The 72,089-nt window shown below is 36.7% G+C and overlaps 5 protein-coding genes and 2 long non-coding RNA genes across 7 annotated transcripts; all 7 read right to left on the bottom strand.

Moving 5' to 3' along the window:
- Window positions 1–8,880: 8,880 nt before the first annotated feature.
- Window positions 8,881–9,650, bottom strand: LOC130449163 (uncharacterized). Its single transcript, XM_056786840.1, has 2 exons — window positions 9,268–9,650; window positions 8,881–9,076 (listed from the first exon to the last, which is right to left on the bottom strand). The coding sequence occupies exons 1-2, from the start codon at window positions 9,648–9,650 to the stop codon at window positions 8,881–8,883; spliced, it is 579 nt and encodes a 192-aa protein (XP_056642818.1).
- Window positions 9,651–18,884: 9,234 nt separating this feature from the next.
- On the bottom strand, window positions 18,885–23,072 carry LOC130449810 (uncharacterized). The gene is made up of 2 exons (XM_056787830.1): window positions 22,964–23,072; window positions 18,885–22,902 (listed from the first exon to the last, which is right to left on the bottom strand). The coding sequence occupies exons 1-2, from the start codon at window positions 23,052–23,054 to the stop codon at window positions 22,205–22,207; spliced, it is 789 nt and encodes a 262-aa protein (XP_056643808.1). The 5' UTR covers window positions 23,055–23,072; the 3' UTR covers window positions 18,885–22,204.
- On the bottom strand, window positions 19,434–20,675 carry LOC130449162 (uncharacterized). The gene has a single exon (XM_056786839.1). The coding sequence runs from the start codon at window positions 20,673–20,675 to the stop codon at window positions 19,434–19,436; it is 1,242 nt and encodes a 413-aa protein (XP_056642817.1).
- Window positions 23,073–27,641: 4,569 nt separating the features above from the next.
- Window positions 27,642–28,484, bottom strand: LOC130449161 (uncharacterized). Its single transcript, XM_056786837.1, has one exon. The coding sequence runs from the start codon at window positions 28,482–28,484 to the stop codon at window positions 27,642–27,644; it is 843 nt and encodes a 280-aa protein (XP_056642815.1).
- A 5,709-nt stretch (window positions 28,485–34,193) lies between these two features.
- LOC130449633 (uncharacterized) lies at window positions 34,194–35,944 on the bottom strand. The gene is made up of 3 exons (XR_008910477.1): window positions 34,890–35,944; window positions 34,488–34,661; window positions 34,194–34,429 (listed from the first exon to the last, which is right to left on the bottom strand). It is a non-coding gene; the product is annotated as an uncharacterized LOC130449633 (long non-coding RNA).
- Window positions 35,945–36,120: 176 nt separating this feature from the next.
- LOC130449816 (uncharacterized) lies at window positions 36,121–38,962 on the bottom strand. Its single transcript, XR_008910504.1, has 2 exons — window positions 36,594–38,962; window positions 36,121–36,535 (listed from the first exon to the last, which is right to left on the bottom strand). It is a non-coding gene; the product is annotated as an uncharacterized LOC130449816 (long non-coding RNA).
- Window positions 38,963–51,859: 12,897 nt separating this feature from the next.
- LOC130449473 (uncharacterized) lies at window positions 51,860–56,916 on the bottom strand. Its single transcript, XM_056787317.1, has 2 exons — window positions 55,856–56,916; window positions 51,860–55,797 (listed from the first exon to the last, which is right to left on the bottom strand). Exons 1-2 carry the CDS (start codon window positions 55,940–55,942, stop codon window positions 55,141–55,143), a joined length of 744 nt encoding a protein of 247 aa, XP_056643295.1. The 5' UTR covers window positions 55,943–56,916; the 3' UTR covers window positions 51,860–55,140.
- Between the last annotated feature and the right edge of the window lie 15,173 nt (window positions 56,917–72,089).

The following is a 72,089-nucleotide window of genomic DNA, read 5'->3' as shown; positions in this document are numbered from 1 at the left end:
GTAAGGTACCATGCACATTGAAACAGGAAATTATCTTGCAATTATAACAGGCAGTTCAATGTCCATTGCAGTTTCTTCATAATTTCTCATCCTCTCTTCGAGGGATTTGATTTGCTGTCCCATCTTCTCAACCAGCGCTTCATACACAGCTTTTTGTTGAATTATGATTTTAGACAACTCAATTTTCTCTTCGTCTTGTTTCTTTGTCGACGATCCTCTGCCATAAGGTTTTACCCTATTTTTGGAGTTTTCAGGCTCCATGCCTGTTGCTGTCTGTCTCGGTTTTCCTATTTTTGATTCGGTATCTAGAAGTTACCTAAAAAGGAAAGTTTAAGCCGTACTGACAAGTACGGCTGTTTCGAAACGGATAAATTCCGCACAATCAAATTTGTGTTGATAAACACAATTCTTTCATGCAGAAGTATTTCAATTCATTATAAATAAAAGGCTGTGTCAAAGCACAGCTACCTGCTGAAAAAAAAAAAAGAAAAAGGAAAGTTTTATCAGGGTCTCACCTGACTACCTGAGTCCGCTTTTACTTCACTTCACTTGTTCTCTCGTCGAAGTCTCGGAATCAACTAGATAAGAAGAAGTTACCGCACACACACACACTTGCGCGTGAGAAATCCCGTCCCTCTAAGCATCCACCGCCGGATAAATCCGCGAATGGGTGCGAAGAAGAACATTCCAACCACCCCTTGTCAATTCCGACAGGTCCTCATCCTCTTTCGCGTCGCAGTTTCGCGCGTACAATCCTTCCTCTCCCCTTAGTTCTATGGGAGATTCTGGGATGTCTATCTTTTTTTGTTAAGAGATTAGCCTGTTGGCTATACTCTCTTGGCTTCATAGTTCTGGACGTCATAATGTGTGTGTGTGTGTTTCGCGGCCTCGGGTAAACCTTTTCCGACCTACAACCGGTCGGAAAGATCTAATCCGAGTGGTCCTTCGCCTTCTCTATAGCTGTCCCCGATGTATAACTCTACACTCGCTTACGAAATGCGGAGTTACCGTGTTGGGGGGTGTCCTCTTGTGGGTTGTCTCTGAAAACCTAGGATGTAGAAATTTTTTTTTTATGATTTTTGTTTTTTTTTGGTTTTTTGTTTTTTTTTATACTAACCTAAACTAGCCTACCTTAACCTACTTTACCTATCCATCCAATTGTTTTCTGGGCCTCTTGTGTTTCTTGTAGTCTTCTTTGTTGTATTTTATGATTTCCCTTAATTCTTCGTTGGGGTGTGTTGCCAACTCCTCGAATAGCTTTATTGCCCTTTGGTCCATGATGTCTAATACTTTTTCGGGTCCCGTTTCTCCGTATATTTTGTTGAGCCTGTAATTTCTTTCTGTTTGTTTTGCAAGTATGTCCCCAGGCAACAGAGGCGTACGTAATAATCGGTATTATTATACTCCTGATAAATCTGAGCTTTGTTTCCGTCTTTAACTTGCTTTTTCTACCGATTAATCCGCATAGTCTTGCTCTCGCTTGTCTCACTTTGTCGACAGTGTTTTTCACGTGTTCGTTGAAAGTGAGACTTTGGTCTAGCGTTACGCCTAGGTATTTGGCCTTTTTTGTCCACTGGATTTCTTCGTTGTTAATTTTTATTTTCCGGTCGGGTTGGCGGCTTCTTTTTTTCTTAAAGAGAACTGCTTGGCTTTTCTCGCAGTTGACTTGTATTTTCCATGTTTTGCACCATTCGTCAATCTCTTTTGCAGCGTTTTGGAGTCTTTTCGTGATGTTTTTCACCTTAACGCATCTCGTTGCTATTGCTGTGTCGTCCGCATATAGCGCTGTCAAGGTGTTCTCCGTTTTCGAGATGTCTGCTGTGTATATGTTATACAGCATTGGTGATAGTACCGCTCCTTGCGGTACTCCCGCCTGCTGCTCTCCGACCTCCGATTTTTCGTTTGCGACCTTCACCTGAAACTTCCTGTCTTTGAGGTACGTGCTCAGGAGTTTTATGAGCGGTTTTGTGTATCCTGCCTCTTTCATCTTGTAAAGCAAGCCCTCGTGCCATACTCGGTCGAAGGCTTTGCTTACGTCTAGGAAGATTACCCCTGTGGATTCTTTCTGGTTGAAACCTTGAGTAGTATATTCTACTAGTCTCAAGATTTGTTGTTCGGTGCTGTGGTTTTTCCTGAAGCCGAATTGTTCCTCTGGTATTGTATTTAATGTCTTTGTTTGTTCGTTCAGAATCCTCAGTATCACCCTCTTTGCGATTTTACTCATGGCAGGTAGCAAACTTATCGGTCTGTAGTTTTGGGGGAAAGTGGGGTCTTCCCGGGTTTTCTCAGCATGATAATGTCTGCTTGTTTCCATCTCGATGGAAAGTGTTTTGTCTTCAACATGCCACTTATTATGTTCGAAAGGTATGCCATACCTTTTTTTGGCATGTTTTTCAGCGCTCTGTTTGTGATTCCGTCTATTCCCGGAGCCTTCCTTGCTGATACGAACCTGAGTAGTTCTTTCACTTCCATCGGTGTTGCGAATTCTAGGGTTTCTTGATCGTCCTCTTCTTCTAGGTAATCGTTGATATTTTCTTCTATCATGTCTGAGAGGTCCATATCTTCGTCGGGATGTTCGTTCAGTGTAAACTGAAGTTCCATCGTGTTTTTCAGCTCTTCTGCTTTCTCTTTGTCTGTATACGCCATCCCGTTGCTTCCGTGTATTGGGGGCATCGGTTTTCTTTCTTCTCTTAAGACTTTAGATATGTTCCATAATCCGGGTTTTTGCGGATCTAGTTCGTTTATCCTTCTGTTCCATTCCTCGCTTCTGTGCTCCTGTAGCTGTTCTTGAATTTCCTGTTTCATTTCCCTCACTCTCCTCCTTTCTTCTGGATTTTGCGTTCTTTGGGCTCTTCTAGCTATTCGGTTTTTCTCCCTAATCAGATTTCTCAGATCGTCGCTTATATTTTTAAATCTGCCGTATTTGTCTGGTACGGTCATTGTGGTACTTCGTTCTGTCGCTTCTGATAGTGCTTCTTCGAAGAAACAGACCTGTTCTTCTAGCATCTCCTCGCTTTTTATTTCCGTGATTGGTCCTAACAGCTGTCCTGTTAGCCTTCTGAATTTCTCCCAGTTGGTTTTTCTCACGGTTCTTCCTGCTTGTCTGTTGCCGCTACCGATGGTGACGACGATTGGTGAATGAGCGTCGCCGCCGTCTATGGTCCGGATTTCTACAGGCATCGTCATGTCTCTCAACACGGCGATGTCTATAACCTCGGGCCTTTCTCCATTTGGTGGGTAGTGTGTCGGTCTTACTGGTCCTATCGCTTGATAGGATGGGTGATCTTCTATGATCTTCTCCAAGTTTCTTCCTTGTCTGTTTCTTCTTGTGCTGTACCACGCAGGGGACTTGGCATTCAGATCTCCTATGATGATGCCTTTTTTACCATCTGGGAGTACTGCTAGCACATCTTCCTCGTGTATTGTAGTCTCAGGCCTTACGTATGCTGATATTATTCTAATATCGCCGTATGATGTTTTAATGACTACTATTGTCGCCTCCATGCTAAGTAGTCCGTCCGGTGAATTTATTCGGTGTTGGCACAACTCTTTTTTTACTAAGATCGCTGTGCCTCCGGAGCGTCCGTTTATATCGTCTCTATAAACGTTGTAGCCTGGCCAGGTGAATCTGTGTGTGTCACCTGGCAATTTTGTTTCTTGTAGAGCGAAGATATCGTAATCTTCTTCCTCCAAGATCACTCCCATGGTTTTTTGGTTTGTTCGTAGTCCTCCTATGTTCCACGAGCCGATCTTTATTTGACTAGGAAGGTTGTTTGTCATTTTATTTGACTTGTTGGGCTATTAATGTCGCTATGAGTGCCTGCATGTTCTGCAGCATACTCAATATCTCGCCCGTTCCTTGTTGTTTTTCTGGAATTGGGGCTGACGGCTTTTTCTTGGCCGTTTGGGCGTAGCTGACTCCTGGGATCGTGGTTTTTGTTGTTGGTTTTTTGGTTTCCTCTTTTTTGGGATTTTTCGGACACCCCCTCTAGTTGGCTGGGTGGTCACCTGCGCAGTTTCTGCATTTCGGCTTCTCGGTCTTGCTCAGGGTGCAGTCCGCGGCCCTGTGTTCTCCTGCGTATCTTACACAGCGCACGTCCATGTTGCACGTGCTCTGTCCGTGATGGAATCCTTGGCACCTGTAGCATTGTACAGGTCCGTCGTGTTTATTCTGTTCTACCACACTTATTTTCGTGTGGCAGAGATATCTCAGATTTTTGTATGCCTGCTCTTCTGCAGGCTCGATAACTACCATGTATATTGGTAGTAATTTTCTGGTGTTATCTTGATTTTTTGAGTAAAGCTCGTCAGTTGCCATACTTTTTTAGGTTTCAATCCTTATTCCCTCAGCTCGGTTTCTACTTCCGGAGCTGGGGTGTTGACTGCAGTCCTTTTATCACTAGCTTTCTTTCTTTTTCTTCTTTGAGTGCGTACGTGTACCACTCTATTTCTTTGTGCTCGCTCAGGAGCATCTTCATTTTATTGAAATCATCCACTGATTGCGTGGTGATCTTTCCAGTGTGGTTGCCCATTTTGCATTGGGCGTTGATGCTTCTCTGTATCAGTTGTTTCCTGATTACAGTCCACATCAATGGGGTTTTCAATATAATTGGAGGTGGCCTCCTCTCCGGTTTTTTTTTTGTTTTTCCTCTTCGCTTCTCTTTATTTTTTTCAGTTCTTCTTCTATTTCCTTTCCGTTTTCGTTGCTGTCAGTTGTATTTTCTATCGTAAGTTTGCTTTTCGCATTCTTACGTTTTCTTTTATTTTTCACTTGCGTGAAATCCTCCTCTTCCATTGGACTGTCTTCGCTGTTTGAGTCCTCCATTACTATTGTCGGGCTCTCGCATTTCTTTTCACATGTTTTGTTTTCCGTTCGGGTTTGTCCTTTATTTTTTTTTTTTCATTTTGCTCCAGCAGTTTCGTAAGTTTTCTGCTTAGATTTTCTACCGTTTCGGTCAAGCTATCGATTTTTGAAAGTTGCATTTCAACTGTTTTTCTTAGGAGCTTGTTTTCTTCCTCCATTTTTTTTTGTTCTTCGTTCCTTCGTTTCAATTCTTCTTCCAGCTTCTTGTTTGTTCCTTCGATGATTTTCGCCATCCTTTCTCTCGAAGTTCCCCTATCGTAGGGTTTTTCCCTACCTTTGGGGGTTTCAGGCTCCATGCCTGTACTCTCGTCTGTATTTATTTTTCTTTTTTTTTTATAGATTCTCTAGAATTGTCTGAAATTTAAAAGTTAAATATTTGTCCGTACAAAGTGTACGGAAACTTTAAATAGCGGAATTCTCCGCGCAATCGAAATGCTTTATTATAAGACTTTCCTCATGCGAAGAAAGTCTTAAAGCGTATAAATTAAATGTGCCTAACTGACACAACCTGCGATAAAAGTTTTATTTGGGTCTTACCCGCGTCCGCTTTCGCTTCACTACACAGTCACAGATGTTCACTCACCGTAAACTGAACAGGACCGTAACCAGCCCAGTCTCAACAGCAAACTTGCAACTACTGCAGTTTACTCCGAATAGAAGTTACCGCATTTACGTCCCTCTCTTTTATATCAACGTACGTAATTATAATAGGCTCCGCCCTTCTACGTTTGCGCATTTGCTATAATTTCATTGGTAGGGCATGTTAATATAAATTCTAATTTTTCCCAATTCCTCCTGGACTTGTTTGTCCATTGATAAGTCTTCTTCTTCCGATGATTGTCTTTATGGTTTCTTCCTTTTTTTTCTTATTTTTAACTTCAGTATAATCTCCTTCCATAGGGCAGTCTTGTATTTCTTCGTTCACTCTGTTCTGGTAATTCATATCTTCTCCTTCCGTAGTTTGATTTCTTTCCATCTCTTCGATTTTCCTTTCCAATTCTTCGTATTTGGCTTCCAGTTTGTGATTGTTTTTCTCTATGGTCTCTATATACTCATTTCTTGTAATCTCTCTTTTCATATCTTTCAATCGTCTTTTCAAGGGATTAAATTTGTTGTCCCATCGTCTTTATAATTACTTCATAATCAATTATTTGTTGTTTCTTCATTTCTGATAACTGATTCATTACCTCTTCTGTTTGCCTTTTTAACGACAAGTCTTTGTAGTAGGGTTTCTCCCTGTTTTTGGAGTTTTTAGGCTCCATGTCTGTTACTTTTTGTATTGGCTTCCCTATTTTTGCTTGACGATCTGTAAATTACCTGAAAAAAATTTATTAAGCCGTACTGAGAAGTACGGCTGTTTTGGAAACGGATAAATTCCGCACAATCAAATTTGTGTTAACAAACACAATTCTTTCATGCAGAAGTATCTCAATTCATTATAAGTAAAAGGCTGTGTCAAAGCACAGCTACCTGAAAAGATAAAGAAAGTTTAATCAGTGTCTCACCTGAGTCCGCTTTCACTTCAAATCACTGTCGCACTTGTTCACTCATCGAAGTCTCGGAGTCAACTAGAAGTTACACACACACACACAATTTCCCTTCAGACGAGCCCGTCCCTCTAGGCATCCACCCTCGGATAAATCCACGAGTGGGTGCGAAGAAGAACATTGCAACCACCCTCTGTCATTTCGACAGGTCCTCATCCTCTTTCACGTCGCAGTTTCGCGTGTAGAATCCTTCCTCTCTCCTGAGGTCTATGGGAGATTCTGGGATGTCTTATCTTTTTATTAAGAGATTAGCCTGTCTGCTATACACTCTTGGCTTCTTGTTATGGACGTCTTCGTGTGTGTGTGTGTGTTTCGAGGCCTCGGGTAAACCTCTTCCTACCTCCTCCCGGTAGGAAAAGATCTAATCCGAGTGGTCCTTCGCCTTCTCGATAGCTGTCCCCGATGTATAACTCTACATTTGCTTATGAAACGCAGAGTTACCGTGTCGGGGGGTGTCCTCTTGTGGGTTGTCTCTGAAAACCTAGGATTGTGGATAGGAAATTTTTTATTTATTTATTTTTATTTTTTTTTTACTTTTTAGACTAACCTAACCTACTACTACTACTACTACTACTAACCTAACTTAACCTACTTTACCTATCCATCCAATTGTCTTCTGGGCCTCTTGTGTTCTTCGTTGGGGTGCGTTGCCAACTCCTCGAATACCTTTACTGCCCTATGGTCCATAATGTCTAGAACTTTTTCAGGTCCCGTTTCTCCGTATATTTCCTCGCTACTTGTTGTCCAGTGAACATTTAGTGCTTGTCTCAGCGTTATGTTTTGTTGAGCCTGTAGTTTATTCCTGTTCTTCTACCGATTAATCCGCATAGTCTTGCTCTCGCTTGTCTCACTTTATCAACAATATTTTCCACGTGTTCGTTGAAAGTGAGACTTTGGTCTAGCGTTACGCCTAGGTATTTTGCCTTTTTTGTCCAATAGATTTCTTCGTTGTTTATTTTTATTATCCGGTCGGGTTGGTGGCTCCTTTTTTTCTTGAGGAGAACTGCTTGGCTTTTCTCGTAGTTGACTTGTATTTTCTTTGTTTTGCACCATTCGTCAATTTTTTTTAAAGTAAATTTATGTATTGCATGTATTTAAAATAATGAATAGATTAGGAGCTATTTTGTTTTATAAGGCATTATTTTTATTTTATTGTAAAAAAATACAAGTTGGAATAATTTTAAGGAAGAATATATAATTATGATTAATTGCAGCAAGTATTTGTTTATTTTTTAATCATCATAGTAATCGACAAAATCATTAGAATTTTCATCATTCATCCAATCACGATACTGTTCGTTCGAGTCATCATCCTCGTCATCAGTTATGTTGTCATTATTGGTAGCTTCTTCTGCAACAAAACTGTTTAAAGAATTAAAAACCAAAATTATAAGTACAAAATATGGCTAGATCGTCAGCGTATGCGATCATTTGGCGCCGCCCTCTAGTTCTAATCGGAGTACCCCGTCGTAGAGTATGAACCAAAGGGTCGGTCCTTCCCCCTCCGTTGTCCTTTTTTCCTCCTCTTTCTTTTCTTTTTCATTTTCTATTTCTCTCTCAACCCTGCTTTCCTCCCTTTCCCTTTTTTTGCAGTTTCCCCAAATATTATTTTTTCAGCAGTGCTCCCTCACTACTCTCATCCCCCTTTTGTTTTTCTTCAATAATTGTTGATTGTGTTATAATTTTATCCGAACTTTATTTTTTTATTCCTCTTCTGCCTCTCTATCGGCTCCCATTCAAATTTCTTTCTTTCTGCTTCTTCCTCCTCCTTTCTCCTAACTTCTACTTCCACCGTTCTCCTCCTCTCTTCTTCCCCCTTCTTAAGTTTTGATTGTTGTTTGTCCATGTGATTCCCACGAGTAGGGACGTATGAATTGTCCGGCGAGGCAGTGCGCTTTTACCTCGCTAAGGCTAGATACTCTGGGAGGTCGCCAGGTTTCCCAGAGGCACACGTTCGAGACTGACTCCGCGCAGCCATTCATTCCGTAGCCACGGTAGCTCACAACGTAGGATTACGGATTCTTTTCTCGAGGTTTACTCCTCTATGTCTTTTTGGTCCGCGGGTAATTATTGGGGAACGCATTTGATCCTTATTCATCACCTATCCGATAAGGTTGGTCCTCTTACAAAAGGTTGAGCGACTCAGGACCGACCACTCCTTTCGGAGACACCCTATGAGCCATTGGGACGCGTCGTGTCGGGTAGACCAAACCCCATCCCAGGGAACTCGCGTCGAGGATTTGGACCGACTCACTTCCTGCCTCCTCGACTCGACCTCTCTGGGCACGAAACCTAACCTAACCTAACCTTTTTTTTTGCCCCCAAGCTAATGCCGTCCTCACAGCGGGCAGGTGCAATGCTGTATGTGTGGGACTCTCACCCACTAAACCACCCTCATTGTTTACGCATCCCTGGGGATTTGCATGCGCCGGGAGGACAACAAGTTGTCATTATATCGGCGCACCTCCCCTATCTATCCTCTTTTTCGTTTCTGTTCATTGCTATGGTCATGTACGTCGTTACCGCGTTCCAGGTTACTTTATCCTCCAACATTTTCCCTATGATCTCGGTTGCCATTGGCAAGTCACATCCTAGTTGTTCTTTCAGTCTGGCTCTTTCCTCACCCCATCTCGCACATTCGTAGAGGACATGGGCTGGGTCGTCCCTTTGCCCACATGTTTAACATGTGTCATCCTCGGTTTTACGGATTCTTTTAGTGAAGGTACCGAACGAACCATGCCCCGTCAGAACCTGCGTGATGTAGTAAGAAGTGGTTCTGTGTGTGTACATGACCCAGCTTCTTATGTCTTTAATCAAGATTTTGGCCACTGGGCCTTCGTCTCCAGACTGTCCCACCTCTCCTGCCACTTTTTATATGTTCTTTCTCTTGCCATTCGTCTATTACCGGCTAACCTGCCTCCTATTTTATATAGAAAGCATCTCTCAGCTATCATGAGATCGATCGGTGGGAAACCTGCTATAACCTGGACTGCCTCGGCCGATACGGTCCTATAGGCAGCGGCGACCATCAGTAAGCCTTTTCTTTGCGCGGCCATTAATCTTTCCTTGTATGAATGTATCTTCATGGCTTCGCGCCAGGCTGGCGCCGCATACAGGAGGACGCTGTGCATTACTTGGCACAGAACCCTGCGCTTGCAATAACCAGGCCCTCCCACATTCGGCATCAGTCTTCGTAGTTGTGCAATCTTTTTATCGGCTTTTTCGACCGTGTGTTTCATATGTTCTAGAAAGTTGATGTTTTTTGTTATTATTACTCCCAGATATTTTATTTTCTTTTTGGCCACGACTCTTTGTCTTTCCACTACCATTTTGAAGGGACCATTTGTTTTCCGTGGTCCCTTCACCGTCAGTATCTCCGTTTTTTGAGGAGCAATTTTAAGTCCGTTTCTTATTATCCAACGGACCGCTAGAGCTACAGTGTTCTCTGCTCTATTCCTGACCTCATTTTCTTTGTCTCCTACGATGTAGAAGACGAGGTCATCAGCGTACGCGATAGTGGAAACTTTTGGGCCATAGTCCAATACTAGGATACCATTGTACATGATATTCCACAGAACTGGTCTAAGGACGGAGCCCTGCGGAACACCCATCGTGCACCTGTGTGATATGATGCCGGAGGTCACCCTCCTGCCACTCAGGTAGTTCTTTATGTAATTCGTTAGATAAGGGCTGATTCCGTTATCTTTACAAGCCATGACTATTTTATGCCATTTCGCGGTATTGAAGGCATTTTTTATATCAACAGCCACAAGTACACCCTATTTGTGGCTGGTTTTACCTACCATTTCCTTTAGTTCATTAATTGCCGACACCGTTGATCTTTTGAGTCGGAAGCCATGCTGGTGCGGAGATAGGAGGTTCTTATTCTCGATCTCCTCAGCCAATCTATTTGTAATCATACGTTCTAGTAATTTTCCGAAAGAATTGATCAGGCATATAGGGCGATAGCTGCCTGCCTCGTTTGGGTCTTTGCCCTCCTTCGAAAGTAGAACGACTCTCTCTGTTTTCCAGCAGTCGGAAAACCGTTGTTGGGTGCGGAGGATATTTTTTCTCCTTTTTGCACTGAGTTGGCCTTGTGTTCTAGTAGATGAACAACGTATGCACGACTACAGAAATAGGGAAAACCGTGTGTTAGAGAGAGAGCAGCGAGACAATGTGTAAGAGAGAGAGAGAGACTTCGTTTTTGCGCATGCGTAAAGTTTCGTTGCGATGAGCGGGAGCGCTGATATACCAGGTCGGTTAAAAGTCTTTGGGTTTTAAAAAATTATATATATCATTATTATTCGCTAATCTTGTAACATAAAAGTATAACGTATAAATAAAAAGAGATTTTTGTCAATGTAAGGTATCACACACGTAATCGAGACAGATTCGTTGCGATGATAACAGCGGGAGCGCTAATCTTGTAATATAAAAAAATCTGCGGTAAACTGATAGCGTCTTATTACTGAAATACAGTTAAAAGTAACGTATACGGGGTGACTTAAAAGTAACATAAAAAAAAACAACAATAACAATAATAATTATTTATTTAAATCATTGATAACTTTAACTTTATAAAAGTATACAAATTCTCTAAGAGCATTGTGTAACATATCGTTTGGTGCAATAGAACAAAATGCGTATAAAATTTGTAAAGGACTTTTCGGAGAAGGTATTTTTTTACAGAAATCCAAACATTATAATAATATTCACAAAAATTCAAATTTTCTAACACAGATATACGTTGTATAATTATATTATTTAATTCTAAAATTTGCGATACTTCTTCTTCATCCATGTAATACTCAACACCATGTTTCTTGACTAAAATTACCTTACTGTCATCGTAATTCAATGGGGTGATGGTACAGTAATCTCCACATGGTAAACTAAACTAAATATACCAGGTCGGTTAAAAGTCTTTGGGTTTTTTAAAAATTATATATTCCGTTATTAATGTGATTGGAAATTAGTTTTTTGAGGATAGCAGAAGAGTGAAGATCATGTTAATCATTATATTAGCTGCAGTACTATGTCCAGTACTATGCGTTGTCGACCAACAGTATGCTATGAAGTATTTACACCGGTTCGGGTACGCAAATGAAAATGATTTGACTAAACTTGAGGATTATTTGTTGAGTTTTCAAGAAAGATATAATATACCTGCAACGGGAGAATTAGATGAAAATACAATTCAACTTCTAAATAGACCAAGATGTAATGTGAGTGAAGCAGCTTCCGACGATGATCATTCTTTTAGAGTTAAATCAAAATGGTCAAAATTTGATTTGAAATGGTATTTCCCTCAGGCAACTCCAGAATATCTTAAAGTAACCAAAAAGGCTTTTGAAGTGTGGAGTAACAGTTCAAAGTTTAAATTTGAATTAATACACAAAATACGGCCTTATGCTCCCGATATATCTATTACAGTTGTACGGGGAAAGCACTATTTTCGAGCAAATTGCCAAGGTAGAGGTGAGTGCTCCAGTACATTTGATGGTCCCGGTAAGGTGTTGGCACATGCTTATTTCCCAAAAGGCAACAGTTGTATAGAGCTTCATATTGATGCTGATGAGAAGTGGGATTTAAGTTTGGATGGATCAAGTTCAGAAGATCAGACTAGCCTACTTATGGTATTAATTCATGAAATTGGGCATATTTTAGGAATTGCTCACAGTGATATTGAGACAGCAATAATGTATCCATGGTATCAATTCAACATTGCTCCTAAATTGGATGAGGATGATAAAATGGCCCTTGAAGCTCTTTATGGACCAATCAATAGATATGTAAATAATCCTTTCAAACCCACATCAGCGCTGCCACCGACTACAAAGACACTTGCACATCAACCAAATGAATCGGATAAAAATTTATGCGACATAATACCGGAGTATATGTTCATTGCCATGACTGGTGAATTTGAAAATTACCATTTATATATTATTAATGAAAATTCCCTATGGAAAATTGATTTGAACTCGAAACTTATTCCCTCGCAACCAGAAATACTCGATGATTATTTACCTGAAGAAGTGGGTCCCATAATTCAGATTTTTCAAAGTTCTTCAGATAATTTAATAGCAGTCAATGACCGTAAATACTATGTAGCAGATTTTCCCGCTCTACAAATACTTGAGGAAAATAATTTAATTATACCTAAGAATTCTCAAATAAACACAATATTTCAAAGCAATCATGGGAAAATATATGTATTTTATAATAACAGTAATTATATTGAATTTGACAAGAACTTGAAAACTGTTCGGAATAGAGGACAAATAAAAGATATTTTCCCTGGACTACCCACAGATGTTACAGGAGCATTCCAGTACATTGACGGACACATGTACTTTTTCAAAAACACCACATACTACAAATATAATGAGTTTACTAAAAAACTTGTTGCAGCCGGACCCTTTAATTGGAACGTTTTCGATATTCCATGTCCAAATGGAGACCTTTTAAATCATCTCAAAATTTTATTAACAAAAATAATTTCTTTTTATCAATGATGTTGTATATTTTGAAATAAACTCTTATTAAAATTTTTTTTCTGGAAATTCCCGAACGCCAATCTTAAGATAACTTTTACCTATTAATAAGAAATTTTTGATAACGCAGGAAATTGATAAGAATATTTCTAAACCAAATGGACCACATGTACAGGAAACAGTGAAAATTTATTAGAATAATCGGAAACCATATGGACCACATGTACAGGAAATTAAAAAAATTACAAAATTGCCGCAAATAAAATATTTTTTCTAGAACATTCTATCACAATCGTATGGAGATAGTGCCATGAGTATAAATAAGATGTTTCATTGTGTTGGAGTCAGTCTCTTCCACTGCCAGCAAGAGAAAAACCAGCTCTGAAGAACAAATACTAGTATCTGTTAAAAAAAAAAATTGTGCCTTAACAAAAAATGTAAGTTTTTTTTTTTTTTTTTTTTTCTTGTGGGTTACGCGCTCTCTCTCTCTCTCTTTTCAGATGGATTTAAAGAAAATTAACGCAACGTCTCTAATTACAGAGAGAAAACCAATAACAAAAATACAAGATCTACCTTTGAATACTCTGAGGGCTATAAAGAAGGCAAAAATAGTCAATTCCAAATTCGGAGAATCAGTTTTATTGGATTTAGATACAGAAGTAGTGTTTTTACCGCAAAGAGTCACAAGTGTCTACAAACCAGTCATTGAAGAATTTGAAAAGGAAAAATACGGAATTATATTCAAGGGATTAGTGGATGTTGGAAAAAATCAACGGCTAGCGTCATTTGAAATTGAGGAACTATAGACGTGCCTAAGACACACACAGAGAGAGAGAGAGAGAGGTGAGTACCATGAATATTGTAAAAAAATCTGAAAATTTACTGCAAGTCATTAAAAATGTCAGAAAAATATTGTTTGATAAGATAACGGATAGAGATGTGGAAATTTGGTTGAATCGATTGAAAAAACAAATTAAAGTATGTAATTTGGCAATTAAAAAAGGAGGACTGCATGTAGGTACAATTAGGAAATTACAAACATACATAGGACATTTCAAACATTTTAAACAACTTATTTCAAATAGGAATATAGGTATGGGGCTGAATAATAAACTGAAAAATAGGGTTAAATGGGAAAATGTAGCTTCTGCATTTACAAGCAGAATTAAAACTGGACTTATAGTAAATTTATATCATAAGGACTTAACGCAATTTTTAAATGATTGTCAAATAATTTTTAAAAATAAAATAAGGGAAATTTTTAGGAAAAAATATTCTGTTGTTAAAGTTTATGTTTGTTTTTGTGGAGAGTTCATTAAAAAATCTGGTGAAAATGAAATTTCTAGTTTCCATTATTTTATGACTAAAAATTCTATTATCGATGTATCGACCGATATAGAGCGATGGTTTTTCGAGAACGTCAAAGATAAAATTAATTTGAAATTATCAGAATTTCAAGAGAGGGACTCTGGTTTTGCATTAAGTAAAATTATTTCTTTAGAAGTAAATATCAATAAATTTGAAATTGGAAACGGCTCATCTTATATTAAACTTCCAGAACCTATTCAAAAAAAGCAAGGGTGCATAAACATTAAAAATTCTGACCAAGCATGTTTTTATTGGTCAATTGTTAGTGCTTTGTACCCAGCCAAAAATCCTAAAGAACTCACTTCCTCATATCCATATTATAGCACAGTCTTGAATACACAAGACTTGGAAGCTCCGATGGCCCTGCATCAAATTTCAAAGTTTGAAAAATCTAATAACATTTCCGTCAATGTCTATGCCTTGGATTTAATTGAAATAAATAATTAAAAACCATTTTACAAAGTATATCCAGTAAGACTTGCTAAATCAATCCACGAGAAACATGTAAATCTTTTATTAATTCAAAATACATATTTTCCAAAGCTAAACGATTATGAAGCACCTCCTATAGATAATGACAATTCAGAAATCACATATCACTACTGCTGGATCAAAGATTTGTCACGTTTAATTAATAGTCAGTTAAGTAAAACTACATATAAAAAATTTATTTGCAATCGCTGCATAAATTATTTCAGTAGTGAAAGTAAATTGAATGTCCACTTGAAATTATGCTCTGAATTAAATAATTATAAAATGTCTTTTCCAAAATATGAATCTGTTAGTTTTAGAAATTATATATACAAACAAACTACGCCTTTTGTAGTTTATGCCGACTTTGAGTGCATGCTAGAACAATTTACAGATAAAACACAGCTTCATAATAAGACAAATAGATATCAAAAACATATAGCATATAGTGCTGGTTACTATGTAAAATGTAGCTACAACGAAGACTTGAGTTTTTTCAAGAGCTACAGAGGTAGAGATTGCATGGATTGGTTTGCAAATGAATTATCGAATTTAGATGAAAGTATTAAATCAGAAATTAAAACTATTACACCTATGGAAGAAAAACCAGATTTACGTGTGGCAACAATGTGTCACATATGTGAAAAGGGTTTTTCCTCTACAGATATCATTGTTAGAGATCACGATCATTTTACGGGGAAGTTTAGAAATTTTGCACATCAAGCATGCAATTTAAATTTCAAAAAACTGTTTGTTGTACCTACAGTTTTCCATAACTTAAGTAACTACGATAGCCATTTCATCATTTCGGAATTAAGTAAAAGAGGAAACATCAGTTTACTCCCCATAAATAAAGAAAAATACATTTCATTTACACTTAATGATTCAGATACAAATATAAAGTTTCGATTCATAGATTCACTGAGGTTTTTGGGTGCTTCCTTGGAAGAATTAGCTGCCACATTGAATGATAATGATTTAAAAATTTCCAAAAGAGAATTTAGTAATTTAAGTGTCGAACAATTTAAATTAATAGCCAAAAAAGGGGTTTTCTGTTACGATTTTATAGATAGTTGGGAAAAATTAAATACTTGTGAACTACCACCAATAGAGGCATTTTATAATAAATTGGAGGATAAAAACATCAGTATTGAGAAGTATTCTCATGCTCATGCAGTGTGGAAATCATTTGATATTGAAAATTTGGGTCAGTATTCTGATCTGTACTTAAAGACCGATGTTTTACTTTTATCAGATGTTTTCGAACAATTTCGAAGAAAATGTTCAATTACTTATGGTTTAGACCCTGCATGGTACTATACAATGCCTGGATATACTTGGGACTGTATGTTGAAATATGTAGGATGTAAATTAGAGTTATTGCATGACGTAGACATGATCATGTTTATCGAGAAAGCAATTCGAGGAGGAATTTCGGTTTGTAGCAGTAGATTATCGAATGCTAACAATAAGTACATGTCTGAATATGATTCTACAAAACCCTCAAAGTACTTACTCTACCTGGACGTCAATAATTTATACGGGTGGGCTATGTGTGAACCATTACCATACGGAGGATTTGAATGGTTAGATAATGAAAATTTTGATGTTATGTCTGTGGCAGATAATTCTTCCGTAGGATATATATTACAAGTAGACTTGGAGTATCCACATGAATTACATGATCTTCACAGAGATTTTCCATTTGCTCCCGAACACCGCAAGCCTGTAGGCTCAAATTATTCCAAATTAATGACAACGCTTTATTGTAAAAAAGAATACACAGTTCACTATCGTAATTTAAAACAAATGTTAGCCAACGGTTTGAAAATTAAAAAGATACATAAAATTCTGAAATTCAATCAATCTGCATGGCTGCGGCCATATATCGAACTAAATACTCGTTTGAGGGCTGCAGCTACCAATGACTTTGAGAAAAATTTATATAAATTGGCAAATAATGCTGTGTTTGGAAAGACGATGGAAAATATACGGAAGCACCGAATTGTAAAACTTGTTAAAACCTGGAATGGTCGATACGGCGCCAAAAATTTGATATCTAGTGTTAGGTTTCATAGTCGAACAGTTTTTAATGAAAACCTAATTGCAGTAGAACTCACTAAATCAGAATTGGTTTTCAATAAGCCTCTTTATGTTGGTATGACAGTTTTGGATTTGTCGAAGCTGTGTGTGTATCAATTCCATTATGATTACATGATTCCGAAATTGGGTATTGATAGATGTAAATTAATGTACATGGACACAGACAGTTTTGTGTATGAGCTCATCTGTGATGATGCATATGAGGAGGTACTAAAAGCTGATGTAACAAAATTCGATACTTCAGATTACCCCATCAATAATAACTATAATATTCCACAGGTGAATAAAAAAGTTCTGGGAGTTATGAAAGATGAAAACAAAGGCCAAATTATGACTCATTTTGCAGGCTTGAGGTCTAAAATGTATTCTTTTAAAGTTCAATCAGGTGCAATAGTAAAAAAGGCAAAAGGAGTTCGATATAATGTAGTAAAAAACAAAATAAATTTTGAAGATTATGTAAACTGTTTAAATGATTTCAAAGAAAAAAATATTACTCAACGCTGTATTAGGTCATATGCTCATAACGTATATAGCATAGAACAGACAAAAATTGCGCTAAGTCCTCATGACGATAAAAGATATTTGATTACCAATAGTTATGATACGCTGCCGTGGGGTCATTATAGTATTCCAGACTTACTCTCTTGTAGATAATGAACTCCTCAACATTAATGGAATTATGCATCATAAAAATTTGTGAAACGATAAAGTCAGCAGCCGATTTCGCAGAGCAATCCCCTCTTCCTCGGAAATTGACCAAAAAAATTGTGAAAAAATTTCCTGTTTACAAATGGAATGCGATGATAAAAGAGGCTGAGAGTAATCCAAATTCTTCATCCATTGGAATAGAATATATTGACTATAATAAAGAAATACCGTTATATTTAAGAAACACTATATTAAGTAAAACAAATTGGGGAGATATGTTTGAAGAATCTACCTACTGCGTATGGTCTAGTGGATATTGGCTTCCACAATATCGTATAAATGTTTGTAAATCATGTTATTTTGTATTTAGAACGGTCCATAAATATTTAAAAAAGAACATTTTTGTTAATTATGATCACTGTCATGAAGTATTTGATGGTGACGAAATTGTTGAATGTGTATATCAAGAAATGTCCTATTGGTGTCAGAGTTGTTTTAACAAAGTCTTATTCATGATAAAATCACATGAGTCCTGTATTAATAATTTACATGAGATGCCTAGAAATAATCGTTTTGATGATTCTGATATAGACAGTGACATTGATACTTTTGAGGCCGCTATGCAGTAAAAACAATATTCATGGAATGTATCTCTCTCTCTCTCTCTCTCTCTCTCTCATAAATGTAGAATATTGTCGTTTTCTTATAATAAAATTATAATAAAATTATTTTTAAAATTCTTGTGTTTTTTTTTTGTTAGTTTCCAATATATCTTTATGTAATAGCAGTAAAACAATATTCATGAAATGTATCTCTCTTGTCGTTGCGTCAAACGTCACATCGTTACGTCAAACGTCACGTCGTTACGTCAAACGTCACGTCGTTAAGTCAAACGTCAAGTGCTGCGTCAAACGATCATCAAACGTATCTACGTATGAGAATGTTCTCTTTCGTAATATGTCTTCAGAAGAGTACAGACGTCGAATTGAAGAGTTTATTAATAGCATTGGTGAATTAAAGAAAGATATTGCTTTCTATGGAGATAAAAGTGAGGTTATGAAACAAATGCAGAATCTTAGTTTATTTGATAAGAAAGTGACGTGGAGCAGTCTTCACTTGGTGCCTAAAGAAGAGGTCCATCAGTTGGCCCGTAGACTGCCGCAAACTACTTATCCGTTAAGACGTATTCAACCTACACCATGTTCAACAGAACAGAAGGGGATATAAAAAATGAAATTAATTCTGTTTTTGCTATGTCATGTGTAATATTAGTGGCTGTATTTGTTTTAATTTTAAAAATTATTTTGAAAATTGTAAAACGAAAATTCCAATCTTCATGTAATATAAAAGTTGATGAATATACAGAGTGTTTCAATAAAACCCATATTTAAAAAAAAAAAAACTTTATTTATAATGGTAATACAGTATTTAAAAACCAGTGACGGAGACGTTGTACATTTCTTTCAGTACATGAAAATAGTCCAGATGCGTGACAGGGGTTTGGATCTTGAGCAAAGTTTCCAGTTTCACAGGGTGTACCATCAAATTTGCAAACGTCAATAATATGTGGAAAAATACCGAAAATGTGACATTTCTTTTGCAGAAACTCGACTTTTTGTTGTCCTCGAACGTAAATGTAGTCTGCGGCATACATTAACTTGTTTTCTAATATTTCATTTACTTTAGAATATTCTACATCTCCTGAAGAGTATCGAATGCCGTGCACATTTCTTTCCAAGTATGATGTGGTCTTTTTGTCCTCGTTACTTAATGTAGAAAACGGTTGCGGTGGTAAAAATATGTAATGTGAACTTTTGAAGCCAATTTCTATGGTGAGCTCTTTGGCAACGAAAAGACCGTCTACGACAAAACCTTGAATGTCTACAAAAGCTACTCTCATGTTGACGTCTGCTCGAACACTAACTCACACAACATCTAGTTCAAGCTTCTAACAATTTCGGTGAGGGGGAAGTATTCCATTACACAATCGTGAATTATGATGCAATAGACTTTGGTATTTTCGGGAAAACCTATGTTTGCTTCAATGTCAAGTTTCACATCGACTGTGGATGCCTTCATGCTTTCCTCCTGTTTTGAACAATCGATAACAAACAATGCTCGTTTCTTGAAAGAAGAATAATCCAGCAGGGGGCGCTTCTGTGTGGAGTTTGCGTAGTTGGGATAGAATTCAGTATAGTTAAAATAGGCTTCATTGCAATCAGTTTTAGCGAAATCCAATTGCATTCTTTCATTGGGCCAATAGTCACCATTAAGTGACAGTCTTATACTTTGTACGTCGGCATTGTCAAATAAAGTCGGGTCAGCTGTACTCAAGTTACGTTTGCCGGTTTGAAAGAAAACAATAACAACTGAAGTGGATGTCTTGACAGCCCAAACTTCATGTCTTGCTCCTTTAGTAATTGAGGGTAATTCGTGTAACTCCCACTTCCTAAATGGAATAACTATAGGTTGATATTTTTGAATGGATTTCATGAGATTTAATTTTATGTTGTCATTAGGAAAGATATGTTTAACTTTTAGCTCAACGCTTGTAATGTTTAATTTAGCTGTTGTAGTGGAGAGCGTTCCAGAGACATTCTTTTCAGTAATATATAAGCAATCATTATCATTTCGTGCCCGAACTAGTCGTATTGTTTGACGCCCACATGTAATCATTGAATAATCGTTGAAAATGCTGAAAATATGTTTGAGAGGTATTTGAAGGTTGAAGGACTTGTCGCTAACATTCAGAATATGATCTTTCGGGTAATTCCAGCCGGCTATAGCCATATGATTGGAATCTTCTTGGTTATAACAAGTCATAGCACGTACGGCACTCACTATTCCAGGGTCCCGAACTGTTTCCATTTCCCTGGCACTTTCACTGTACGTACATGAATCGAATAGAAAGGCTCCAACATTATTTGCTAATTTTACGTCACCAGCTCCGTGTATTTCAAGCGAACCTTTAATGCACAACAAAGTTTCGCTCATTGCAAAGAACGAATCAACTTGATTAATGCTAAACTCCACAATGTCACTGCAATTGAATGACTTTATAAATGGAGCATAGGTTCTGTATTCAGCCTTTCGAATTGAATCGTCAAACATCGGCTTACGGTAGATATCAAACATTGGAGGCATGTTGTCGTTTTGGCGTTGACGTTTTCCATACATTGTTGTCATTTTTTTTCAATTTAAAACCCAACGATTGCAGAACCAATTTGTTTGCGAACGTGAGTTGCTTCAGCTTTGATGGTAGCTTATCTAATGAAGTTGAATGCTCTGTAGACTGTCTTTTATGATTTATTATTAGCCCCATTTGCTTCGCGCGCTCTAAGCTCCAACACCAACGTACTTAATTCTCCACGAAAGTTTACAGGCTGACCGTCTTGGTCTAAAGCGATGACTTGGTGATATTGGTTATTTCACGCTGTGGTATAACAGGTAAATAGAGCAAATTATGAGGAATTTCGTCTATGGAATATCCTGGATCCACTTGTATGACGAATTCGTATATAGTATGAGCAGGTCTGTTTGCATCGAAGGCTCCAGTGGTAATGTTACAATCGAAGCGAATACTAGATACTTTAATGATTTTGACGGGGAGATCTGACGAGTGTATTTTGTTTGCGTCGAGTATTTTCGGTGAAAAACCCAAAATTCTCCCAAGACTATTATCTTCTTTGAATGAAATTTTGTATTTACTGGAAATTTCACATTTCAACGTATTGTGATTGGGTTTTAGTGAAAATATACCCTCTGGTCTAGTTGAATTGTCCACACCCAATTTATCTCGTATAAACGCCTCAAGATCGGCAATTTCGTAACATCCTGTGGGAAAATCAAAACTTTGAAGCTTGCCCTTGGTATCGTAGTAGTAAAACTTACAATTTTCAATGTTTGGTATACTGTGATAAGAATGAAAAGATCGCAAAGCTATTTCGTAATCATTATTCGGATCGAGCACAATAGGCGTAGTAGGTTGAAAGGTAAATTCATGATTGATGCTGTTTACTCTCAGCAACTGTGACATGGTGACTAATGGAATTCGGGTGATGTTTGAATTTAAATAATACTACTTGTTTATTCTATTTATTGTTACAAAGAAAACAAGTGGCTTGAGAACTCGGAGGACCATCACAATGTGTTGTCCAATCAGGCCGGTTGTAATGGATGAAACAAGGTAGTCGTATTTGTAGTTCAAAATTTCCTCGATATTCATTGGGAAGTTTATGCCACATATCCAACAATTCCCAAGGTCTTACACACTCTATTAGATGTTCAATGGGAAAGTGCTTTAGTTCTTCGGCAGTAAAACTATTCAATGTTTTTCCATGGTAGATATGTTGTAGTAATAGTTCTACGCTCGTCATTGTTGCTGTAGAAATTTCAAACACAAATGTCCGCAATTTATTTGATTGTAGTTTTGATATTGGGTATTGTTGTAGAAAATTCTCGCACTCTTTCCCAGATATTCAACAACTTCTTTCGGCGGCTTCAAATTACCAAATGAATCAAAATACTCTACATCGTTGTTTATCTTTCTGTAAGCCACCCAATGACTCCCACTATTCTTAGAAACATCTAAATTAACCACTGCGCATTCTTGTCTTTGAGGACCGCCTTTGGGGAGGGTGTCTCGCATGAAAACTCCTCGAAAATGTGGTATTTTAAGTAATTTTGCATAATGCGCAATGTCAAAGTCAGATAGTGCGTGATTGGGTAGCTTTATTAGTTTTTTTTTGTTTTTTTAAATACAATCCAAATCCACCTTTTGAATACTTTTTCAAGTATAGGCCAGATCCTATACGTTCCATAGCCTTATTATGACGTACATCTTCCTCCAATTTCTTTTGCGCATGCTTAGCATCAATGACGGTTTTTGCAATCCCAGCAGCACCACCTGACAAAGCTCCAAGTGCCGAAAGACCGGCAAACAAAGGAATAAGTGGTAGGAAACCTCCGGATTTCGCTACAGGTATTACTCGAGGAACCTCGACTTCTTTTTTGCCACCAAATTCATTAATAAGTGCTTTGGCTGCTCGTAAGGCAAACGTTGCGGTGTCTTTCAAAGATGTTCCTCTCTTCAATGACTTTCCCACTTTCAGAATAACATCTCGATGCAAGGAACGACGTTTGCGACGACGACGACAACCCATTCCCAGCTTTCTTTTCACCTTCATTCCGCCTGTTACAAGTAATGCAGCAGCTTTCTCTCCCATTGAAGCGTCTTTTGATTTGACGCGTGCCCAAGCTTTATCTTCAAGTATCTGATCGGCTTTGTGTCGTTCTTCGAGAGACTTATTCTTCCAGTAAGAAATATCGTGTTGTTTACAAGCAGCGTCCAAGGGGTTGATGCCCGGATCTCCACGATCAAGACGTTTTTCCAATTTTGTACCAGCTAAAAAAAAAAAACAATTAATTTTTTCGGAAAAAAATAGTCTTAGCGGTGGTTTACTTACGTCCACAGTACTGATAGCTAGGTAAGTGAAGTTCAATAGGTAGTTTATTGATGAGAGAATTCAAAATACCCTCTCCTTCAAACACCAACATTAAGACTGACACGCTTAATTGGTGACACCTATATTTAAAGAGTAGTACTACGAAAAACGACACACACAATGAAAATAATTCAACAAGAGCAGACTATACCCATTGAAAATCTGGATTTCACCTCAACACCAACTGTTGGCAAACATGGTAAATTGTTGCCAAATTCTTTCCGTGCCATTATATGTGGCCCCAGTGGGTGTGGTAAGACGAATGCCGTGCTGGCGCTCCTATTCAATCCAAATGGCGCGAAATTCAAAAATGTTTATGTCTATTCAAAATCGTTATTTCAAGCAAAGTATCAATTGCTACAAGAAGTTATAGCGCAAGTCAAGGGTGTTGGGTATTTCCCATTTAAAGACAATGAGGAAATAATTAGTCCAGAGAAAGCTCGACCAAATTCCATCTTTTTATTCGATGACGTAGCCTGTGACGGTCAGCAGAAAATTCGTGAATACTACTCCATGTGTAGACATAAAGATATTGATGCTGCATATCTTTGTCAAACATACTCAAAAATACCGAAACAGCTTATTCGCGACAATTGTAATGTTATTGTGTTATTCAAGCAGGATGAGGTGAACTTGAAACATATATTCGACGAACACGTATCTCCAGACATGACGTTTGACACATTCAAAAATGTGTGTTCAAAGTGTTGGTGTGATCGCTATGGTACTTTGGTAATTATGAAGGATTTTACCCTTAATGGTGGTAGGTATCGCAAAGGATTCGATAAATATATAAAATTGTAAGCTGCATCTTCAGTCCATACCAAAATGTCTGACGATAAGGTTGCTAATGCATTGCGCAAGAAAAAAGTGTCCGAACTTGCCAGATCGATTCGCAAAAAATACTTGTCGTTGAAATTAGGTAAATCAGAGCAAGATGAGTCTATTAATAAACTATTCAAGCCGATATCTAAACCACTTGAAGAAATTGTGCAATCCTCAAAGACATTACAAAAAACGATTACAAATTTAAATCCAAAAGAGGAAATAAAGATGGAAGAACCACCTGATGATGTGTTTACACCTTTTCTCGAAACGGAACCGGTGGCCGAAACCGATGAATTCGGAAATATTACACGTTCTGAATCTCCAGAAGAGATGCGCCCCGAAATTTCCCAGGAAGCTATCGCAGACTATTTGGACCAATATCCAGCCATCAGTCATCAGTTCATTGAAGATTACTTCCAAAAAGATGATAAAATTGATAAAAATTATGGTCCGATATACAACGATGAAATCGGTTGGTCATTAGGCAAACGTCGAATTGCATTTGATGGAAAAACCGGTAATATAAACATACTACCTGAGAAAAACAAAGGAGGAAGATATGTAATTGGAACACCAGGCTTGTATGAGCTTCTATTTTACCGAGACCCCAGTTACAATGATCAAGATTTACAGAACTATAAAAATCTTTTGACAACAACTGAAGTTCATTTAGACACGTTAGATCGTCTTAAGGGGTCGAGTACTGAAAAATATCACTACATCATAAAACCTTTATTCAAAACAAAATCTCTAACGACGACGAATAGATCGTCGCAGGTATTGACTCGTCTAAAATCGATTCCTTCAGCAAAAGGAAAAGGCATCGATCGTTTAAGATATAATGATAAACCTATGGAGTATATTTATTGGGATGATGCGAATGAATTGGTGGAACGTTTGAAGTTGTTGATTGCTTCAAAAGAGGCAGGTAATACGTCCCACGACAACGAAATAGTAGCAATTATCAATGAACTCAAGGAGGCTGATATAATAGAATAATACAAGTTGAAACTTGTTCATTTTAATTATGCCAGTCGATAAATTCGGACATAGACATCAAACGTCCTATGCGCGTTTACCAGTGAAAATTACGTTTCCTCATACACAGGAAGGTAATATTGATATTGAAAATGTGAAAATTTGTAATGTTGAGGAACCGACAACAAATAGTGATGCTGCAACAAAAAAATTTGTTGATGTGCAGTTGAATGACCTACGTGCTATCAACTCGCCATTAATTCAAGCACATGGTGTGGTGCTGCACCAACAAGACCGTGATATAAAGGATTTAGCTGTAGGATTGAACGAAATGAGCTTCATAAAACGAAAATCCCCATATTACAGGCGCACATTACTAACTTACAAAATAAAACTAACGAAATTGATACATTTATTTCGCGAAATCCCCCTGTAGCAGCTAGGGATATGGCTACGAAGAAATACGTTGACGATTCAATTGTTGCAGCCAAAATATTTATTCGAAAAGAATTCACTGCTTCTATTAACATGTGTGTTGAGAGCATACGTGAGTTACAAATAGAAATTACAGAAAATATCAGATCCGTCGCTGATATGAAAACTAACGTTTCGGGCATTGTAAACAATATTAAGGTTATGAATACGAATACCGTTAACCGCATTAACAGTCTGGAGCTGAAGCTAGCTGGTAGTACGGCATAATATGTATTCTAAAGAAAAAATTTATCTTGTAAACGAACTCCACAAACCGATACGGAAAAAATTTCCTCGGAGACGCACTATTATTAAGGGTCTTGACGATCTTTGGCAAATGGATCTTGCGGAGATGAGGAATTTTGCATCACAAAATAGGAATCATAAAATGATACTGGTCGTCATTGATTGTTTTTCAAAGTTTGTGTGGACACGTCCACTAAAAACGAAGACCGGAGAGGAGATTACTCGGGCATTCTCGGACATTCTCGCTCACACTAGACGAATACCAAAAAATCTGCAATCTGATCAGGGAAAGGAATTTTACAACAGCAAATTTCAAAATTTAATGAGAAAACACAACATAAATCATTATAGCGTATTTAGTACAATGAAAGCCTCTATGGCAGAGCGAGTTATAAGAACGCTAAAATCGAAACTCTACAAGTATTTCAGTTTAAATGGCACCTACAAATGGATTGATATTCTGCCTGAAATAACTCAAAACTATAACAATACAAAACATTCCACATCAAAATATAAACCTTCTCAAGTCAACAAATCCAACGAAAAATCTATTTTGAATAACACCTATAGTCATTTAAAGATAGCCGGTCCACATAAATTTAAAGTTGGCGACATTGTGCGCATATCCAAGGCAAAGCATGTCTTTGAAAAAGGATATACACCCAATTGGACTACAGAACTATTCAAAATCACCAAAGTTAAAATTACCAATCCTGCTACGTATTTACTTGAAGACATGCAAGGTACACCAATCAGCGGCTGCTTCTATCATGAAGAACTACAGAAAACATCGAATCCAGACATTTACTTAGTTGAAAAGGTGCTCAGAAGAAAGGGTAACAAAATGTACGTCAAGTGGCTTGGTTTGGATAGCAAACACAACAGTTGGATAGAAAATATTGATATTGTATAGATTTTTCCCCCCCCCCGGTTCGCCGCGCTAAAAAAACCTTGAAAGAGCTCTCTATAAATTGGAGTGAGCTTTGGATATCAAACTCAGTTTTAGCAACATGAGTTCCCAAGATAGTGGTATTGTCGACATCGAATCTGATTCGAGTAACTACAGTTCAGAGTTAGATAGAATATTGGAAAACTATGAGACTGCTGCCAAGTCTGAAAACATTTACCTGCTTTCAACACAGTATCCAATTTCGGGGTATGAAGTAAAATGTGGAATAAGTCCTGCAAGATCATTCACACCTGCTGTTATCTTATCTCAACATCTTAAGTTCAGCAAAATATCTTTCAGTACTTATGAATGGAATACCTTTATCTCAATTATGTCACAACAGATCTTTCTTCATACCGGAGACGAGTTTAAACCTGATTCATTACCATGTGGAGATTACTGTACCATCACCCCATTGAATTACGATGACAGTAAGGTAATTTTAGTCAAGAAACATGGTGTTGAGTATTACATGGATGAAGAAGAAGTATCGCAAATTTTAGAATTAAATAATATAATTATACAACGTATATCTGTGTTAGAAAATTTGAATTTTTGTGAATATTATTATAATGTTTTGGATTTCTGTAAAAAAATACCTTCTCCGAAAAGTCCTTTACAAATTTTATACGCATTTTGTTCTATTACACCAAACGATATGTTACACAATGCTCTTAGAGAATTTGTATACTTTTATAAAGTTAAAGTTATCAATGATTTAAATAAATAATTATTATTGTTATTGTTGTTTTTTTTTATGTTACTTTTAAGTCACCCCGTATACGTTACTTTTAACTGTATTTCAGTAATAAGACGCTATCAGTTTACCGCAGATTTTTTTATATTACAAGATTAGCGCTCCCGCTGTTATCATCGCAACGAATCTGTCTCGATTACGTGTGTGATACCTTACATTGACAAAAATCTCTTTTTATTTATACGTTATACTTTTATGTTACAAGATTAGCGAATAATAATGATATATATAATTTTTTAAAACCCAAAGACTTTTAACCGACCTGGTATATCAGCGCTCCCGCTCATCGCAACGAAACTTTACGCATGCGCAAAAACGAAGTCTCTCTCTCTCTCTCTTACACATTGTCTCGCTGCTCTCTCTCTAACACACGGTTTTCCCTATTTCTGTAGTCGTGCATACGTTGTTCATCTACTTGTTCTATTAGCCATCTTGCCCGTCACTATCCTGTAACCCTGACCCCATATGTCGTTTTCAAGGTCTTTCATGAGGTCATTCCAACATCTCTTTTTGGCTTGCAGAATTAGTCTTTTTAGTAGTTTGCCTTGTTCCTTCATACCGTCTTCCCACTTTTGTCTTAGCTGTGGGAGTTTTTCTCGGGTGTATCTACGTCTTTGTTTATTATATTCATTTCTGGCATTTTCAATTTCAGAATTCCACCAGAATGGTTGCATCGAGGTATTAGCGTCATTATTACTGGTGGCATCTTTATATGCCTTCAGTATTTCCTCGTATGTTCCATTACTTTTTTTTAGTATTTCTACGTACTTTTCGGTGTCCAAGTAAGTCCTTTTCCTGTTGTTAGGGCTCATCTTTTTTATTGCTCCTTTCGTTTTTATCTGATATCGAATATGTCCATGGTGTGTGTAGGGATTGACATATTCTATACACCAGTTGGTGATCTTATTATAATGACTGGTATGACAGAGAGTAACATCTATATGTGTTTTGGAGTTACCTCTTTCAAAGGTGTGATGGCCGTTATTGATTGCTACCCATCCTGTTTGGGCCAACCACTCCTCTACCATTTGTCCTTTTATATCAGACATAGGAGATCCCCATATTGCGGATTTCGCGTTTATATCTCCGGCCATTATGGATAGTCGTCTTCCGTTGTTATTGGTAGTTGTATCAAAGGTTTTCTCTATGGCCTTTTGGTATTCTCTATCGCTGATATTCGGTGAGATATAAACGGCCGTCATAGTGGTGCCCTTGGTTTCTATTTGTACGCAGTTATCACCTCGAAGCATCTTATCTATTTCTAAGTTTTTATTTATAATTGCTATCGCCACTCCTGCATTCTTATCTACGAGCCATCCTTTTTTTTGCGATGTTTTTGTTTGGCTCGGATATTATCATAATGTCGATGTGATATTTGTTTGCTTCGTCAAAGGCGATATCATGCGCTATCTTGGACCTTGGGATTTTGTAGTAAAAGTTGGGATTAGCTCCTCTAAGACCTAGGTTAAAATAAATAAATAAATATATAGATAAAAAATAAATAAAACCTTTGTTATCGGCGTGTTGAGAGTATAGGGATCAACCGACAACTTCCTAAAATTGGCCTCCGGTGTATATTGCCGGAACTTTGAGACGACAGCGACAATTACAAACATATTAAAATCTGAATTTCTTCTTATGGAGTATAGATCCTGGACAAAGAGGTTGTAAAAGGACTTTTTGTCCATTTTAATTGATTTAGACCCTCTTTAGCCCTTATTTCCTAGGACTAATTTCCTGTACTCTGAACACCTCATGGTATCCATCCTATGCCCTTCAACTTTGCAGGCCATACATTTCGATACGGCCTTACACTCCTGGGCTCTATGGTTGAACCCACCACAATTAAGGCATTGCTTACTTCTGTCCTCCCCCTTACAGGAGGTCAGACTATGTCCGTCTTCCAGACATCTGAAGTACCTCAGAGGGGCTATTCGCTCCCTCACCCTACAAGCCGACCATCCTATTTTGTTGGTTCTAAGCTCTCTGAGCTTGCCGGCTTTATTGTTTGGAACGGAGAGAAGACACATCTGCCCTCCGAATTTCGTTTTTCTAAATAATTTAATTTCCACCAGACCTGCTAGGCCGGTCTGTTTTTCGACCTCGGCTTTCACCTCCTCCGAGGTGACCGCTGGGTCGAGGTCAGTGACACTGAAAACCGTCCCCCTGTTTCTGGTCGTTACGCTGACCTCCTCCATTTTGTCCTTAATCGCATTTTTTAGGGTCTGTGCCTGACTCCTACCTTTGAGGCGGATGACAATATCACCTCTATTTGTTTTTTTTTTACCTTGTTGATGTTGACGTTGAGGCTCGCAACGTCAACTTTCTCCTTCATGGTTTTTAACATCTCGGCGAAGGGCCTGTCTCCTGTTCTGATCAGGACAGATTCACCCTCCTCCGACCTCCTATCTCTGGAGGCTCTCGGATGTACAACCATGTTGTAGTTCCTACCACTTTTGGTCGTGAATTCAATTATTTTTCTCATGAGAGCTACCTCCCCACCGAGAATGAGGACATTTCGTGTCCTCGCCCAGGTTCTCCCCGACAATGGCGCTGATCATTTCGAAATCTTTATCAGGTTCTCCATTAAGTCTGGCGACATAATGCCTCCAGGCTTTTTTTGTTTTTAAGGAGGTTACCGAATTCTCGATAACCTCGAATTCCCCGGGTTTAAGGGCTTCCGCCAGCTCCCTGATTTCAAAAGTCATATTCTCCGACTCTTTTTCGCTAATTGGATATATTAGGACCATACAGTCCTTCCTATCCAGTGCTCCTCATAGGGAGAATCTTTGTTTTGGAGAACACTTGGTCCTCCCAGTATTTATCTTTGATTCCTCCAAATTCTTTGAAGGAGCCTCCCTTTTTTAGCGCTGCCATGATTTTTTGCCAGTCTCCGCTTTTTTGAGCTTTTCAGCTTCTTTCCTACATTCATTGCATTTTATGCCGCTTAGAGTAATATCGGATGTATTATTTTTTCCATCCGTAACCTTGGTGAATTTTTTTTGCTTTTTTTTCCTCTTTATTCGAGCTTTGACACCAGTAGGGTGTGGTGACCTTTTTCTCGATACCGAGTATCTCCAGGTTTACTCCTGTTTTTTGAGCTGTTTCTTAGCTTCACTCCCCTCTACCCGTCCGTCTAGACGGTCCGAGAAGAGAGGAAGTTACTGAGCCACTCCACCAACGTCAAGGTCTTACAGCTCTTAGGACTGGAACCTAACCTAACCTACCTTTTTTTTGTGAGTGGGAAAATCTTCAAAAGACTTCTGGGAAAGTGTCCCAGGCGTGCTGGATTCACCCGTTACCCGGGCGCCTACCAGCTAAAAACCCACCCTCTTCTCCACCGACGCATGTGGAACCGTTCTTAGCGAACATCGCGTCACATGCGTCGGCTTTATTCTAGACTCCTTTTTCTTTCTTGTGGGTCTATAATTTAAAATAGAAAAAAACACACAAGGGACAGCACATAATAAATACCATATAAACATATATCTAAAAACACTTACTCCCTAAATTTTGTACAGATAAAATACCTACCCTACTTTAAAAAATTTGTATATATAAAAGAACTTTAATTAGTTTGAGTATAAATAAAACTTTCCTAATCTAATTCTACGTTAAAATTTTTACTGTATATTTTTAAAATTATATATATAAAAAAAGCTTATAAATCTAGCTTGTATATATAAAACTTTAAAATTTGTGTATAGACATTTAATAAAAATTTAAAAACTTGTATAAATAAAATAATAAATTAAGACGTCACATGATACTACTACAACATATTAAAAATAGTCACGCCTTCTTTCTTTCTCACCTTCTTCTACCTTCCCAGGTAGCAAGGTCACGTGAAAATGACGTCGGAATCTGGTCATGAGATGACTAGTAATGACCAGTTCAATGACGTGAATATAACGTGAAAATGACCTCCTAATGTCTCGGACCAATGACGTCATTTATATCACATGATTTACACGTCACATAAGACGTGATTTTTAATTGTTGTATGACGTGATTATGGCGTTTACTACTACGTCAATTTGTCCCAGTTTAAAAAATGTTTAATAGGCTTCAATTTGTTTTAATAAAGAAAAAGACTTTACATAGGAAAGGGAGCACACCTATAAAAGGAAACCAAAATATTATTTTGATAAAATTTATTTATCAATAGCATGAAAAACATGATATAACTGCAAAAGAAACTTAAAATTCCAGTTTTCATAAAACAAATTAACAATGTATTGTAATATCTGTTCAAATTAGAAATACTGAATAGTATATGGTTTATTTATTATGAAAGTAATATTTTAAAATGTCAAAATGTCCTGTAAAACAAATGACTGCTCTATTTGCATGAAAAATTGGAAAAAAGAACCTAAAATTGGCTATGAATAATAGGCATCGCCATTAGAGAACCCCTTAATTCAAGAACAATACATTTGGCAGTTATTTTCCCAACAGGCCATATTTTGAGATCTGTGAGATTTTCAACTATGAAAATATTTAAATTGCTGGAAGGATATGGATATGTATATAAGTCTGAATAGCCAAGAAACTCTTTGCCAATAAGATATATTTGACTGTCAGCAGATTTTACTATATTATGAATTTCAACTATTTTATTCCCAATTAAAACATAACTATCCGCCTTAGAATGATTACATGCTGATAATGCTATGCCTGGTAATCTCAATTTATGAAACTGTTGATTCCATTTCAAATTTTCGTCAAAAATAAGTGGTCCCAATGTATGTTTACTTTCCAATTTATACGTAATATTAGATACTGGCTGTGAAATTAAAAAATCCTTTTCAACAAGTCGTCGATGAACTTGTTGTAGGGGATTGGTTGGAGATTTTATTAATGATTTTATCTCTCCCAATTAATTTTCAAACGGAAAAGTCGAAAAATTGTCCAATTTGCCTAATAAATCTACATCATCACAAAGATGTGACATTAAGTGTACATTATAAACCATGAACTCCAAACCATACAAAGATTTTGAATGTTTGATAAATACATTTATGATATTTCTCACAAAAGGGATTTTAAATTTTTCAATATGGCTCTGTGATAACAATATTGAAACAGAAAAATGAAAAGCAAGAAAGTTTTCATATATAGCTAAATCCACAATATCTTTAAGAACCAAAGGACCTAAGTACACTAAAAACATTCTATATTCAGTAGCTTTCCAATAATTTAGTTCATTAAGCGAACGGGGTTTTCGATTGAATTCTACTGGTATCATATTTTTAAGGTTGAGCAATCGTTCTGAAATCATTTTAACTCTCTGATGTTGTAATCTAACCTTCAAGGATCCTGCAATCCAAGTATTCAGTAGCTTTCTAACTACTCCTAAGCAAATGTTGTGCATGTAGTCAATCGGAAAACTACTAATTAGATCAATTGGTAATTCATGAAAACTAGTCTGCGAGATATGATGCTCATCATCCAATTGTAAGCGAAAAGATTCATTCGTGCGTTTCTAACCATTTAAACCATTGAAAACTACCTTGTGTTTATAATATTCTCCGTGAATTGTGCATCTATCACAAGAGGAATATTCTGAGTGGAATTTAGTGCCTTTTAGATAGGCCCTTGCAGGTGCATCGCACACAAAACTATGTACCTCTAATGTGAAGTGTTTGTTACAAATAACAAAACCATTTTGCAATAAATCTTTCAATTCTACTATGAATGGATGAAGAAATGTATTTAAAGGATGTGGTTTATTTTTTCCACAAAAGATGGAAATTGCAAAAGGTCTACTACCAGATATATTTATTAATCCCAAAATAGGCCAAAACTGCATTTTTGAACTTTTGAAGAGTGGAATGCCATCAACATTAAAACTAATTTGAATTTTGTCTACACTAGTATCATTTGAAATAAGCTTAGAAAGAGCACTCCTCAATCCAAAATAACAGAACTGACCAGATTCTATATCCACAATTGGTGTAAATTTTGGGGTTAATAACAATGTACGACTGTCTAAAGGAAGTTCAGGGTGGTAAGGATGAAGCAAATGAAGTAGGTGTGTCAAAGCAGAAAGTGAAATTTTATGTTTTAGAGCCCATTCCGCCAAATCATTAGCAATAGAAGTTTCTGTGCATAATGAATCATTGTTATCAGAACTGATTGATTTATTAACTTTAACAGATGATGTACTAGTATTACTTGTGTTGCTGCTAATAGTATCATTGAAAAAAAAGCAGTCATTTGTTTCATCAACATTTTCTGCACCTCGTCCAGGGTTAACAGAGGTTCTTGACATATATTGAAATTCTTGTTTGGTCGCTTGTAAAGCCCTTCTACACTTTTGTCTTGAACCAACCAATTCTTTCAACTTACGTTTTGACATTTTTAAAAATAAAAATATATGCTAATAATTCATAAAAAGTAGTTGATAATACAATCAAACCAGAGCACCAGCATTTCTTTTTTGCTCACGTTGTTTGGCATGTTTTAGCCATATTTTGATAGCATTTTCCACATCTGCTTGAGAGGTCAAGGGAGTTTTGATTAGTATGGCACCTGTAACGAAATAAATGAGTGGTTATTTAATGAGAATTATCACTGTCGCAGAAATAAAAAAATAGTATTATTCTATTATGCTTTATGAAGGACGAATTTAGGCAGTACCACAAAAAAACAACGAATAGTACTTACGAATGATGACAGATTTCACTAAAGTGTTGGAAAATGGCACTTTATTGTTTCTCTGCCCAGCAAAATTATACAATTTGGCCAAACCGTTGGTCAAGAGTTGTCTCATGATTCTATTAACATGAGCTGTGGTGCCATTTCCTCCAATTGAGGAAAGGTAGGATGCCTAAAGCAAAAAATAAACCTACTATAATAGACCTCTATAATAAAACTATCACAAAATTCTATTTTAGAGTAAGTACAATAAATATTTAGATTACAATTACACTTAAATCAATGGGAGATGTCTAATTCTTAATTCACTTTTAATGAAATTCTATGTAAAAAGTACTTACCAAATCATTAAATTTTTCTTGGGATTTCAAATATTGTTCCAAATTTTCAAACCTCCTTTGATCGTCTATTGGAAACTGCACGGGTATGTCATTGGGTAGACTAGCAACTACTGAACTACTGAGTTTTTTAAGAGTCTTTACTTCCTTGACCTCTCCTCTCAACTTTTTCAATTCCAGAAAAATTTTCTCTAAATCTATTATATATATAAAAAAAACAATTATTCACAGTATTAAACAAATAGAAGAACCTACTTTTTGGATGAATTCTATCTGTATTCTCTTCAGACTGTATATTGGAAGTTGTTTGAATTGATTGCGAATGTGATCCCCCAGGTGTTTGAGAAAGCAATTCTGTACTTTGTCTAGTGGAAGTTGGTGGAGATATTTATGAATTTGGTTTCACAATCGGCCTAGAAGCTGACTTACCTAAAACAAAAGAAGAATTCTAATTTTTTATTATTTATTTTCAGTGTCAGATTGTACGCTTAGTATCTACGCTAACTGCGTAGAGCTCAGTTTGATCTCATACCTATTAATATCTATAAAAATATTTCATCCTCTTAAAAAATTATTTGTAAATAAAAAAATAAGTTAGACATTATTTCGATTAAAGCTATTTTAAATAGAAACATATTTATAGAAAAGTGTACTTACCAGAGCCACTCACAGAAATATATTTTTGGAAAGATGGAGGCCTTATCAGATTTGATACTGTTTCTCCTTCACTTTCACTGTCACTCAAAATCCTTCTACTAACGAATTTTCTCCTAGTTCGCTCTCCCTCACAATCTGAAGTAAGGTTGTCCGAATTATATTCGCCTTGTTGAGATCATCTGAAAAATAAAAAACAAATATGTATAACAAATACCCAGAACCACACCACAACTCGTTAAAATTCTTTTGAAAATATAAACTTAATGGAACAAAACTAAATCACGCACCACATTCAAAAAATATTCTTTTTACTCCAGACAACTTCCAATTATGTTCATTTGGTTCTTCACATAGTGTGAGAGCCCTATTGAAAGCAGCACTCGTTCTGTATGGTGGCCACAAAACATTCTGCTTCAAAGGGATGAACCAGGAAGAATGAACCAAACCTATTAAACCATTTTCGGAAAATTCTACACCCACAAATGCCATTCTTACCATAAAACTACAAAATAAAGGTCGAAACTCATACCACTGCTAAATACCAAGTTAATAAAAATGCATAAAATCTACTTCTATTTGAGACAAACAAGGTAAATCATAGCACTACAAATATAGCCATTTAAGTCAATGTATGAAGTTAAGACATATGGTTTATTGAGTTTCTTCATCTATTTGAGCGCTAAAATTTTGGAGGCAATTTATTCAATCAATACCTCCAATTGGCTATTTCACAATCATAAATGTTTCGCTTGAAACATGAAAATTATAACTGAATAAAATTAAGAATTGAGAAATTGAATTATCATTTTCGACCATACATGCCATAACCTTTAACCAGATATATTCAAATCAAAAAATATAAATAACTATAATAATTATTATACTTACCACAATGGAACAACAGAAAAACTAAAAACACTAATAGCAGCACCGCAGATCATCTAACTATTATTAAATAAAATATATATTCATAATAAAATATATAATCATAATAACCAAGCCGGTTTGTGATTAATATAAAATCACAATGGCCGTTCGTTCGTTCGTTGTGGATGGCGGGTTATCATCATCATGTTGGCTAGCGCCGCCAATTATAAATTTTTATAGGAAGTTTCTTAAAAAAAATTATTTATAGATATTAGAGAATATTATAGGTTTTGTTTAAATACTATATAAAAAGATCTCAATTTTTTTGGACTTAATAAATAAAAAAATGCTGGAATTTTCAGTGTCATGGTTGTTTATTATCGAAAATAGCCTCACAAAATAATTACATTAGTCACAAAATAAAACAAATGAAATATATCTGATTTTTTCAGATGAGTTATCACTAGATAGTCTCGTCATTATGACGTGACAAGATGTCGTGTTATACACGTCAATTATTTGACGTTATTATCACGTCGATTTTTGGTGGTCTCAGTGTTTTCGACCAGTGATCACCAAATGTTGACGTCATTATGACGTGCCCTTGCTAGTTGGGTTACTCCAACCCATCTTGAAGTGGTCTTTTCTTTTTTTGGGGATATTGGTCGTGAAACATTTTTCCTTCATTGTGTAAAAAAATGGTTGGCCCATTTTCTTTTCTTCCATCTACAAAATGACTACTACACAAAAAAGCTCCGGGACCTGGTTCTGTTGTTCTTCTACAAATATTGTGAAAAAATAAAATTTTAAAGAGTTATAAAATTCATCATTATATACCTTGTTGGCTTTATCCATTTGCTTCTAACTTTTGGATCCTTTGGAAATCTATAAAACTTACAACGCTCTCTGACATTGTAATGCTTACAGCCAGGTGCCCAATACTGCACCATTATTATTTAGATGAAAAACGCTAAAATTAGATATAAAACATGAGAAAAGAATTAGAACAATTGTTATTTTTGTAAACGAAACTAACTGTTTCTGAATAATTCCACTTATAAATAGAAATTCATGAAAACTCATCAGGTAAGTAATCAAAAAGGCTTTTGAAGTGTGGAGTAACAGTTCAAAGTTTAAATTTGAATTAATACACAAAATACGGCCTTATGCTCCCGATATATCTATTACAGTTGTACGGGGAAAGCACTATTTTCGAGCAAATTGCCAAGGTAGAGGTGAGTGCTCCAGTACATTTGATGGCCCCGGAAAGGTGTTGGCACATGCTTATTTCCCAAAAGGCAACAGTTGTATAGAGCTTCATATTGATGCTGATGAGAAGTGGGATTTAAGTTTGGATGGATCAAGTTCAGAAGATCAGACTAGCCTACTTATGGTATTAATTCATGAAATTGGGCATATTTTAGGAATTGCTCACAGTGATATTGAGACAGCAATAATGTATCCATGGTATCAATTCAACATTGCTTCTAAATTGGATGAGGATGATAAAATTGCCCTTGAAGCTCTTTATAGACCAATCAATACATATGTAAATAATCCTTTCAAACCCACATCAGTGCTGCCACCGACTACAGACACTTGCACATCAACCAAATGAATCGGATAAAAATTTATGCGTCATAACACCGGAGTATATGTTCATTGCCATGGCTGGTGAATTTGAAAATTACCATTTATATATTATTAATGAAAATTCCCTATGGAAAATTGATTTGAACTCGAAACTTATTCCCTCGCAACCAGAAATATTCGATGATTATTTATCTGAAGAAGTGGGTCCCATAATTCAGATTTTTCAAAGTTCTTCAGATAATTTAATAGCAGTCAATGACCGTAAATACTATGTAGCAGATTTTTCCGCTCTACAAATACTTGAGGAAAATAATTTAATTATACCTAAGAATTCTCAAATAAACACAATGTTTCAAAGCAATCATGGGAAAATATATGTATTTTATAACAGTAATTATATTGAATTTGACAAGAACTTGAAAACTGTTCGGAATAGAGGACAAATAAAAGATATTTTCCCTGGACTACCCACAGATGTTACAGGAGCATTCCAGTACATTGACGGACACATGTACTTTTTCAAAAACACCACATACTACAAATATATTGAGTTTACCAAAAAACTTGTTGCAGCCGGACCCTGTAATTGGAACGTGTTCGATATTCCATGTCCAAATGGAGACCTTTTAAATCATCTCAAAATTTTATTAACAAAAATAATTTCTTTTTATCAATGATGTTGTATATTTTAAATAAACTCTTATTAAAATTTTTTTTTTTTGAAATTCCCGAACGCCAATCTTAAGATAACTTTTACCTATTAATAAGAAATTTTTTGATAACGCAGGAAATTGAAAAGAATATTTCTAAACCAAATGGACCACATGTACAGGAAATAGTGAAAATTTATTAGAATATTCGGAAACCATATGGACCACATTTACAGGAAATTACAAAATTACAAAATTATCACAAATAAAATATTTTTCTAGAACATTCTATCACAATCGTATGGAGATAGTGACATGAGTATAAATAAGATGTTGCATTGTGTTGGAGTCGGTCTCTTCCACTGCCAGCAAGAGAAACCAGCTCTGAAGAACAATTACTAGTATCTGTTAAAATTGTGCCTTAACAAAAAATGGATGGATTTAAAAAAAATTAACGCAACGTCTCTAATTACAGAGAGAAAACCAATAACAAAAATACAAGATCTACCTTTGAATACTCTGAGGGCTATAAAGAAGGCAAAAATAGTCAATTCCAAATTCGGAGAATCAGTTTTATTGGATTTAGATACAGAAGTAGTGTTTTTACCGCAAAGAGTCACAAGTGTCTACAAACCAGTCATTGAAGAATTTGAAAAGGAAAAATACGGAATTATATTCAAGGGATTAGTGGATGTTGGAAAAAATCAACGGCTAGCGTCATTTGAAATTGAGGAACTATAGACGTGCCTAAGACACACACAGAGAGAGAGAGAGGTGAGTACCATGAATATTGTAAAAAAATCTGAAAATTTACTGCAAGTCATTAAAAATGTCAGAAAAATATTGTTTGATAAGATAACGGATAGAGATGTGGAAATTTGGTTGAATCGATTGAAAAAACAAATTAAAGTATGTAATTTGACAATTAAAAAAGGAGGACTGCATGTAGGTACAATTAGGAAATTACAAACATACATACAAGACATTTCAAACATTTTAAACAACTTATTTCAAATAGGAATATAGGTATGGGGCTGAATAATAAACTGAAAAATAGGGTTAAATGGAAAAATGTAGCTTCTGCATTTACAAGAAGAATTAAAACCGGACTTATAGTAAATTTATATCATAAGGACTTAACGTAATTTTTAAATGATTGTCAAATAATTTTTAAAAATAAAATAAGGGAAATTTTTAGGAAAAAATATTCTGTTGTTAAAGTTTATGTTTGTTTTTGTGGAGAGTTCATTAAAAAATCTGGTGAAAATGAAATTTCTAGTTTCCATTATTTTAAGACTAAAAATTCTATTATCGATGTATCGACCGATATGGAGCGATGGTTTTTCGAGAACGTCAAAGATAAAATTAATTTTAAATTATCAGAATTTCAAGAGAGGGACTCTGGTTTTGCATTAAGTAAAATTATTTCTTTAGAAGTAAATTTCAATCAATTTGAAATTGGAAACGGCTCATCTTATATTAAACTTCCAGAACCTATTCAAAAAAAGCGAGGGTGCATAAACATTAAAAATTCTGACCAAGCATGTTTTTATTGGTCAATTGTTAGTGCTTTGTACCCAGCCAAAAATCATAAAGAACTCACTTCCTCATATCCATATTATAGCACAGTCTTGAATACACAAGACTTGGAAGCTCCGATGCCCCTGCATCAAATTTCAAAGTTTGAAAAATCTAATAACATTTCCGTCAATGTCTATGCCTTGGATTTAATTGAAATAAATAATAAAAAACCATTTTACAAAGTATATCCAGTAAGACTTGCTAAATCAATACACGAGAAACATGTAAATCTTTTATTAATTCAAAATACATATTTTCCAAAGCTAAACGATTATGGAGCACCTCCTATAGATAATGACAATTCAGAAATCACATATCACTACTGCTGGATCAAAGATTTGCCACGTTTAATTAATAGTCAGTTAAGTAAAACTACATATAAAAAATTTATTTGCAATCGCTGCATAAATTATTTCAGTAGTGAACGTAAATTGAATGTCCACTTGAAATTATGCTCTGAATTAAATAATTATAAAATGTCTTTTCCAAAATATGAATCTGTTAGTTTTAGAAATTATATATATAAACAAACTACGCCTTTTGTAGTTTATGCCGACTTTGAGTGCATGCTAGAACAATTTACAGATAAAACACAGCTTCATAATAAGACAAATAAATATCAAAAACATATAGCATATAGTGCTGGTTACTATGTAAAATGTAGCTACAACGAAGACTTGAGTTTTTTCAAGAGCTACAGAGGTAGAGATTGCATGGATTGGTTTGCAAATGAATTATCGAATTTAGCTGAAAGTATTAAATCAGAAATTAAAACTATTACACCTATGGAAGAAAAACCAGATTTACGTGTGACAACAATGTGTCACATATGTGAAAAGGGTTTTTCCTCTACAGATATCATTGTTAGAGATCACGATCATTTTACGGGGAAGTTTAGAAATTTTGCACATCAAGCATGCAATTTAAATTTCAAAAAACTGTTTGTTGTACCTACAGTTTTCCATAACTTAAGTAACTACGATAGCCATTTCATCAATTCGGAATTAAGTAAAAGAGGAAACATCAGTTTACTCCCCATAAATAAAGAAAAATATATTTCATTTACACTTAACGATTCAAATACAAATATAAAATTTCGATTCATAGATTCACTGAGGTTTTTGGGTGCTTCCTTGGAAGAATTGGCTGCTACATTGAATGATAATGATTTAAAAATTTCCAAAAGAGAATTTAGTAATTTAAGTGTCGAACAATTTAAATTAATAGCCAAAAAAGGGGTTTTCTGTTGGGATTTTATAGATAGTTGGGAAAAATTAAATACTTGTGAACTACCACCAATAGAGGCATTTTATAATAAATTGGAGGATAAAAACATCAGTATTGAGAAGTATTCTCATGCTCATGCAGTGTGGAAATCATTTGATATTGAAAATTTGGGTCAGTATTCTGATCTGTACTTAAAGACCGATGTTTTACTTTTATCAGATGTTTTCGAACAATTTCGAAGAAAATGTTCAATTACTTATGGTTTAGACCCTGCATGGTACTATACAATGCCTGGATATACTTGGGACTGTATGTTGAAATATGTGGGATGTAAATTAGAGTTATTGCATGACGTAGACATGATCATGTTTATCGAGAAAGCAATTCGAGGAGGAATTTCGGTTTGTAGCAGAAGATTATCGAATGCTAACAATAAGTACATGCCTGAATATGATTCTACAAAACCCTCAAAGTACTTACTCTACCTGGACGTCAATAATTTATACGGGTGGGCTATGTGTGAACCATTACCATACGGAGGATTTGAATGGTTAGATAATGAAAATTTTGATGTTATGTCTGTGGTAGATAATTCTTCCGTAGGATATATGTATATTACAAGTAGACTTGGAGTATCCACATGAATTACATGATCTTCACAGAGATTTTCCATTTGCTCCCGAACACCGCAAGCTTGTAGGCTCAAATTATTCCAAATTAATGACAACGCTTTATTGTAAAAAATAATACACAGTTCACTATCGTAATTTAAAACAAATGTTAGCCAACGGTTTGAAAATTAAAAAGATACATAAAATTCTGAAATTCAATCAATCTGCATGGCTGCGGCCCTATATCGAACTAAATACTCGTTTGAGGGCTGCAGCTACCAATGACTTTGGAAAGTGTGTTTGGAAAGACGATGGAAAATATACGGAAGCACCGAATTGTAAAACTTGTTAAAACCTGGAATGGTCGATACAGCGCCAAAAATTTGATATCTAGTGTTAGGTTTCATAGTCGAACAGTTTTTAATGAAAACCTAATTGCAGTAGAACTCACTAAATCAGAATTGGTTTTCAATAAGCCTCTTTATGTTGGTATGACAGTTTTGGATTTGTCGAAGCTGTGTATGTATCAATTCCATTATGATTACATGATTCCGAAATTGGGTATTGATAGATGTAAATTAATGTATATGGACACAGACAGTTTTGTGTATGAGCTTATCTGTGATGATGCATATGAGGAGGTGCTAAAAGCTGATTTAACAAAATTATGTAAACTGTTCAAATGATTTCAAAGAAAAAAATATTACTCAACGCTGTATTAGGTCATATGCTCATAACGTATATAGCATAGAACATAGAACAAAAATTGCGCTAAGTCCTCATGACGATAAAAGATATTTGATTACCAATAGTTATGATACGCTGCCGTGGGGTCATTATAGTATTCCAAACTTACTCTCTTGTAGATAATGAACTCCTCAACATTAATGGAATTATGCATCATAAAAATTTGTGAAACGATAAAGTCAGCAGCCGATTTCGCAGAGCAATCCCCTCTTCCTCGGAAATTGACCGAAAAAATTGTGAAAAAATTTCCTGTTTACAAATGGAATGCGATGATAAAAGAGGCTGAGAGTAATCCAAATTCTTCATCCATTGGAATAGAATATATTGACTATAATAAAGAAATACCGTTATATTTAAGAAACACTATATTAAGTAAAACAAATTGGGGAGATATGTTTGAAGAATCTACTTACTTCGTATGGTCTAGTGGATATTCGCTTCCACAATATCGTATAAATGTTTGTAAATCATGTTATTTTGTATATAGAACGGTCCATAAATATTTAAAAAAGAACATTTTTGTTAATTATGATCACTGTCATGAAGTATTTGATGGTGACGAAATTGTTGAATGTGTATATCAAGAAATGTCCTATTGGTGTCAGAGTTGTTTTAACAAAGTCTTATTCATGATAAAATCACATGAGTCCTGTATTAATAATTTACATGAGATGCCTAGAAATAATCGTTTTGATGATTCTGATATAGACAGTGACATTGATACTTTTGAGGCCGCTATGCAGTAAAAACAATATTCATGGAATGTATCTCTCTCTCTCTCTCTCATAAATGTAGAATATTGTCGTTTTCTTATTATAAAATTATTCCTGTGTTTTTGCGGTATTATGAACGGTGGCGGTTCATAATGCCACATCAAAATATCTGTTTTATCATAGTTTTTTAGTATGCGTTTTAGGTGATTTATATGAGCGTTGTTAGTGTTAGACATAAGTCTGTGCCCAACAGGGCTTTATTAGAAATGTATTTTTATTTTTTATTCTTTCCACTGGTCATTGTGATGTCATCCTTCATGTATAAGTGTTATACTATGACAGTCACGAGAGTAATAAAGAGTTTCAGCGATAATGTGAGCTTTTATTTAAGAAAAAGCAGTAAAAACAATATTCATGGAATGTATCTCTCTCATAAATGTAGAATATTGTCGTTTTCTTATAATAAAATTATTTTTAAAATTCTTGTGTTTTTGTTAGTTTCCAATATATCTTTATGTAATAGCAGTAAAAACAATATTCATGAAATGTATCTCTCTTGTCGTTGCGTCAAACGTCACATCGTTACGTCAAACGTCACGTCGTTATGTCAAACGTCACGTCGTTACGTCAAACGTCACGTCGTTAAGTCAAACGTCAAGTGCTGCGTCAAACGATCATCAAACGTGTCTACGTATGAGAATGTTCTCTTTCGTAATATGTCTTCAGAAGAGTACAGACGTCGAATTGAAGAGTTTATTAATAGCATTGGTGAATTAAAGAAAGATATTGCTTTCTATGGAGATAAAAGTGAGGTTATGAAACAAATGCAGAATCTTAGTTTATTTGATAAGAAAGTGACGTGGAGCAGTCTTCACTGGGTGCCTGAAGAGGTCCATCAGTTGGCCCGTAGACTGTCGCAAACTACTTATCCGTTAAGACGTATTCAACCTACACCATGTTCAACAGAACAGAAGGGGATATAAAAAATGAAATTAATTCTGTTTTTGCTATGTCATGTGTAATATTAGTGGCTGTATTTGTTTTAATTTTAAAAATTGATTCTTTCTGTATACCTCGTTAGGTTCAGATCGTTAAGTTAACTCCTAACAATAATAAATTATTCGCTTTTTGTTATAATTAAAATGTGATACCACAAATTGTCGAAGCAGCGTTTTTATCATAGAAATTGGTAAATATACTTTAAAATTATTTACGTTCCGGATATCAATAGGCCAATCACTGAGACAAAGACTGTTTAGTTTTTCTCGAGCTGAGATCTATTTATATATTTCATCCGGTTTTCTTTTCTTTTTTTTTTTTTTTCTTTCAACTATTGACTGTGATTTTGGCAACCAAGATCACAACAATATGTCTAACCTTCCCTCACTATCAAAAATCAATCCAAATACTAACTCTCCACCTTTATCATATGCTGCAGCTACCTCAGCAAAATCCCCACCCCCTTCTGTGCCCTCACGAAATCAGGCCATCATTATGCCTTCTATCCCCAACACTGTACTATTTGACTACATCAAATCAATAGGTAGCATCGTCTCTCCTAAAAATGTTATTTTCGCATCCAGAATATCACACGGACGCATATGCATTTATTTATCATCGATGACTCTAGTCGACGAACTTCTAAAAACCAACCAAAGTATCCTAGTTAATTCCAATTTGATCCCTATACGTCGGTTTATATCTCCAACCAAAAGAATACTCATTTCCAATGTTTGTCCATCCATTCCCCATTACGTCATTGAGAAAGCACTGCAAGACCTAGGGTTATCACTCACCTCTCCCATATCATACGTCAAATGTGGCTCACCTAATAACGAATACGCACATGTGCTCAGCTTCCGCCGAGTAACTTACGTATTACCAACCAATAATGATTTTTCTCTGCAAACTTCGACTGTCATCAGTCATGAAAATACAACGCACAGAATATTCATTTCTACCGACAAACTTGAATGCTTTCTCTGCAAACAGGCTGGGCACACTGCTGATTCATGCCCCAACACTCCCATCCCTCAAGATCCCTCTCCCAAATCAAATGATTCGGTCAATCTGATCCCCACCTCCTGTGCTGACCCTACTGCCACTACTAATACTTCGGTTATTCCCATAGTATCCTCGGAGGACACCCTTTCACATTTCCCCCCCCTAATTTCCTTACCAAAAACTAGCGAAAAACGTCCCCGTTCAAATGACAGCAGCCTTGACTCGCCGCAGTCTATATCTCCTACTGATCTTCATCCAGATCCAATGCCTCCCCCCGAATTTTCTACATCCAGCTCCGGAAACCCTTCGAAAAAGAAGACCAAAAAATCTAAACTGACTAAAAACGATTGTCACTTCATAAGCCCTGAATCACGCTCCGTTATACATAAACAATTTAACGATTCTCCTGAAGCATTTTCCCTCACAGGCACCCAATTTATTGCGTTTCTGGAAAACACGTATGGCATCAATGACCCCCTTCCCGAAGCCAACAAATTTATTTCCGACACAACCCTACTTCTGAAGGATTTGTCCCTAATTTATCCTAATATAAAAGAAAGATCTTTAAAAAACCGTATTACGCGTCTAATCAATAGAATTAACTTTAAACTTCACCCCGAACAAAAAACTCCTCCCGAAGTGTCTATTACTGATGATGGGAATACCACTGACTCCTCGACATTATCTCAGTAAATACTCTCTCCCTTCTTCCTAATCAAGTACATTCTCTCTGATACAGTGGAACTGCGATGGATTTTATCCTCGACTAGAAAGAATTCAGAAAATCATTTCCTCCCATAAACCTGACTTCCTTTGTCTCCAAGAAACCAACTTTAAAATTGATCATAAACGCAACTTGAGAAATTTTGACGGATATCATTACATCCGTACCAACTGCATAAGAGCCAGTGGCGGTACTTCAATATTTGTATCCAGCGACATATACTCATCCCACCTCCCATTATCAACAAACTTTGAAGTAGTAGCTATAACTACTTGGTGCCCCAATAAACTTACCATTTGCAGTATATACATTCCACCGGACCACCCCCTTGATGAAAAAGAGTTAACAGACTTAATTCGTCAGCTTCCTCAACCATACATTCTTGTTGGAGACTTTAATGCACATCACACTATGTGGGGCTCCGACCAAACTCGCACGAGAGGCAACACAATAGAAAAAGTCATAAATTCAACTGGTACCTGTCTGTTAAATACTGGAACCAAAACTCACTTTAACATCTCCTCAGGTTCCTTTTCTGCTATTGACCTCAGCTTCTGTGACCCTAAAACGGCACTTTCTCTCTCTTGGCAAGTTTTCGATGACCTACATGATAGCAACCACTTTCCTATTATTATATCCAATCCCTATAATAAAGAAACTGTTGCCAAAAGCTTCTGGCAAATAAAAAATGCAAACTGGCCTGAGTTTACCTCTCTCTCCGAAGCATACTTATCATCTTTGATCATTTCTACGAATATAAACGATACGCTAGATATGTTCACTAAGAGCATACTTGCGGCTGCCGAAGTGCACATTGGTAAAACGGTCTTTTCCTCGGCATGTAGGGCTGTTCCATGGTGGAGTCCGGATTGTGCAAATGCCATACGTGAATCAAAACATGCTCTTAATAGGTTCAGACGTCACAAAACACAAGAAAACCTTATTGCACATAAAAGGCTTAAAGCTAAAGCTAAATTTATTGTCAAGCAAAGTAAAAAATCTGCTTGGCAAAGTTATACTTCATCCCTTACCCACAATACAGACCCCAGTCAAGTTTGGAAAAAAATTGCACAAATTCAAGGCAAAAAAAACTAATATCAAAATTCCTTCTTTAATATCTAACGATCTGCTTATCACCGACAGCCAAAAAATCTCTGACACACTCGCGCAACATTTTAAAGAAAATTTCAGCATCCATAATCCGGCATCCGATTTTCATAACTCATATACTCAGCCCTCCTCCGCACTACAGCTAAATCCTCTCGATATTGCGTCTGTCAATGCTCCTATTAGTTTAAATGAACTAAAATTCGCGCTATCGTCCTGCAAAAATTCTGCTGCCGGTCCTGATGATGTCCTGTATATATTTCTCAAAAAACTATCCGACTCGTCCCTCTCCAAGCTCCTTGACATCTATAACATTATTTGGAATACTCACCAATTCCCTGATGCATGGCGCAACTCTATAATCATTCCAATTAAAAAAGCAGGTAAATCCACATTATCCCCTAAGTCTTTCCGTCCAATCTCACTTACTTGCACTACTTGTAAACTCCTTGAAAAAATAATCAATAGAAGACTCCTATGGTTCCTTGAAAAATACAAACTTATTCCCGACGCACAATCGGGTTTTCGACGTAATCGATCGACATACGACAACCTTGTTCTCTTGCAAACAGATATCTCCTCTGCATTAAATAACCATCAGGACGTCATTGCAACTATTCTCGACATTGAAGGCGCTTTTGACTCTATATCCAGAGGTGCAATAATGAATAAACTCACTCAATACAATCTACATGGTAACATATTATCATTCATCCATAATTTCCTAACTGATAGAATTTTCAGGGTTTCCGCAAACGGTAAGCTCTCCCTTCCTCATCCACAAAATACTGGCATCCCTCAAGGTTCAGTATTAAGCTCTACTTTATTTATCCTCACAATAAATGAGCTATGTGACAACTTCCCATCTCCCGTAAAATATGTCCAATACGCTGATGACCTAATTATTTATTGCCACGGTAAATACGTCCCCTCTACATGCCAACTGCTCCAAAACGCAATAAATCTACTACAAGAGAGATCCCCCTACCTAGGATTATCATTTTCCCGAAACAAATCCATGCTGATAAAATTCTCTCGAAGAACATCTATTCACTCACCCCAAATTTTCCTTGATAACTCCCCTCTACCTATTGTGAATCAATGCAAAATCCTTGGTATGACTTTTGATTCTCGACTCAACTGGAACCATCATATTCATGATGTAAAAGGTATTTGCCTAAAGAGGCTGAACATAATTAAAACCCTTAGCCACCTTCACTGGGGCTCCAATGAAACTATACTGCTAAGAGTTTACAGAGCTCTCATACGCTCAAAGCTTGACTATGGTTGTTTTATCTATATGTCCGCCTCCAAGTCTAAAACTGACTTGTTGAACTCTGTACACAACACCGCTCTTCGCCTTTGTCTTGGTGCCTTTCGCTCAAGCCCCGCCGCTAGTGTCAATGTTGAAGCTAATAAGCCACCACTATTCCTCAGACGACAATCTCTTCTCCTGTCATATGCTGCTAAAGTATCTTCCAATCCTTCTAATCCTGTCCATTCGCTATTTACCACCACTTCCGTACCCAATAACTCACGAATAACTGTAAATTCAATCCCTCAATTGCTCACACCTCTACTCCAAAATACCAACCTCTCGTTGACCTTTCCACTTTCTTTGCCTTCTTCTCCCCCGTGGATAAAAAATATTCCCATAGTAGACACATCACTAACCATCTACAATAAACACGAATCCCCTAGCGCTCTTGTAGAGAAAGCATTCTTGGAAATTATGCATAAAAATTCCTACGACCTAATTCTCTATACGGATGCCTCCAAAGCTGAATCCGGTGTGGGTTGCGCAGTCACTACAAACCACGAACTCATAAGTTCTTTCCGTTTACCCTCGACGTGTAGTGTTTACACTGGTGAACTATACAGTATCCTTCAAGCCTTCAAATATATTTCTTCTCCCCATAAACATATCGCCATATGTACTGACTCTCTTTCATCCATACAGTCCATCTCAACCATATTCACCGACCACCCAATAGTCCAAAACATTCATGACATCTACCAAACTCTCTTTGCTCTTGATATAACAGTCTCTCTCATATGGCTTCCATCGCACACTGGAATTGCTGGAAACGAATGTGCCGATCGTCATGCCAAAGAAGCCACAAAAAATCATCTTGAAATCCCAGTACAGCAGGACAATGATCTGAAGATTACTTTCAAATACCTCACTAAAAAATCTTGGCACGATACATGGAGCATTAGCACTACAGCACTACATCAAATCCACCCAACTACTTCTCACATTTCCCTAAACTTTCTGAATAGGAGAGAAGCTGTGACAATAAGAAGACTTCGCATCAACCACACGAAACTTACTCACGGCTATTTGATGTCGTCAGAAAGTCGTCCTGTCTGCCGAACTTGTCTAGTTCCTGTGACTGTTAAGCACATCCTCACCGACTGCAGAGAATACTCTACCGCATATCAACAGCTTGACATGAAAACCAACCTACAGGAGACACTTAACTGCCCGACGGAAATAAGGAAAATCGTGCAGTTCCTTAAAGTCACCAAGCTGTACAAGAAAATATAATTTAATTATACATTGTAACAGATTTTATTTTTTGTATGTAACTGTATTTAACTTTCATTTTATTTTTATTTAATTCGAATGTATTTAACTTATGATTGTTTTTGTGTGCCAATGACCAGCGCTGTCGAGGCACGTTAAACTGAAATAAAAAAAAAAAAAAAAAATTTTAAAAATTATTTTGAAAATTGTAAAACGAAAATTCCAATCTTCATGTAATATAAAAGTTGATGAATATACAGAGTGTTTCAATAAAACCCATATTTTTAAAAAAAAAAACTTTATTTATAATGGTAATACAGTATTTAAAAACCAGTGACGGAGACGTTGTACATTTCTTTCAGTACATGAAAATAGTCCAGATGCGCGACAGGGGTTTGGATCTTGAGCAAAGTTTCCAGTTTCACAGGATGTACCATCAAATTTGCAAACGTCAATAATATGTGGAAAAATACCGAAAATGTGACATTTCATTTGCAGAAACTCGACTTTTTGTTGTCCTCCTGCGACATACAATAACTTGCTTTCTAATATTTCATTTACTTTAGAATATTCTACATCTCCTGAAGAGTATCGAATGCCGTGCACATTTCTTTCCAAGTATGATGTGGTCTTTTTGTCCTCGTTACTTAATGTAGAAAACGGTTGCGGTGGTAAAAATATGTAATGTGAACTTTTGAAGCCAATTTCTATGGTGAGCTCTTTGGCAACGAAAAGACCGTCTACGACAAAACCTTGAATGTCTACAAAAGCTACTCTCATGTTGACGTCTGATCGAACACTAACTCACAACATCTAGTTCAAGCTTTTAACAATTTCGGTGAGGGGGAAGTATTCCATTACACAATCCTGAATTATGATGCAATATACTTTGATATTTTCGGGAAAACCTATGTTTGCTTCAATGCCAAGTTTCACATCGACTGTGGATGCCTTCATGCTTTCCTCCTGTTTTGAACAATCGATAACAAACAATGCTCGTTTCTTGAAAGAAGAATAATCCAGCAGGGGGCGCTTCTGTGTGGAGTTTGCGTAGTTGGGATAGAATTCAGTATAGTTAAAATAGGCTTCATTGTAATCAGTTTTAGCGAAATCCAATTGCATTCTTTCATTGGGCCAATAATCACCATTAAGTGACAGTCTTATACTTTGTACGTCGGTATTGTCAAATAAAGTCGGGTCAGCTGTACTCAAGTTACGTTTGTCGGTTTGAAAGAAAACAATAACAACTGAAGTGGATGTCTTGACAGCCCAAACTTCATGTCTTGCTCCTTTAGTAATTGAGGGTAATTCGTGTAACTCCCACTTCCTAAATGGAATAACTATAGGTTGATATTTTTGAATGGATTTCATGAGATTTAATTTTATGTTGTCATTAGGAAAGATATGTTTAACTTTTAGCTCAACGCTTGTAATGTTTAATTTAGCTGTTGTAGTGGAGAGCGTTCCAGAGACATTCTTTTCAGTAATATATAAGCAATCATTATCATTTCGTGCCCGAACTAGTCGTATTGTTTGACGCCCACATGTAATCATTGAATAATCGTTGAAAATGCTGAAAATATGTTTGAGAGGTATTTGAAGGTTGAAGGACTTGTCGCTAACATTCAGAATAGGATCTTTTGGGTAATTCTAGCCGGCTATAGCCATATGATTGGAATCTTCTTGGTTATAACAAGTCATAGCACGTACGGCACTCACTATTCCAGGATCCCGAACTGTTTCCATTTCCCTGGCACTTTCACTGTACGTACATGAATCGAATAGAAAGGCTCCAACATTATTTGCTAATTTTACGTCACCAGCTCCGTGTATTTCAAGCGAACCTTTAATGCACAACAAAGGTTCGCTCATTGCAAAGAACGAATCAACCTGATTAATGCTAAACTCCACAATGGACAATGATCTGAAGATTACTTTCAAATACCTCACTAAAAAATCTTGGCACGATACATGGAGCATTAGCACTACAGCACTACATCAAATCCACCCAACTACTTCTCACATTTCCCTAAACTTTCTGAATAGGAGAGAAGCTGTGACAATAAGAAGACTTCGCATCAACCACACGAAACTTACTCACGGCTATTTGATGTCGTCAGAAAGTCGTCCTGTCTGCCGAACTTGTCTAGTTCCTGTGACTGTTAAGCACATCCTCACCGACTGCAGAGAATACTCTACCGCATATCAACAGCTTGACATGAAAACCAACCTACAGGAGACACTTAACTGCCCGACGGAAATAAGGAAAATCGTGCAGTTCCTTAAAGTCACCAAGCTGTACAAGAAAATATAATTTAATTATACATTGTAACAGATTTTATTTTTTGTATGTAACTGTATTTAACTTTCATTTTATTTTTATTTAATTCGAATGTATTTAACTTATGATTGTTTTTGTGTGCCAATGACCAGCGCTGTCGAGGCACGTTAAACTGAAATAAAAAAAAAAAAAAAAAATTTTAAAAATTATTTTGAAAATTGTAAAACGAAAATTCCAATCTTCATGTAATATAAAAGTTGATGAATATACAGAGTGTTTCAATAAAACCCATATTTTAAAAAAAAAAAACTTTATTTATAATGGTAATACAGTATTTAAAAACCAGTGACGGAGACGTTGTACATTTCTTTCAGTACATGAAAATAGTCCAGATGCGCGACAGGGGTTTGGATCTTGAGCAAAGTTTCCAGTTTCACAGGATGTACCATCAAATTTGCAAACGTCAATAATATGTGGAAAAATACCGAAAATGTGACATTTCATTTGCAGAAACTCGACTTTTTGTTGTCCTCCTGCGACATACAATAACTTGCTTTCTAATATTTCATTTACTTTAGAATATTCTACATCTCCTGAAGAGTATCGAATGCCGTGCACATTTCTTTCCACGTATGATGTGGTCTTTTTGTCCTCGTTACTTAATGTAGAAAACGGTTGCGGTGGTAAAAATATGTAATGTGAACTTTTGAAGCCAATTTCTATGGTGAGCTCGAGGCAACGAAAAGACCGTCTACGACAAAACCTTGAATGTCTACAAAAGCTACTCTCATGTTGACGTCTGATCGAACACTAACTCACAACATCTAGTTCAAGCTTTTAACAATTTCGGTGAGGGGGAAGTATTCCATTACACAATCCTGAATTATGATGCAATATACTTTGATATTTTCGGGAAAACCTATGTTTGCTTCAATGCCAAGTTTCACATCGACTGTGGATGCCTTCATGCTTTCCTCCTGTTTTGAACAATCGATAACAAACAATGCTCGTTTCTTGAAAGAAGAATAATCCAGCAGGGGGCGCTTCTGTGTGGAGTTTGCGTAGTTGGGATAGAATTCAGTATAGTTAAAATAGGCTTCATTGTAATCAGTTTTAGCGAAATCCAATTGCATTCTTTCATTGGGCCAATAATCACCATTAAGTGACAGTCTTATACTTTGTACGTCGGTATTGTCAAATAAAGTCGGGTCAGCTGTACTCAAGTTACGTTTGTCGGTTTGAAAGAAAACAATAACAACTGAAGTGGATGTCTTGACAGCCCAAACTTCATGTCTTGCTCCTTTAGTAATTGAGGGTAATTCGTGTAACTCCCACTTCCTAAATGGAATAACTATAGGTTGATATTTTTGAATGGATTTCATGAGATTTAATTTTATGTTGTCATTAGGAAAGATATGTTTAACTTTTAGCTCAACGCTTGTAATGTTTAATTTAGCTGTTGTAGTGGAGAGCGTTCCAGAGACATTCTTTTCAGTAATATATAAGCAATCATTATCATTTCGTGCCCGAACTAGTCGTATTGTTTGACGCCCACATGTAATCATTGAATAATCGTTGAAAATGCTGAAAATATGTTTGAGAGGTATTTGAAGGTTGAAGGACTTGTCGCTAACATTCAGAATAGGATCTTTTGGGTAATTCTAGCCGGCTATAGCCATATGATTGGAATCTTCTTGGTTATAACAAGTCATAGCACGTACGGCACTCACTATTCCAGGATCCCGAACTGTTTCCATTTCCCTGGCACTTTCACTGTACGTACATGAATCGAATAGAAAGGCTCCAACATTATTTGCTAATTTTACGTCACCAGCTCCGTGTATTTCAAGCGAACCTTTAATGCACAACAAAGGTTCGCTCATTGCAAAGAACGAATCAACCTGATTAATGCTAAACTCCACAATGTCACTGCAATTGAATGACTTTATAAATGGAGCATAGGTTCTGTATTCAGCCTTTCGAATTGAATCGTCAAACATCGGCTTACGGTAGATATCAAACATTGGAGGCATGTTGTCGTTTTGGCGTTGACGTTTTCCATACATTGTTGTCATTTTTCAATTTAAAACCCAACGATTGCAGAACCAATTTGTTTGCGAACGTGAGTTGCTTTAGCTTTGATGGTAGCTTATCTAATGAAGTTGAATGCTCTGTAGACTGTCTTCTATGATTTATTATTAGTCCCATTTGCTTCGCGCTCTAAGCTCCAACACCAACGTACTTAGTTCTCCACGAAAGTTTACAGGCTGACCGTCTTGGTCTAAAGCGATGACGGTGATATTGGTTATTTCACGTTGTGGTATAACAGGTAAATAGAGCAAATTATGAGGAATTTCGTCTATGGAATATCCTGGATCCACTTGTATGACGAATTCGTATATAGTATGAGCAGGTCTGTTTGCATCGAAGGCTCCAGTGGTAATGTTACAATCGAAGCGAATACTAGATACTTTAATGATTTTGACGGGGAGATCTGACGAGTGTATTTTGTTTGCGTCGAGTATTTTCGGTGAAAAACCCAAAATTCTCCCAATACTATTATCTTCTTTGAATGAAATTTTGTATTTACTGGAAATTTCACATTTCAACGTATTGTGATTGGGTTTTAGTGAAAATATACCCTCTGGTCTAGTTGAATTGTCCACACCCAATTTATCTCGTATAAACGCTTCAAGATCGGAAATTTCGTAACATCCTGTGGGAAAATCAAAACTTTGAAGCTTGCCCTTGGTATCGTAGTAGTAAAACTTACAATTTTCAATGTTTAGTATACTGTGATAAGAATGAAAAGATCGCAAAGCTATTTAGTAATCATTAATCGGATCGAGCACAATAGGCGTAGTAGGTTGAAAGGTAAATTCATGATTGATGCTGTTTACTCTCAGCAACTGTGACATGGTGACTAATGGAATTCGGGTGATGTTTGAATTTAAATAATACTACTTGTTTATACTATTTATTGTTATAAAGAAAACAAGTGGCTTGAGAACTCGGAGGACCATCACAATGTGTTGTCCAATCAGGTCGGTTGTAATGGATGAAACAAGGTAGTCGTATTTGTAGTTCAAAATTTCCTCGATATTCATTGGGAAGTTTATGCCACATATCCAACAATTCCCAAGGTCTTACACACTCTATTAGATGTTCAATGGGAAAGTGCTTTAGTTCTTCGGCAGTAAAACTATTCAACGTTTTTCCATGGTAGATATGTTGTAGTAATAGTTCTACGCTCGTCATTGTTGCTGTAGAAATTTCAAACACAAATGTCCGCAATTTATTTGATTGTAGTTTTGATATTGGGTATTGTTGTAGAAAATTCTCGCACTCTTTCCCAGATATTCAACAACTTCTTTCGGCGGCTTCAAATTACCAAATGAATCAAAATACTCTACATCGTTGTTTATCTTTCTGTAAGCCACCCAATGACTCCCACTATTCTTAGAGACATCTAAATTAACCACTGCGCATTCTTGTCTTCGAGGACCGTCTTTGGAGAGGGTGTCTCGCATGAAAACTCCTCGAAAATGTGATATTTTAAGTAATTTTGCATAATGCGCGATGTCAAAGTCAGATAGTGCGTGATTGGGTAGCTTTATTAGTTTTTTTTGTTTTTTTTTAAATACAATCCAAATCCACCTTTTGAATACTTTTTCAAGTATAGGCCAGATCCTACACGTTCCTTATTATGACGTACATCTTCCTCCAATTTCTTTTGCGCATGCTTAGCATCAATGACGGTTTTTGCAATCCCAGCAGCACCACCTGACAAAGCTCCAAGTGCCGAAAGACCGGCAAACAAAGGAATAAGTGGTAGGAAACCTCCGGATTTCGCTACAGGTATTACTCGAGGAACCTCGACTTCTTTTTTGCCGCCAAATTCTTTAATAAGTGCTTTGGCTGCTCGTAAGGCAAACGTTGCGGTGTCTTTCATAGATGTTCCTCTCTTCAATGACTTTCCCACTTTCAGAATAACATCTCGATGCAAGGAACGACGTTTGCGACGACAACCCATTCCCAGCTTTCTTTTCACCTTCATTCCGCCTGTTACAAGTAATGCAGCAGCTTTCTCTCCCAGTGAAGCGTCTTTTGATTTGACGCGTGCCCAAGCTTTATCTTCAAGTATGATCGGCTTTGTGTCGTTCTTCGAGAGACTTATTCTTCCAGTAAGAAATATCGTGTTGTTTACAAGCAGCGTCCAAGGGGTTGATGCCCGGATCTCCACGATCAAGACGTTTTTCCAATTTTGTACCAGCTAAAAAAAAATGTATTTTTCGGAAAAAGGGTAGGGGGGGGGGCGGTGGTTTACTTACGTCCACAGTACTGATAGCTAGGTAAGTGAAGTTCAATAGTTTATTGATGAGAGAATTCAAAATACCATCTCCTTCAAACACCAACATTAAGACTGACACGCTCAATTGGTGACACCTATATTTAAAGAGTAGTACTACGAAAAACGACACACACAATGAAAATAATTCAACAAGAGCAGACTATACCCATTGAAAATCTGGATTTCACCTCAACACCAACTGTTGGCAAACATGGTAAATTGTTGCCAAATTCTTTCCGTGCCATTATATGTGGCCCCAGTGGGTGTGGTAAGACGAACGTCGTGCTGGCGCTCCTATTCAATCCAAATGGCGCGAAATTCAAAAATGTTTATGTCTATTCAAAATCGTTATTTCAACCAAAGTATCAATTGCTACAAGAAGTTATAGCGCAAGTCAAGGGTGTTGGGTATTTCCCATTTAAAGACAATGAGGAAATAATTAGTCCAGAGAAAGCTCGACCAAATTCCATCTTTTTATTCGATGACGTAGCCTGTGACGGTCAGCAGAAAATTCGTGAATACTACTCCATGTGTAGACATAAAGATATTGATGCTGCATATCTTTGTCAAACATACTCAAAAATACCGAAACAGCTTATTCGCGACAATTGTAATGTTATTGTGTTATTCAAGCAGGATGAGGTGAACTTGAAACATATATTCGACGAACACGTATCTCCAGACATAAAGTTTGACACATTCAAAAATGTGTGTTCAAAGTGTTGGTGTGATCGCTATGGTACTTTGGTAATTATGAAGGATTTTACCCTTAATGGTGGTAGGTATCGCAAAGGATTCGATAAATATATAAAATTGTAAGCTGCATCTTCAGTCCATACCAAAATGTCTGACGATAAGGTTGCTAATGCATTGCGCAAGAAAAAAGTGTCCGAACTTGCCAGATCGATTCGCAAAAAATACTTGTCGTTGAAATTAGGTAAATCAGAGCAAGATGAGTCTATTAATAAACTATTCAAACCGATATCTAAACCACTTGAAGAAATTGTGCAATCCTCAAAGACATTACAAAAAACGATTACAAATTTAAATCTAAAAGAGGAAATAAAGAAGGAAGAACCCGATGATGTGTTTACACCTTTTCTCGAAACGGAACCGGTGGCCGAAACCGATGAATTCGGAAATGTTAAGTTTGGCGTTTGGCCGGCAGAGGGCGCTAGTGTCTATAAAACCGTGTTTAGTTTGTCTTCTGGCCGGTAGGATATAAGAACTTGTCGAAAAAAAAAGGATTGCGAAAATTGAATGGAGATGTTTTTTATGTAGGAGCCGTCCGAGGTGTGTTATATAAAAGTTGTATGAAAATAGATGTTCGCTCGATGTATGAAATTGTCGAAAAAGATCAATTGTGAAAATTGAATGGAGGGTGTTTTGTATGTAGAAGCCGTTCGGGGTGTAACATATAAAAGTTGTATGAAAATAGTAATACAAAGGGAAAAAAGTATTATGAAATTAGATTGCCGCTCGATATAGGTACTTGTCCAAAAATAAAGAGATAGATGTATGTTAGGTTAGGTTGTGTGAAGCGATGCACATCTGGGACACTTTCTGATTGGTATTATGAAGATTTGCCCATCCACACTAAAAAAAAGGTTAGTTTAGGTTAGGTTAGGTTAAGTTAGGATAGGATAGGTTAGGTTAGGTTAGGTTAAAGTTTTATGAGAATAGAAACTGTTCGAGGTGTAACATATAAAAGTTGTATGAAATAGTAATAATAACGAAAAAAAAATCGTGTCTATAAAACCGTGTCAAGTTTGGCGTCTGACCGGCAGAGGGCGCTAGTGTCTATAAAACCGTGTTAAGTTTGGCGCCTGGCCGGCAGAGGGCGCTAGTGTCTATAAAACCGTGTTAAGTTTGGCGTTTGGCCGGCAGAGGGCGCTAGTGTCTATAAAACCGTGTTTAGTTTGTCTTCTGGCCGGTAGGATATAAGAACTTGTCGAAAAAGATGAATTGCGAAAATTGAATGGAGATGTTTTGTATGTAGAAGCCGTCCGAAGTGTGTTATATAAAAGTTGTATGGAAATAGTTAGAATTATGAAAACCAAAGTATTATGAAATAAGATGTTCGCTCGATGTATGAAATTGTCGAAAAAGATCAATTGTGAAAATTGAATGGGGGTGTTTTGTATGTATAAGCCGTTCGGGGTGTAACATATAAAAGTTGTATGAAAATAGTAATACAAAGGGAAAAAAGTATTATGAAATTAGATTGCCGCTCGATATAGGTACTTGTCCAAAAATAAAGAGATAGATGTATGTTAGGTTAGGTTGTGTGAAGCGATGCACATCTGGGACACTTTCTGATTGGTATTATGAAGATTTGCCCATCCACACTAAAAAAAAGGTTAGGTTAGGTTAGGTTAGGATAGGATAGGTTAGGGTAGGTTAGGTTAGGTTAGGATAGGTTAGGTTAGGTTAGGTTAGGTTAGGTTAGTTGAAAGTTTTATGAGAATAGAAACTGTTCGAGGTGTAACATATAAAAGTTGTATGAAATAGTAATAATAACGAAAAATAAAATCGTGTCTATAAAACCGTGTCAAGTTTGGCATCTGGCCGGCAGAGGGCGCTAGTGTCTATAAAACCGTGTTAAGTTGCCGCTCGATATAGGTACTTGTCCAAAAATAAAGAGATAGATGTATGTTAGGTTAGGTTGTGTGAAGCGATGCACATCTGGGACACTTTCTGATTGGTATTATGAAGATTTGCCCATCCACACTAAAAAAAAGGTTAGGTTAGGTTAGGATAGGTTAGGTTAGGTTAGGATAGGTTAGGTTAGGTTAGGTTAGGTTAGTTTAAAGTTTTATGAGAATAGAAACTGTTCGAGGTGTAACATATAAAAGTTGTATGAAATAGTAATAATAACGAAAAAAAAAATCGTGTCTATAAAACCGTGTCAAGTTTGGCATCTGGCTGGCAGAGGGCGCTAGTGTCTATAAAACCGTGTTAAGTTCGGCGCTTGGCCGGCAGAGGGCGCTAGTGTCTATAAAAACCGTGTTTAGTTTGTCTTCTGGCCGGTAGGATATAAGAACTTGTCGAAAAAGATGAATTGCGAAAATTGAATGGAGATGTTTTGTATGTAGGAGCCGTTCGAGGTATATTATATAAAAGTGCTATGAAAATATTAACAATAACGGAAAAAAGTATTATGAAATTAGATCGCCGCTCGATGTATGAACGTCCGAGGTGTATTATATAAAAGTGCTACGAAAATATTAAAAATAACGGAAAAAGGTATTATGAAATTATATTCCGCTCGATATAGGAACTTGTCGAAAAAGATGAATTGTGAAAGTTGAATGGAGATGTTTTGTATGTAGGAGCCGTTCGAGGTATATTATATAAAAGTGCTATGAAAATATTAACTATAACGGAAAAAAGTATTATGAAATTAGATCGCCGCTCGATGTATGAACGTCCGAGGTGCATTATATAAATGTTGTATAAAATTAGTGATAATAATAAAAAACAAGTATTGTGAAATTTTATTCCGCTCGACTTAGGAACTTGTAGATAAAGATGAATTGTGAAAGTTGGATGGAGATGTTTTGTATATAGGAGCCGTTCGTGGTATATTATATAAAAGTGCTATGAAAATATTAACTATAACGGAAAAAAGTATTATGAAATTAGATCGCCGCTCGATGTATGAACGTCCGAGGTGTATTATATAAAAGTGTTATGAAAAGTATTAACTATAACGGAAAAAAGTATTATGAAATTAGATCGCCGCTCGATGTATGAACGTCCGAGGTGTATTATATAAAAGTGTTATGAAAAGTATTAACAATAACGGAAAAAAGTATTATGAAATTAGATGACCGCTCGATGTATGAACGTCCGAGGTGCATTATATAAAAGTTGTATAAAATTAGTGATAATAATAAAAAACAAGTATTGTGAAATTTTATTCCGCTCGACTTAGGAACTTTTCGAAAAATATGAATTGTGAAAGTTGAATGGAGACGTTTTGTATGTAGAAGTCGTTCGAGGTATATTATATAAAAGTGTTATGGAAAATATTGACAATAACGGAAAAAAGTATTATGAAATTAGATCGCCGCTCGATGTACGAACGTACGAGGTGTATTATATAAAAGTTGTATGAAAATAGTAATAATTATGAAAAACAAGTATTATGAAATGAGATTTTCCCTAAATATATGAACTTGTCGAAAAAGATGAATTGTGAAAATTGAATGGAGATGTTTTGTATGAAGAAGCCGTTCGAGGTATATTATATAAAAGTGTTATGGAAAATATCAACAATAACGAAAAAAAGTATTATGAAATTAGATTCCGCTCGATATAGGAACTTGTCGAAAAAGATGAATTGTGAAAATTGAATGGAGGTGTTTTGTATGTAGAAGCCGTTCGGGGTGTAACATATAAAAGTTGTATGAAAATAGTAATACAAAGGGAAAAAAATATTATGAAATTATATTCCGCTCGATCTAATAGGTACTTGTCCAAAAATAAAGAAATAATGTATGTTAGGTTAGGTTGTGTGAAGCGATGCACACCTGGGACAACTTCTGATGGATATTATGAAGATTTTTCCATCCACACACACAATTTTGATCGTGGGATTATGGATTTTTTTTGTCCCCAAAACGTACTTCCCATTTCTTCGCTATCGTGTAACGTAAAAAAGTTCCACACCCCCAATTGAGGTTCTCCGAAAATTCCGACTTTTGGATCCACCTAGACCTCCCAAAAAAGGGGCCAATTTCAAAAATTCGAATATTTTTGGATTGAGAAAAATCACGACTATCGAGCTAGGCTGAAAATTTTCCGAGATTCGAAAAAAATATTTTTGGGGATTTACTTTTCAATTTTTCCCCGTAAATTTTTTCAAATGAAAAAATCGGTTTATGTATTGCATACATTGTACAGATTATTCTCTATCCCAATCATTTTTCAATTTTTCTCTAGCTCGAATAATAAAAAAGTGGGTTTCAGCTGCACCGTAGAACTTTTTTGAGGGGGTATTATCGGGGTGGACATAATTTTTTTCGTTAGCCGAAATACTCGAATAGAAACATTTGAAACATCTCGTGAACGTAACTGGTATTAAATTTTTTTCTCCAAATTTGATTCTCCATCCATCTATGTGATTATTTTCGCCAGCTAGCGTCATCAAAAAAGTGGCACGGTTCGCTATTAATGGGAGGACAATCCGAGGCTTGATTTTCACGGATTATCCCCTTGTCAAATTTTTTTTTCCGGAAACTGACAACTATTGTCGAATCCCTATATCATTTAACCCCCATGTACAAAATTTAATTGAAATCGGAGTCAAAAGATTTTTTCTCCATGTTTGGAATGAAGAATTGCAATGAGACTAATGAGTGAAATGGAGATTTTCTTAATCGATTGATACCATAAATAGCATGATAACTCTCATAGTTTCGAATTTATTCAATATTATACTCAGGGATGACAACAATATTCCGGAAATTTCTCGGTTTTGTGCCAAATTTTTGAAAATATGGGTTCGTCTTAAAGTACGGGGAAAAAGATTAAATATCATATATTCGTCAACGGAGATTTCAGAAAAAGTATTATTTTTTAGATTGGAAATATCGTTTTTACGAAAATTCAATTTTCATGGATTTTCACGGATTTTCCCCTTGTCAAATTTTTTTTTCCGGAAACTGACAACTCTTGTCGAATCCCTATATCATTTAACCCCCATGTACAAAATTTAATTGAAATCGGAATCAAAAGATTTTTTGTCCATTTTCATTCCACAGGGGTACCCTTTGAAATGTCGAATTCCGTTGCAAAAGCTCAAAGTCAAAGCTCTCTAACTCGCCTTGTGTAACCAAGGGAAAAGAGGTATATTTTTTCTATGATAGTACCTATGGTCATTTTTCGATTTTTCCTCATTATCACGTTTTAGCTGATGATCTGTAGATAATATGAATTTTTATGTGGAATTTTTTGAGAAAAAAATTTGTCTCGACTTTCACCCTGTATAATACGCGTATGTTTGGCAATGAAGAATTGCAATGAGACTAATGAGTGAAATGGAGATTTTCTTAATCGATTGATACCATAAATAGCATGATAACTCTCATAGTTTCGAATTTATTCAATTTTATACTCAGGGATGACAACAATATTCCGGAAATTTCTCGGTTTTGTGCCAAATTTTTGAAAATATGGGTTCGTCTAAAAGTATTGGAAAAAAGATCAGATATCATATATCCGTCGCCGGAGATTCCAGAGAAAGTATTATTTTTTAGATTGGAAATATTGTTTTTACGAAAATTCAATTTTCATGGATTTTCACGGATTTTCCCCTTGTTATAATTTTTTTTCCGAAAACTGACATCTCTTGTCGAATCCCCATATCATTTGACCCCTATGTACGAAATTTGGTTGAAATCGGAGCCAAAATATTAAGAAGAAAAGTACAATGATTACTCGACTCATTATTTTCAGCTCAACGGATTTATTATTACTATTATACTAAATTCGAATTTCAAATTTTTTTGTTTTTATGTTCAAGGGTAAAATAAGGAGAATATATTCTATTCAAACAATATCATTGTTGTGCTTTCGGATTCTGTATATTTTTATTCATATTATTATACCATAGACGTGGGATATATAATTTTTCAAGGGATATAATTTACAAAAAATTTAGAATCTTAATTCGAATAAAATTCAAATATTGTGGATCGTGTGACGGAAAAAATTAAATAAGGCGTATTTTTATACGAGGATACCAATTTTTGAGTTATTTTGCCAAAGTTTTATAGTTGAAAAGAGAAAAAAAATATTTTCTAAAAATTCTTCAAGTAAAGTACGAGGAAAAATACTAATATCACCATCGGCTTTCTCATCCCCGAAAACCCCTTATCTCAAATTTTCAGCCAAATCGTAAAACAAAATTTAACAACCCCTCCTTAGCCGGTCCTGATGAAATTTTCGAAGTCAATTTTAACCCCTTAAACCTAGTTTTGGAAAATTTTTATGATCGGAACCGTTCTTCTGGCCAAATTTTACCCCTCCTCACAAATTTTCATCCAAATCAGAGCACCTTGAAAACTTGCCCTTCAGAGCCGGTCCTTGTACTAGTTAACGCGCAACATGAGCTGGATTTTTGAAGGGGAAGGAGACGTCGTAGAAAAAAAATAAAAAAACCGTTGTATAGAAAAACAAAAATAATGAAGATTGGGATAGCTTCGGATCCTTCTAAAAAATCTTCAGAGGGGTAGGGGGGCGGCCCCCCCTTTCAAAAATTTTTGGCTACTCACCTGGTTATACTTTATGATGAAGGGTCTGAATTGTTTCGACAAAAATGTCATGCCCCCCTCAAGCGAAGCTTACCTCCCTCTCAATATCATAAATAAAAAACAACTTTCTTAGTATGACCAATACCAAAAATATGCGAGACAAAAAATATTGGGAAAATAAAAATACGTATATAGGCATATAGATATCACCTTCACCTCACGAGATTATCCTCGAAATTTCGAGATTACGAAAACTCTTCGAAACCACTCTGTATATGAGCAAAAAAATTTTATGTTTCTCCTCTATCGATTGATATATATATAACTTCACCCATCGGTGTTAATAAATGACGTCACACGTGACGCTAAATTTTGAGGTTAGAATTTTTTTCTCACTTTGGTAGCTATATGCAGCATCTACCTAAAAACACCATTTTGAGCCTTCCGGTACTATTCGGAGCAACTCTTGGGAGGGTGGTGTGCTAAAAATATTTCGAGCCTATTTCAATTATAGGCGCTCAAAATCCGGAAGATCCTGCGAAAATCGCATCTCCAGGTTCAATATTTAGCGATTCCTGGCACCCTCACAAAGTGGAGGGAATTCAGTAATAATTTATACCAATGACTAGGGTATGTCAAGGCGCTTCCCGCTGGTATATTTATATGTCAAAATTCCAGAAAAACCTCCCCTGGATCCCCCAAAATTTTGTTCGTGGGATTATGGATATTTTTTGTCCCCAAAACGAACTTTCCATTTTTTCGCTATTTTGTAACGTAAAAAAGTTGCACACTCCCAATTGAGGTTCTCCGAAAATTCCGACTTTTGGCTCCATCTAGACCCCCCAAAGGGGTAATTTCAAAAATTCGGATATTTTTGGATTGCGAAAAATCAGGTCTCTCGAGCTAGGCTAAAAATTTTCCGAAATTCTGGAGAAAAATTTTTTGGGAATTTACTTTTCAATTTCAATTTGCGAAGCGAGGGATGTCGATTAACCCGACAAAGAGTGTTGCCATATCGGTTAACGTTAACCAAGGCAACAAACACTCTTACGTGGTTACTCGGCCTCCATTCGCGGCAGAGGGTGAGTTCATCCGCCAATTAACACCTCAGGATATGTTTAAATACCTGGGCAGGCAGTATGGAGTCTTGGGACAGACTCGATCCACCATTTCCGACCTCAAAATCCAGCTCGATAGAATAAACAAAGCAGGACTTCAACCGGTACAGAAACTTAACATCGTTAAACACTTCTTGTTACCGCGCATACAAGATCAATTACAAAGCGCCATAGTCACCAAGAAGACTTTAGAAGCCGCTGATACGATCATCAGAGTATCCGTTAGAAAGTTTCTTCGTCTGAACCGAACATGTGCTAATGATTATCTGCATGCCCCTATAAGAGGTGGCGGCCTGGGTATAACTTGCTTATCCGAACAAGTGTCCGCCATAATGAAAAGACGCTTCAATAATTTAATAAATAGTGCTATGCCAACAACGGCAGCTGTTCTTTCCCTGCCTTATAGCGTCAAACTATATGAAAAACTGTTGATGTGGACAAATAACAGCGGCGGCAGCAGTAGCATCATCGCACGGCAGATGATCGAGAGACTGGAAAACGGATATTCTGGCAATGGTCTCCATCAAGGTGACTGCTCCACAGAAAGTGGTAGCTGGGTCAACAACCCTCCGCCCTACTGGTCAGGGACAGATTTTAAAAGAGCTATGCAGCTTCGAGGCAATCTTCTACCCACTAGGGGAATCCTGTCCAATCCACTACATGAGAGAAAATGTAGGATGGGATGTGATCGTAACGAGTTACTTAGCCATGTATTACAAAAACGTCCTGCGTCACATTGGCAGAGAATAAGGCGGCACGACCAGCTCGTTAATTCGTGAAAAATTGCCGAAAAGAAATGATGAGTAGTAGAATTTGAACCCGACATTAGATGCATCGACGGCGCATTAAAGAAACCCGATCTCGTGCTCCAAATAGGTTAAAGAGCCATAGTGTGCTGGCTCCCTTTCCCTAGCCGCTCTAAATAGGAGCGCCATTTATAGCGTGCCACGCTTCCCAAGTGCCATGACATCCCGATACCCTGGGAAACATATCGTCGTGGCCCCTCTAGTCGTGGGAGCACGTGGAATCTGGTGTCGAGATAATATCATTTCTAGTATTCTAAGCAAGACATCAGATCTTACATTAACAAAACTATTATTGGCAGCCTTTCAATTTATCGCTATTTTATGGCTCAATCTTAAATAGACTGACGAAACATCTACTCAAACTAAGAAGCCTCAATATGATTTTCTCCCGAAGGTGTACTACCATTAGATACAGGTAGATTTAATATTTTATATTTTTATTCTAAATATTTTTATAGATACCATCCACCTTCGGCTATCGAGGACCACTGTGCACTTCCAGACCTGGTACCTGGGAACATGGACAGGGAGTGTCGTGGGATCCTTTCACACGCGCACCAGCCTAATACAGCTGGGGAATACAATGTCTTGGCCTCGCTTTGGAAAGGAGTCCGTCCTGGAAAGTGGCGCGGACTATGAAAACGAAATATTGGCGGGGCAGGTTAATTCCTAAGGCCCCATGTCGTGCTGTTGTGACCACCGAGTACCACCTTTATTGATTTAAGGAACCAGGGTGAACTAGGGTGGCACGTAGTCTCCACTGAAGGGACTGGCAAATGGAAGAAGCGGGGTTTGGGACCTTGTATGTGACAGACCACTTTGAGTAGATGATGACAAGTGTTGAGAACTGGCTCTGTCCAGGTCCGTGCGCCTTGCCGCGAAAAGACACACCTAGTAATAATGATGTATTATGAAATAGTATATAGTATTATGAAATTAGATTGCTCTCGATATAGGAACTTGTCGAAAAAGATGAATTGTGAAAATTGAATGGAGTTGTTTTGTATGTAGAAGCCGTCCGAGGTGTATCACATAAAAGTGTTATGAAAATAGTAACAAAAACGAAAAAAGTATTATGAAATTAGATGCCGCTCGATGTATGAACGTCCGAGGTGTATTATATAAAAGTTGTATGAAATTAGTGATAATAATGAAAAACAAGTATTATGAAATTAGATTGCGCTCGATATAGGAACTTGTCGAAAAATATGAATTGTGAAAATTGAATGGAGATGTTTTGTATGTAGAAGCCGTTCAAGGTATATTATATAAAAGTGTTATGAAAATATTAACAATAAGGGAAAAAAGTATTATGATATTAGATGGCCGCTCAATGTTTGAACGTCTGAGGTGTATTCTATAAAAGTTGTATGAAAATAGTAATAATAATGAAAAACAAGTATTATGAAATGAGATTCCCCTATATATATGAACTTGTCGAAAAAGATGAATTGTGAAAATTGAATGGAGACAATTTGTATGTAGAAGCCGTCTGAGGTGTGTTATATAAAAGTTGTATGAAAGTAGTAATAATAATGAAAAACAAGTATTAGGAAATTAGATTCCCCTATATATATGAATTTGTCGAAAAAGATGAATTATGAAAATTGTATGGAGACGTTTTGTATGTAGAAGCCATTCGAGGTATATTATATAAAAGTGTTATGAAATATAAACAATAAGAGAAAAAAGTATTATGAAATTAGATGGCCGCTCGATGTATGAACGTCCGAGGTGTATTATATAAAACTTGTATGAAAATAGTAATAATAATGAAAAACAAGTATTATGAAATTAGATTCCCCTATATCAGGGGTGCTCAAACGGTCCATCGCGATCGACCAGTCGATACAAAGTATTATTAAATAGTGGAAAATGAGTGCAGTGAAGAAATCTAAAACGTATCATTTTAATAAGGATTGGAAGGAAGAATTTTTCTTTTGTATGGTGAAGGATAAGTGCATTTGTGTTATTTGTCGTGCGTCAGTTGCAATACCTAAGCGTGGTAACTTAGAGAGGCATCATAAAACGGTTCATAAAAACTATCAAAAGGATTTTCCGCTACAGAGTGAGTTAAGAAAACGAAAAGTAAGTGATTTTATATCTTGTTTAAAATAAGAATAAACCATGTTCAGAAGACCAGCCAAACAATCAAAAGCTGCTACGATCGCGTCATTTAAAATATCTCATATATTTGCGAAACACAAGTAACCATTATATACTTTTCTTTACAGTTCGACGAATCCACCGATATGACAGACACTGCCCAGCTGTGTATTTTTATTCGGATGGTATTCAATGACATGTCGGCTAAGGAAGAATTTTTGACAATCATTCCTCTGAAGGGGAAGACCCGTGGCGAAGATATATAAGAAGTTTTCTTTAATTTTGTAAAAAACTACGAGCTACCAATATATAAATTAGTGTGCATTACAACCGATGAAGCACCAGCAATGACTGGAAACAAAAACGATTTTGTGGCATTGTGTCGAGCTAATGAAGAATTCCCTTCATTTTTTTCATTCCATTGCATTATACATCAACAAGTTTTGTGTTCCAAAGTTTTAAACACGGAGGAAATTATGGGCATTGCAACAAAAATTGTGAATTCCATCCGTGCACGTAGCTTGCAACGGCGGCGGCTCTTTCAGTTGCATTTGGAAGATAGGGGGTCAGCTGAACACACTGATTTAGTTCTTCACACAGACGTCAGGTGGTTGATTCGCGGAAAGTTCCTACAAAGGTTTCAAGAATGATTGCCCGAAATAACATCTTTTCTAGACGAAAGAGGTGATGACACTCAGATTTTGAAAAACGAAAAATGGATTCCTCAGTTTAATTATGATATGTATGAGGTTGAATTATCAAATATTTTGAGACAATTCGAAATGCGTTTTTATGATTGCAGTAAATTGGAAAATATAGCATTATTTATGAGTTATCCTTTTTCATGTGAAAACATTGAGGAATTAGCTACTGAAATAGCAAGTCGGTTTAATATGAACTCATGTTCTGTTGAAAATGAGTTGGTGCAGATTGTATCAGATATACATCTCAAAGCTACAGCATCTGATACAAATTTCTGGTGTTTTATATCTGAAGATAAATATCCGAATCTAAGGCAAATCGCCCTTCAACTGACGGCATTGTTTGGGTCAACTTACATGTGCGAGTCTGCATTTTCTGAACTGAAGATAATTAAGTCAAAATATCGCAATCGACTAACTGACGATCATATGTCATCATGATTGCGATTAGCACTCAGTGGTTACGTACCATCTTATGAAAAGTATGCTGATGACATGCAGTGCCACGCTTCAACATCTACCGCCACTCTTTAAATAGGTTTAACACCATATGTAACTCTTTTGTTTTGTAACAACCATAAAACTCGCAATTTTGAATAACTATGAGTTTTTCATTGATATTGTAGAGAAGAACCTAACTAAACCTAACCCAAACCTTGACTAAAATAATGTACCTATATTGTGCAAAAGCTAATATCTATATATGCTACGATACATCCTACCTAGGTAGGTAGGGTGTATTGTGTATGTACGACAACGCTGCATCACACATATTTGCAGCCTCTCAGAGTCGATCGTAAGTATTCTAAAAATATTGAGGTAGATCGCCAGCAGTTCAAGTTTGAGCACCTCTACCCTATATATATGAACTTGTCGAAAATGATGAATTGTGAAAATTGTATGGAGCCGTCCGAGGTGTGTTTTATAAAAGTTGGATGAAAATAGTAATAATAATGAAAAACAAGTATTAGGAAATTATATTCCCCTATATATATGAACTTGTCGAAAAAGATGAATTGTGAAAATTGAATGGAGATGTTTTGTATGTAGAAGCCGTCCAAGGTGTATCACATAAAAGTGATATGAACATATTAACAATAAGGGAGCTTTTGTGAGCTTTTAAAGTTTGCAGCCCCTCCTAATCAAGTTCTGTACACCTCCGTGGTAGAGTCGGTAACACGCTAGAATTTATTTTGGCGTGGCTAACGTACAGAGCGCCCCAGATAGGATTCTTAGTCTTGATCCAACACGGCAATCTCTTGTCTATTCTAAAAGATTGGGATTATCCGAAGACTGACCCACGGTCACCTATCTGGCTCCTTTATCGGACCGTGCCCACCTCCAGACTCCAGGTGGTTTTAGTTTTAGGGATAGTACACCTTCCGACTTTTTATCTAAGTGGTAGACAAGTCTTTTCCTGTCTATCCAACTATCCCCTAACAACTGAATCGAACTTACGACAGACCTAGTTTCAGTCCTAGAACTATTGTCTTGTGAATATGTGGTAAAACTTTCGCCAGTGATACTGGGCTTCAAACCCATTTAAGAAGGCTACGCTGCCGGGGTGCACCCCCGGCTGACGGCAATGTTTGCTCCGTATGGAAACAAACTTATAAGTCTTAAGCTGGAATGCGACAACACATGCGGAGAACACACCCCGTGGAGTACAATGAGGAGCTTGAGAATATCTACGAAAAGCCTAATGCCCCTGTTGAATTCGAGGATGAAGACTACATAGAAATGTCCAAACACGAACTCGCCTATACTGGCCGTTTTATTAACAAACATCTCCAGAGTATCTATTCTAACCGTACAGTCGACTCAAACGAATATAGACGGAAACAGGATAGATACAAGGAACTCCTCGAATTCCTTAGGAAAGAAAACAACATCGAGGCCCTCGAACAACTTGAGAACGAAAACGCGCGGCCCCACGAGGAAGCAGAAGGTGAAGTAGTGGAGTTCTCTCTTCTCGAGAGTCCTAGAAATCGAGGCAGGGACTCGAGTTTTAAAAATCGTCAAAGTCTTAATCCGAAAGCTGAGGAGTTCGTACCCATTGCGATAGAACACCAGCATAACACTATCTCTATGTTTTTATACAATTACTGGCACGCTAATGACGGATGGAACACTTATGATAGCACTTTATTCCGTTACTCTCATTTCACCAACCTAGCCCGCCATAGTGAGGGAGTGAGAAAAGAGGTGAATTAATATATTACTGCACTCTTTAACGAAGCAGGGACTGGGAAGCCCAATGCGGAGGCAAATTGAAACCGCAGGGCCCCAGTCTTTAATAACAGGAACCATGAGCGTTTTTATAAATACAATGTCGTCCAACGACGATATCGATCCGATCGAGCCGCTCTGGCGCGTGATATCCTGGACGGGAAATCGCTCTGGGGAAATGATGTACTACCTGACATTGCGTCAATAGAGTCCGAGTACAGGGGCATATTCGGAAGTCCCTCTCTCCTAGACAACAAACCAATCTTAGATCAGAAAGAGGAACATAACCTGGACCAGCCAATTACAGAGTCAGATATCCTATGGGCCATTACATCAAAATCAGGGGCGGCTGGTCTAGACGCAGTGCCCCTGCTAGCTCTTAAAACGGCCCCTGTGAAGAGATTGGTTCTATTATATAATGTCATGTTTCTCTTTGGAGTTACTCCCGAGGTGCTCCGAGGGAACAGAACAACACTTATTCCTAAACGCTTGATTAACAACTGGATACCGATCACAATATCATCGGTCATTGTCAGGGTGTTTCATCGTGTCCTTGGCAAGCGTTTCGGGGCGTTACCGATACACGCCAACCAAAGAGGTTTCAAGAAGATCAATGGTGACTTGCTGAATAACATCTCACACCAAACGCTCATCAAGGAAAGAAGACGTAGAGTTAAGCCAAACAACATCTTGTCGTTAGACCTTTCTAGAGCCTTCGACACAGTATCGCAATGGTCCATTCTGCGAGCTCTGAACAGGTTCGTTATAGACGAGACAACAAAAAGGTATATAATGGTCTCCTACCTGAAATCTTATACCATAGTCTCTGCTGGCAACAAGAAAACAAGGAGAATTAACAAATGTCATGGTATATTATATAAAAGTTTTATGAAAATATTAACAATAAGGGAAAAAAGTATTATGATATTAGATGGCCGCTCGATGTTTGAACGTCTGAGGTTTATTATATAAAAGTTGTATGAAAGTAGTAATATTAATGAAAAACAAGTATTAGGAAATTAGATTCCCCTATATATATGAGCTTGTCGAAAAAGATGAATTGTGAAAATTGAATGGAGAAGTTTTGTATGTAGAAGCCGTCCAAAGTGTATCACATAAAAGTGTTATGAAAATATTAACAATAAGGGAGCTTTTTTGAGCTTTTAAAGTTTGCAGCCCCTCTTAATCAAGTTCTGTACACCTCTCCGTGGTAGAGTCCAATAGTACACCTTCCGACTTTTTATCTAAGTGGTAGACAAGTCTTTTCCTGTCTATCCAACTATCCCCTAACAACTGAATCGAACTTACGACAGACCTAGTTTCAGTCTTAGAACTATGGTCTTGTGCATATGTGGTAAAACTTTCGCCACTGATACTGGGCTTCAAACCCATTTAAGAAGGCTACGCTGCCAGGCTGACGGCAATGTTTGCTCCGTATGGAAACAAACTTATAAGTCTTAAGCTGGAATGCGACAACACATGCGGAGAACACACCCCGTGGAGTACAATGAGGAGCTTGAGAATATCTACGAAAAGCCTAATGCCCCTGTTGAATTCGAGGATGAAGACTACATAGAAATGTCCAAACACGAACTCGCCTATACTGGCCGTTTTATTAACAAACATCTCCAGAGTATCTATTCTAACCGTACAGTCGACTCAAACGAATATAGACGGAAACAGGATAGATACAAGGAACTCCTCGAATTCCTTAGGAAAGAAAACAACATCGAGGCCCTCGAACAACTTGAGAACGAAAACGCGCGGCCCCACGAGGAAGCAGAAGGTGAAGTAGTGGAGTTCTCTCTTCTCGAGAGTCCTAGAAATCGAGGCAGGGACTCGAGTTTTAAAAATCGTCAAAGTCTTAATCCGAAAGCTGAGGAGTTCGTACCCATTGCGATAGAACACCAGCATAACACTATCTCTATGTTTTTATACAATTACTGGCACGCTAATGACGGATGGAACACTTATGATAGCACTTTATTCCGTTAC

The sequence above is a fragment of the Diorhabda sublineata genome, chromosome 10 (genome assembly GCF_026230105.1).
Source record: "Diorhabda sublineata isolate icDioSubl1.1 chromosome 10, icDioSubl1.1, whole genome shotgun sequence".
In the NCBI taxonomy this organism is placed as follows: domain Eukaryota; kingdom Metazoa; phylum Arthropoda; class Insecta; order Coleoptera; family Chrysomelidae; genus Diorhabda; species Diorhabda sublineata.
The sequence above is the reverse complement of the archived record's forward strand: the minus strand, read 5'-3'. Positions and strand labels throughout refer to the sequence as shown.

Excerpts from the sequence above, each read along its gene's own strand:
- LOC130449161 (XM_056786837.1), bottom strand. The coding sequence starts at position 28,484 with ATGCTTCGAGGTGATAACTGCGTACAAATAGAAACCAAGGGCACCACT.
- LOC130449162 (XM_056786839.1), bottom strand. The coding sequence starts at position 20,675 with ATGTATGGAAAACGTCAACGCCAAAACGACAACATGCCTCCAATGTTT.
- LOC130449473 (XM_056787317.1), bottom strand. The coding sequence starts at position 55,942 with ATGTTGGTGTTTGAAGGAGATGGTATTTTGAATTCTCTCATCAATAAA. Across the intron at positions 55,798-55,855 it reads TAGCTATCAGTACTGTGGAC|CTGGTACAAAATTGGAAAAA; the intron begins GTAAGTAAACCA and ends ATTTTTTTTTAG.
- LOC130449810 (XM_056787830.1), bottom strand. The coding sequence starts at position 23,054 with ATGTTGGTGTTTGAAGGAGAGGGTATTTTGAATTCTCTCATCAATAAA. Across the intron at positions 22,903-22,963 it reads TAGCTATCAGTACTGTGGAC|CTGGTACAAAATTGGAAAAA; the intron begins GTAAGTAAACCA and ends TTTTTTTTTTAG.
- LOC130449163 (XM_056786840.1), bottom strand. The coding sequence starts at position 9,650 with ATGAAACACACGGTCGAAAAAGCCGATAAAAAGATTGCACAACTACGA. Across the intron at positions 9,077-9,267 it reads TATAAAAAGTGGCAGGAGAG|GGACGACCCAGCCCATGTCC; the intron begins GTGGGACAGTCT and ends ATGTGGGCAAAG.